Here is a 53,258-nt window from a genome sequence, read left to right as displayed (position 1 = left end):
TGAGGTGGCATCTCATTGTGGTTTTGACTTGTATTTCCCTGATGATGAGTGATGCTGAGCATTTTTTCATGTGTCTGTTAACCATCTCGATGGCTTTTTTTCTAAAAGTGTCTATTCATGTGAACAAGCTGGTGTTTTTAAGGAGCAATCTAGTGTTGTGCAACACAAGGAATGGAAACATGATTTAAGCAATTGTACTTTCTGTTGTCCTATGTTTATTTGATCTTAATTTTTCTAGTCTAGCTAAAACATGTTGTTGTTGTTTTTAAGTTCCAAAATACCTAGCAGCTTTGTAGTTACAATGCTACTTTTCACTGATGGGTCAGTGCTATACTGCCAGTATCCACGAGATGTCACTGTAACATTATATTTATTTTGGAACCGGCCTTGCATTTTCACTCTTCCTAATTTTCCCATTTGTTAGTAAGCTGAACTTCCAGAGGGAGTCCCCCTGGAGGCTGCTGGTTGCTCTGAAGGAGACTGCCAAAGCTGGTATTGGAAGTTCTGGAAAAAGGTGAGGGCTGGACCAACAAAGTTGCTGATGGGCAATGCTGGCCAGAATTGAAAAATTGGAAGGAATGCTTTTCTCTTCTCCCCTGACATTTCACATTCCTTTTGTGTCCCAAGTATCAGCACAATAGGAAGTCAGCAGGCAAGAAAGTCTGGGAAGTATCATTTGTAGAGTTGCAGCACAGACCAGAGCAGAAAAAAGTGGACTTGGAGCTGGGAGATAGTAAATAAATAAACAGCATGAATAAATCTAACAACAAGACTGTATAAGTAGAAGGGGATAGGGGTTGGCGTTAAAACATTTTTGGTACTTGTATTATGCAGAAAGGGATAAAAACATTGATTATCTTTAAACTTTTAAAAAAGTTAAATATGCATGTTGTAATCTCTAAGGTACTTACTGTAAGACTACAATAGACTATAAATTTCAAAGCAGGAAAAGGAAAATATGGAATGAAGGGAAATAGTCCATCACTTCAGGAGAAGGCAAGAAATGGGAAAAAGAATTATAAAACAACATAAACAAAAAGAACAAAATAACACATTTGAAATAAATCCAAATATATTAGTAATAACAATCAATTTAAATGGACTGATATATGTGTATAATATGTATAATATGTAATATATAAAATTTCAGTACAATAATAATTGCAAGTGTGTATGCCCCATGCATAGTTTCAAGTTCTATAAAGTAAAAGCCAATAGAATTACAAAAGAAACAAGACAAATTCACAATCATATTTGAAAATTTTAACACACTTCTCTCAGTATTTGATGGATCAAGTGGACAAAAACATGATTAAGGAAATAGAAGATTTAAAAGAACCAAATAAAAAGAAAAACAAAATCAACAAACTTAATTTAATGGACATATACAGAACATTGCTGTCAACCACAGGAGATTGTACATTCTTTTTAAGCACACAATGAACTTTAATAAAAGTGGAAAATATGTGAGTCCATAAGGCAAATTTCAACATATTTCTTTTTTTTTTTTTTTTAATTTTTTTTTCAACGCTTTTTATTTATTTTTGGGACAGAGAGAGACAGAGCATGAACGGGGGAGGGGCAGAGAGAGAGGGAGACACAGAATCAGAAACAGGCTCCAGGCTCTGAGCCATCAGCCCAGAGCCTGACGCGTGGGGCTCGAACTCACGGACCGCGAGATCGTGACCTGGCTGAAGTCGGACGCTTAACCGACTGCGCCACCCAGGCGCCCCTCAACATATTTCTAAGAACTGGTATGGAGACCACATTCTCTGACCAATGTAATTGAATTAGATGTCAGTAACAAAATAGATAACGTATGTTTAGAAGTTAAAAGCATTTAAACCAACTTGTTGGTCAAAGAAGCAATTATAGGAGAAACTAGAAAATACTTAACTATGTAAAATAAAAACATTACATCTGAAAACCTGTAGAATTCAGAGAAGACATTAAAAAAGTTGAATCAGTAGTCAAAAATTATCCCTCTTATAAGCACTCAGTGGGTTTCATTAGCAAGTTCTACAAGCATATCAGGGGCAGCAAATTCCAATCTTACATCTACTTATAGATATAAAAAGAAAACATTCTCTACCTCATTTGATGAGACTGATAAAATTTTGGAATCAAAACTGGATAAAGATAATATGAGAAAGGAACATTAGACCAATTTCATGCATGCCCTCAGTACTAGTAAAATATTAGTAAATATTTTATTATTTTATTTTATTAGCAAATCAAATCTAGCAAGGTATAGCAGATAATACAATTTGACCAAGTTGGAGTATTCCAGGAATGCAATATTATTAATGTAAGTCACCATAGTGGTATAGAAGATTATAAGAGAACAATGATACAGTCACTGTAATTTAATTAATTTATGTTGCAGGCTCTAACACTAGATATAGAAAGTAACTTCCTTAACCTATAAGGATATCTAAAGAAAGTGAAATGCAACAGATAAAAAAATACTTATTGTATATACTTTAGAAAACATTTCTGTCTGAAATTAAAAGCCAGGAAATAATTCTTACTGCTACCACTTTATTTTTTTTTTTTTTAACATTGCATTAAAGACGTTAGCCAATGCAGGAGGACCAGAAAGGGAAAGAGTTAGATAGATTAACAAATTCTATGATCATTTATGTAGAAATTGAAAAGAATCTAAATATAATAGTAGAGCTTAGCCTGGTTCCCAGATATAAGATCAACATAATACATTGGATGAATGAACAGATCTACATCTGTGTGTAGATTGGTATTTATATGTTGGCATCAAATAGAAAATTTAAAAATAAAAATTATTCCCAACAATGTCAGCAAAATAACATACCTAGAAATAAATTTAACAAATGAAGTGTAACACCATTTTGTAGAGAGAATTATAAAACATTAGAAGATACTAAAGCAAGACCTAAATATAAATGTAAAGGGGACCCATACAATGTTCAAGAGTAGGAAGATTCCAAAAAAAAAAAAAAAAAAAAGTCAATTTTCCCCCAAATTAATATATAGATTCAGTCTCATTCCGGGTGTATATTTTTAAGTTGTATGTAAAAGTTAAATATATTTTCTAATGTGAGGTCTATTTCATCATAAAAGCGAATAGTGAGGGGCACCTGACTGGCTCAGTTGGAAGAGCATGTGACTCTTGATCTCAGGGTTGTGAGTTCAAGCCTCACATTGGGTGTAGAGATTATTTAAACTTTAAAAAAACTTAAAAAAAAAAAACAACCAATATCCAGTACAAGAGAAAAATCTGCATATGTGACATATTCTCTCAGTATGATTAGAAGCCTAAAAACACATTTAATCTTCAAATGACCTGTAACTGTATTCTGTCAGTTCTCAGAACAGTGGTTCTCAGATCAATATAAGTTGCTTGGGGAGACAGAGACAAAAGTATCTACAATTTTATGGATCGAAGACGCACAGCAGACAGATATTTATAATAGGTAAAAGTATCTGATACCCTTGCATTTCACTTCTTGTGTTTTAATTTTCTCAAGTGATTTAAATTAATAAAATCATGATGTTTTGCCCCCAAATATGTCATATGACATCTCTAAACGAGAAGAATATTTTCTATATAAACACAGTACCATTGTCCCAGATGACAAAATTAACATTAATTTCCCAGTAATTATGAATAATTGTAACACTGAGTCTATATTTAAATTAACCTAATTATTCCTTATGCATTGCATTTCCCTTTATTTTCTTAAGTCTGTAGATCACAAAACCTAATGCTGCTGTCATGTCCTTTCTCCAGGGTATCATGAAAGGCCTTTCCTAACCCTCACAATGGGCTTGCTGCCTAATTGTTGAACTTCCCTTCACGTTAACTTTCAATTAATCTGCTCTTGCCTTGGAGTGAGGAAATAAATAATTATTACTTCGTAAAATGCATGAAGCAGGAAGTCTTAATGCATTTTTGTTCTCATTTCTGGCCTATATAAGATGCTCAGAAGGTGTTAGTTAAATTCAAATTCCTGACACAAATGTCAGCTGTACAATTGGTTAGTTGTAAATGAGGTGATTATCAGTTGATCATTTCTTATATTTCTTTGTATCCCCTACAGTATGTTTTTCAAATACTTTGTTAGTTGATTGATAGTGCTGAAATATTAATTCCTAGTTTCTGAGTACTTAGTATACTTTGTCAAATGTGAAGATATCTCAGAAAAATCATCACAGGTTTTCAGGTCCAGTATTTTGTACTCGTTACTCTGTGTCTCCTATTTCCCACATCATCTTAGTGTTGGTGTTAAACCTCTTCACAGAATGAAATGACATAAAGTAAGCCATAACACTTCAATGTCTTCTACCCTTGATGCACATGTTATTTATAAACCTTGAGAGCAGTTGGAAATGCAACAGCTTATACCAAGTATAAAAACTGATATGTTCTTTAGCTTAATTACAACCACAGGAATAGATCTGGGAAAATACGCCAGTTTCTAAGCAGGTGTTTGGAAAGTCTACCCTGAGGTCTCTGGTTGATTGGTCACCCTGGAGGCAGGATACTTCTTTCTGTAGCCATCTTTTAGAAGCTACTGTTTTTATGTTAATCACATCCATTACTATCTCCTCCCGCAGGCTGTCTAGTGAGTTGTGCTTGTATTTATTTTTAATGAAAAAAAATTATTCATCTAAATACAACAGTCAGCATTAAAATTTATTTTAAATCATATGCAGAGAATTTCTCTGGCGTATCTCTAGCATTTGGGCAACATGTTTGCATAGAGTTTATTTCTTTTGTACTTTTGTTATGCTAAATCAGAGCAATAACTTTTTATATTTTTAAGTGGCTCAATGACAGAATTCTATAAAACTTCAGAATTATGGTGTACAGCTATAGCTTTTCATGTATTCAACAAATATTTTTAAACACACTATGTGTAAAATATTCTCAGAGGTCCAGAGTTATTAGGGTTTTTAGGGTCACAAATGATTTCCATGTTGCCAAATCCAGTTATCAGCTTTATCATATTGGGCACATCAGAAGTGCTTAACATGGTCATCAGTCCCTCCTGCTGGGCACATTTTTTCATGTGGCCTCCAGGTCTCCACTCTTTTGAGATTCTCTGCCTACCTCAATATCCTTTGCTGGATCTTCATCATCTTCCCACACTCTAAGGTTAGGATGTACCATGTCTCAGTCATTAGACCTGATTTTGTCTCACTCACATCTCAGGTGATTCCTTCAATCCCGTGGCTTTAAAGACCTGTATGTGAAAGGCTTCTAAGTTTACATCTCCAGTTGGTTCTCACACATGTCTGTCCACCTGTACACCTGACATTTCCACCTGTATGACTGATGGGCCTTTCTCATTTGACATGTTCAAAATGAAATTTCCTCCCTGCAAACCTGTTTCTCCCACATCTGACCAAGCCTCACGATATTCCCAGCAACCCCTCCAGTCCAAACCATAATCTCATTCCTGGATTATTATCTTCTAATTTCTCCTCTATTCCCTTGGCCCTTCATGGTCTACTGCTTACTTAGCAAAGTGAGAGATCCTTTGGAAACATGCCACTCTTCCTTTTAAATGACTTCCTTTTCAGAGAGACTAAAGAGCCAAATCTTGGGGCACCTGGGTGGTTCAGTCGGTTAAGAGTCCAATGTCAGCTCAGGTCATGATCTCGCAGTCTGTGAGTTCGAGCCCTGCGTCAGGCTCTGTGCTGACAGCTCAGAGCCTGGAGCCTGCTTCGGATTCTGTGTCTCCCTCTCTTTCTGCTCCTCCCCCTCATGGTCTATCTGTCTGTCTCTCTTTCAAAAATAAACAAATATTAAAAAAAAAAAGAGCCCAAGTCTTTGCTCTGGCTTCCCAGGCTTGCGGAGTGACCCTGTTATCTGTCTGAGCTGTTGCCACCTGCTTTTCTTCAGGTTCATTCTACTCCTGCAGCACTTACTTCCTTGTCCTTCCTTGTGCACCAAACACTGTCCTGCCTCAGGGTCTTTGTGCATGCTCTTCCATCTTCCTGGCCCTTCCCCTCAGATATCCATGTGGTCATCTCCCTCAAATTCCTTCAGACTTCTGCCCAAGTGTTACCTTATGACACATGCTTTCCTGGAAACCCCATCGAAAATAGCTGCCCTATTGTCCCTATTCACTTACTTTTCTTCATAAAAGTTATCACTTGATGTATTTTTTTATTGAGGTGTAACTGACATATAATGTTATTAGTTTCAGGTGTACAGCACAATAGTCATCTGACATGTAATTTTAAAAATCATTTATTAACTGATTCCTCCGCTAGAATATAAACTCCATGAAAACAAGGGATTTACCACTTTCTGGTGCGTAGATGACTTTCAAAAACTCTTGAATGATTGCATGAGTTGATTTTTCCCTCCTAAATTTCACATTATTCATTCATTTAACAAATATTTATAACCATTTTCCTTATTTTATAAATAGAATAGACAAATTAGAATTTCCAGTGAGGGGGCGCCTGGGTGGCGCAGTCGGTTAAGCGTCCGACTTCAGCCAGGTCACGATCTCGCGGTCCGTGAGTTCGAGCCCCGCGTCAGGCTCTGGGCTGATGGCTCGGAGCCTGGAGCCTGTTTCCGATTCTGTGTCTCCCTCTCTCTCTGCCCCTGCCCCGTTCATGCTTTGTCTCTCTCTGTCCCAAAAATAAATAAAAAACGTTGAAAAAAAAAAAAATTAAAAAAAAAAAAAGAATTTCCAGTGAGGAATCCATTAACTGGGAGTTGGAATTTTCTCAAATGAAAAAAAAGAACCAGTGATTACTGGTAATATAGATCTCTACATTATACTTCTGTTGCAGAATCATAACATACTTAAAAATTTGATAGAGTAGCTTCTTTAAGCCCCACCTCCACTTTTTAAAAATTTACACATTTTATAAATTATGACATATTGGATGCTTGAAATCACTTTATAAAATGCACACTAAAATAAACTAAAAAAAAAAAAAGTGGAAAAAAAAAGGGGGCTCCTGGGTGGCTCAGTCAGTTAAGCGTTGACTCTTGGTTGGGCTCAGGTTATGATCTCATGGCTTTGACGACTTTGATGGCTTTTTGGGTTCGAGCCACAGATTAGGTTCTGCACTGGCAGTGTGGAGCCTGCTTGGGATTCTCTCTCTCTCTCTCTCTCTCTCTCTCTCTCTCTCTCTCTCTCTCTCCCCCTCCCCCACCTGTACTGTCTCTCTCTCAAAATAAATAAATAAACTTAAAAAAGTGGGTAAAGTGCATGCTGGCCTCTGGTGAAACATCCTTCGGTAGCAATAAGTTCACTGTCTCTTGAGACCATCCATTCCACCTTAGAAAGCAGTAGTCCTTACGAGAATGCTCTCATCCCCAGGGTTCAGAGAACAGTGTCTCCTTTAACTTTCAGTCATCAGTCTCAGTCATGGCCAACAGCTTCCCCTCAGCCCTTTTACCTACTATGGCAACTCATCAAATGTAATATTTTGAGATATAATCATTTACCAAGATTGCTTAAAATTCTTATCTTCCGTTTAGAGTGCTGACACTCTACACTCTCCAACTCAGTATCAGTCGTTGTCTTAGTCCTAACTTGTTTTTATGGGAGAGCCCATCTTAAAGGATGCTCATCTGGGGTTGCAGCACTAGGTGTCTCTTGAGATGTTGCAATACTACACTAGAAAACTTAACTTGCTCCCTCTCCATCATTAATAGGCTCTTTCTTTGATACACAGATAAGAAAGTTAGAAACCAATTGGTCAATTCTTGTTTTCCTATCCTATTGGTAAATAAGCATGAAGTACAGAAACAACAGCCTTGCTGAAACTGGTGATTGGAGGTAAAATATGACTTAAAGTCATCTGGCCTAATTTCCTAAATTTGCATATCACAAGATCTGAAAAGATTAAATGACCTGTCCAAATTCGAAAGATTAATGTCAGAGACTGGCCCTAGGTTTCCCACTGGACTTTTATTCTAGGACATTTTTTTTTCTTTTCTTTTCTTTTAAGTGTTTATTTATTTTTGAGAGAGAGACACAGAACGAAAGTGGGGGAGGAGCAGAGAGAGAGAGGGAGACACAGAATCTGAAATAGGCTTCAGGCTCTGAGCTGTCATCCCAGAGCCCAATGCGGGGCTCAAACTCATGAACTGTGAGATCATGGCTTGAGCTGAAGTAGGATGCTTAACCTACTGAGCCACCCAGGTACCCCTCTAGGACATTTTCTATTACATTGGATTTAGATTAAATTCTTAAATGATGAGAAAGCAGTAATTATCAATAATCTAGATCCTTCCATTGTACTTCAATAAAAGTAACATGAAATACTTTAAAAAAATTAACAGTTCTTTGGGCCAATTTCACTTTTTCAATTCCACTATGTCAAATATATTTTGGAGTTTTATTATTAAATTTTTTTTTTCCAACGTTTTTATTTATTTTTGGGACAGAGAGAGACAGAGCATGAACGGGGGAGGGACAGAGAGAGAGGGAGACACAGAATCGGAAACAGGCTCCAGGCTCCGAGCCATCAGCCCAGAGCCCGACGCGGGGCTCGAACTCACGGACCGTGAGATGGTGACCTGGCTGAAGTCGGACGCTTAACCGACTGCGCCACCCAGGCGCCCCTATTTTGGAGTTTTAAATATATAAAAATAGAAACGAAGGTATAATGAATACCCATATGCTAGATTCAATAGCCATAAACATTTTGCATCACTGGTTTCATCCATTCTTCTTTTTTGCTGAAATATTTACTTTTTTAATGTTTATTTATTTTTGAGGTGGGGGGGAGGGGAAGAGAGAGAGGGAGACAGAGGAGCCAAAGCAGGTTCTGAGCTGAGAGCAGAGAGCCTGATGTGGGGCTTGAATTCACAAACCATGAGATCATGACCTGAGCTGAAGTTGGATGCTTAACTCACTAAGCCACCCAGGTGCCTCTTGCTGAAATATTTGAAAACAAATCCCGAACATTGTATTATTTTATTCTGACATATATTAGTATGCGCTTTTTTAAAATGGACTTTAAAAAATCATGAAACCATTATCACCTTAACAAAATTAGCAATTCTTCACAAAGTCTAATATATTTATAATTCTCCAAATATTTAAAAATATCTTTTTACACTTGATTGGTTCACACAAGGTACCATGCACTCTGCATTTGGTTAAGTCTCTTGATCTAGTTTCACATCCTCTGTATTGTTGATTTATTGGAAAAATTGTGTTATTTGTCCTGTAGAATGTTTCATATTCTGGATTTGTCTCTGTACTCCTGTTGGTGACATTTAACTTGTTGGTCTACCCCTTGTATTTCTTGTTAACTGAATACTCAGTGTTTGATGAGATTCAGGTTCAACGCTATTGGCAAACATTTGTGGTGTTGGCTCCTTCATAGAAAGTACATAGTGTTAGTGTCTAGTCATCACACTTATGTGATGCTAACATGATACAATTACCCATCAACTTTTCCTCTAGCAATTTCATCTACTGATGAAAGTTGCTGGAATCATTTCATTAGGTAAAACGGCGATTTTCTAATTTTCTTTTTTTCACTTTCATTAACTGGATTTTTTCTGTGGAGAAGAACTTTACTTTATTGACTAGGGCTATTTAATTATTGGGTTGAGCAGAGAAGTCAGGTTAAATGCCTAATTCTTTTCTTCTGCCAATTTTCAAAGTAAGGAATATTCTAAACCCAACGGTGACCAACTAGGTTTTTGTATCTGTGTGTATTGGGGTTTTTTATTTTTAAGTGATGGAATGAACTCACGAATTCTAATTAATTAATTTCAGTTACTATTTTTTTCATTGCTTGCATATTTTTTCCAGTGGGATTCTTATATTTGTTCCTGCTTGTTTATATTTGCTTCTGACATGTCCCATTAATCTTTGATTGCTTCCTTGCTTTCTGACATAACTCACCACAAACTCATTTAATGCATTTTATTCCCCAAATAGAGAATCAGAATTCTGTCATAGACCCCTGGTTCCTTTTAGTGGAAAATGCTACTTAGGGACCAGAATTTGGGCACTGGGGCTCTCTTGGTTTTGGGTAGTCACTGTCCTCTAGATCTTTGCAGTTGTAAAGCTAAGGAATACATATTTTTAAAAGAAAAATAATGAAATAATACTGATATTTAATATTGATATTCAATTCAAATTTAACAGCATAGAATTTTCGTTTAGCCGTTTTAACTTTAAATTCTTTTCTCTTACACTAATAATTTTGGTTCTTAGCAACATTGAACTATTTTAATTTATCTTCATGCATAAATGTGTGCATTTGTGTGTGTACTAGTTCCAAATTAATAATACTAAAACTAATAGTTACTGAATTAAATTCAAGACTTATTTGCAGCTCTGTTTTTTAAAAAAAAATGTATATTTTTTTATTTTGAGAGAGAGGGAGGGAGCGCGTGCAGGTGAGTGAGTGGGGGAGGGACAGAGAGAGAAGAGAGAGAGAATCCCATGCAGGTTCTGTGCCATCAATGCAGAGCCCAACATGGGGCTTTATCTCGTGAACTGTGAGATCATGACGTGAGCTGAAATCAAGAGTTGGACGCTCAACCGACTGAGCCACCCAGGCACCCCTAAAGCTCTGTTTTTAATTAGAACACATTACACTTAAGATTACAAAGTACTCAAAAACCACTTGAAATAAATCTATTGTTTGTGTTACAATGTCATTATTTGGATGTATTGACAGGTTTGATTGTTTTCATTTGTTTTAAATAGGGGGCAGAGTATGGTCTCCAGACCAGCTGCTTCAGCATCACTTGAGAACTTGTTAGAAATACAAATTCTTGGGCCCCATCTCAGAACTTCTAAATCCGAAACTTTGGGAGTCAGTCTCTGCATGTGAATGTTATGTAATATGTGAGAATCACTGTTCTAGTGATAACCATTTTTATTAGTTTCTCTTTTTGCAAATATAATAAAATTACATATATATTAATAATCTCCTTTTTATAATCCAAATGTTATCCTACTATGTATACTGTTATATATCTTGCCATTGAAAAAATATACTTTTCATACAAGTCATTTTTTTAAGTTTTAAATTTGATTCCAGTTAGTTAACATACAGAGTTATATTAGTCACACAAGTCATTTTTTATTTTGTTCATATAAGTCATTTTTTATTTTTGCTGGAATGTTTTGGAGGTAGACTCCTAGAAGTGAAATTTCTAGATAGATTGGTAGCATTTTTTTTTTTTTTAAGATCTTATCAAATTCCATTCCCTGGGAGTTGTACCATTTTGTATTCTCATCAGCTGTTTGCCAGAACCTTGCCAATAGAGTACGTTGTCAGACTTTGGGATGTTTGCCAGTCTGATAGATGAGAAATTGTATGAAAACTCATTGTAGTTTTCATTTGCATTTCCTGAATAAGAGTAAGTTTGGGCATCTTTTCATATATTTAGGCACCGTCTTCATTTCTTCCTTTGGGAATGGCGGCTGATACGTTTTGCCGCTTTTCTATCAGGTTGTTAGCTTCTTCTCAGTAAGAACTCTTAATATATTAAGCGTATTAGCCACTTACATGCAAATATATTTTCTCAGTTTACCATTTGTCTTTTACCTTTAGCTTTGAGCTTATGTTGTGTTGTGTCAATGCCAATAGTTTAAGGAAATGTGAACATGATTGGATATCTCAGTGTTTTATCTCATAGCTTCTAGATTTTGAATTAGTAAGGTTTTCCTCTGCTCAGGTGATAAGGCAATTCTCCCATGTTTTCTTTTAGTATGTTTTTCAGTTCATAACATTTAAACTTTGGTTTATCTGGGATTTATCGTGGTATTAACTATTCACCTGACTTAATTTTATTTTCCTAATTTATGTCTAGTTGTCCTAACACTATTTATTATAGTTCATCTTTTTCTTCAGTAATTTGAGATGCCACCTTTATCAGATACTGGATTTCCATATACACTTGAGTCTATTACATACTTTCTTTTTTGTTCTATTTGTACCAACACTTTTTAAATTCAGGAGACCTTTTTTTTTCTTTTTCTTTTTCTTCTTTTTTTTTTTTTTTTCAGAAAACTTCTCAAGTTATGGTTTTAAATGTTTTATTTGTTCCATTTCTTAGATGTTATCTTACAGTTCTCCAAATGCATTTGTATTAGATCTCTTTTATTTTCTGGCTATTTCTAGTACTTCTGTTGCAGGGTTTTTACCACAATACCCAGGATTTGTTGTCTCAAGAGGTGGACACAAAATGAGCAGTGTTTTGTTTTTTTTTTTTTAATTAATTAATTAATTAATTTTTGAGAGAGAAGGGGAAGGATAGAGAGAGAGAGGGAAAGAGAATCCCAAGAAGACTCCATGCTGTGAGCACAGAGCCCCATGCAGGGCTGGAACTCACTAACCATGGGATCATGACCTGAGCCAAAATCGAGTTGGACGCTTAACTGACTCAGCCACCCAGGTGCCCCTCTACCACACACTGTTTTAATTATAGTGACTGTACAATATGTCTTAATATCTGATGATAATTAGGAGTACTTTTCATTTTTATTCTAATTATTACTTTTCTGCTAATGCCCTTAATCTTCTCTCTGTTTAGATCCTGACTTCCTATGAGGACCAGGACTTAAAATAGCTTATTACTGCTACCTCTCCTCTGTTCTTCCTCTCCCCTACTGTTCAATTTTATTTTTTGTCTTAATTTTGATCTTTCGTATTAAAAAGACAGAACGTGATAGTTTTATCTAATTTGAGTCTGTATATTCTTAAGGACAATTAAACTACTATGACACGGCTTATCACCTTCAGGAGATATCCTTAGCTCACATTTTCTTTCATTGGGTATCTTAAGAGGTATCACTGGAAGTTTCATACCTTATATCTGCTCTCCTTTCCTTGTATACTTTTCTTTCCCCTCGCATTTTTGCTCTCTGTATGGATTATTTACACATTGTCAGGACATTTTGGAATGTACATACTACTTGGTCAGCCTTACCCCTGTCTTTTGGTCTTTGTTCCACAGTTGAGTATGTTCAGTGCTTACCTGTCAGCTTTATGCTGGACCTTCTGCCATCCACTTGCTTGGATCCTTCTCTAGTACCTTCTTCAGGAAGAGCCTTTACATCTCTATCTGTGGCCTTTACGTTTGAAGAACAATTTAAATGTAGATGTAAATGGAACTAGATGTAAATCCTTAGTTCCTTATTTTCTTTCATTGAGTATCTTCAAGATATTGCTCCAGTGTTTTCTACCACAAAATATTGCTGCTTGGAAAATGGGTGCCAATCTGATTTTCATTGTTCATGACTACCTAAAGAATTTTTTCCTTATATTTGAAATTCAATAATTTTACTAAGATATGTCCAATAAAATATATCATTTATAGGTTAATATAGCATTTTTCCTTTTTATTTAAAATTTTTATTTTGAGAGAGAGAGAGGCAGAGACAGACAGAGCATGAGTGGGGAGGGGCAGAGAGAGAGGGGGACACAGAATCTGAAACGGGCACCAGGCTCTGAGCTGTCAGCACTGAACGTGACACACCACTTGAACCCACTAACCGCAAGATCATGACCTGATCACGCAGCATTTCTCCTTGATATGTATATAGATCCAACACTTTTTAATTCAAGAAACCTTTTTTTCTTTTTCTTTTTCTTTTTTTTTTTTCAGAAAACTTCTCGAGTTATGGTTTTAAACGTTTTATTTGTCCCATTTCTTAGATGTTATCTTACAGTTCTCCAAATGCATTTGTATTAGCTCTCTTTTATTTTCTGGCTATTTCTAGTACTTTGTTGCAGGATTTTTACCACAATACCCAGGATTCGTTGTCTCAAGAGGTGGACACAAAATGAGCAGCAGGCAAAAGTTTATTAGAATATAAAATTAGGGGCGCCTGGGTGGCTCAGTCAGTTGAGCGTCCAACTTAGGCTCAGGTCATGATCTCGCGGTCTGTGAGTTTGAGCCCCACGTTGGGCTCTGTGCTGACAGCTGGGAGCCTGGAGCCTGCTTCTGATTCTGTGTCTCCCTCTCTCTCTGCCCCTCCCCCGCTCATGCTCTGTCTCTCTCTCTCTGTGAAAAATAAACATTAAAAAAAATTAAAAAAAAAAAAGAATGTAAGATTAAAAAGGAAGAATAGTAGGAGAGCTCTCTTTACAGAGAGGGAACCCTGACAATAGGCAAGGGTCCTTGTTTTATAAGGTGCTGTTCGCCCCCACCCCCACCCCTCCCTTTCCCCTCATTCCTTCTCAGGTTTTATCTTTATTGACTGGATAACTGTAGGTGCTGGGTTGTCCATTTCTGATTAGCTCATTTCCATTGTATGAGGGGTGATCTGTGGCCACACCAGTTCCTTGTGGCGTAAGGCGGCTATCATCACTTGGATGCTTCATTCCACAACCCTCATTCCCCTGGCCACCTCAGTCTCTGGGTAGACTATAGGTTTTATGGTCTACTTATTTTTAGTCAGATCTTTTGTCAAATTCCTAAAGGAAACCTGAAGGGGAGTCACCTGAAAGTGTTTGCTGTGGTCAGACACTCCCAGCATTGTTCCAAAATATGTCTTTCCCCACCCAGCGCCCTTAGGTCCTAATCCTTTCCCTCTCTGCCTATTTTATCCTATTTTTTTCTGTCATATTTTCTCCTAAATCTTAAAAACAACAACAGTAACATGAACAACAACAACAACTTTGTTTGCGTTCCTTCCTTCACTTTTCCCTCTCTATGCATTCATGGCATCTATTTGTGGGTTCTTTCTTTTTTTTTTTTTTTTTTGTGTTTATTTTTGAGAGAGAAAGTACAAGCAGGAGAGGGACAGAGAGAGAAGGAGACACAGAGTCTGAAGCAGGCTCCAGGCTCTGAGTTATCAGCATAGAGCTCGATGTGGGGCTTAAACCCACGAGCTGTGAGATCATGACCTGAGCTGAAGCTGGACGCTTAACCCACTGAGCCACCCAGGTGCCCCTGTGTGTTCTTTTTAATTTAGTTTTTATTTCTCATTTTTTGACATCCATCAATTTTCATTTTCTATCCTTCTGTAACTTTTGATGCATAATTCCTGGGTATAAGGAATGCTACAATTCTTAATTTTCTAAATCAGAACAACTCTTTGGAGCTACCACTCAACTAGCCAGATTCAATTTGAGGAACTCTTTGTGTCTTATGCTCTTTTACTTTTTTATCAAAGCAGGAGCCAGGGATTGCTTGTGGCTAGAAAATGGGGTGGGGTCTGGTCCTGTCCACACAGCCGTTGGCATCTGTGTTCTGGCTCCTCTGGCTATGTGCTACTGCTGTTGAGAGTTGGCTTGATTTAGGCTCTTTGCTTTGAGTGTCCTTAGAGATAACTCTTAGAGCACTTCACCACATCGTGTGAAGATTCTTGCTAAAACCTTTGCGTCTTACTAAGACTCCGTAAGGTGGCTATCATCACTTGGATGCTTCATTCCACAACCCTCATTCCCCTGGCCACCTCAGTCTCTGGGTAGAGGAGAGGCTAAACCCATACTTTTTCACTCACATTTGGCCATTTCAACTTCTGCTGCCCAAGCTACCGCTCTCTGAGACCATCGGTTTCAAAATTTTCAGTGAAACAGAAATACATGTTTTTATTTTGTGTGTTTTGAAGGATATTTTATATCTTTAAATCTTTAGGAACACATATTATCTTCTGTTTTACAGGTATGGGATTCGAACTTGGGAAGTAGATACCACTTCTTTTTTTTTTTTTTTTTTTTTCAATATATGAAGTTTATTGTCAAATTGGTTTCCATACAACACCCGGTGCTCATCCCAAAAGGTGCCCTCCTCAATACCCATCACCTACCCTCCTCTCCCTCCCACCCCCCATCAACCCTCAGTTTGTTCTCAGTTTTTAAGAGTCTCTTATGCTTTGGCTCTCTCCCACTCTAACCTCTTTTTTTTTTTTCCTTCCCCTCCCCCATGGGTTTCTGTTAAGTTTCTCAGGATCCACATAAGTTACCACTTCTAGTAGCACTGTCCCGACACACCGTTAATGCGCATCTTTGCTTATTTATGCCTGTCTTGTCCTTAGTATTCAAGTCAGTGAAGCTAATTGCTAAAGGGCGTATTTCAACAAAAGACGCAATAAGTGTGAAGATTTTTTTATATATATTATAATAAAAAATAATTTATTTTTTTTGTGACTTTACGGCCACCAATACTTGTCAGGTCCTCCAAGAAGCAGACAGCGAGGTAGAACAAGAGATACATTGGAGGAAATGCCATGATGGATAAGGCAGAAGGGAGCCTTCATATCGCAGTGCAGGTCTTACACCTGTGAAAGAGGGAAGTGAGGGAACAATGGGATAGGAAGGGATTCAGATCCTGGTGCAGGTGTGAAAAACTCCTGGTGGGGCAATGGGAAATACTCAAACAAAATGTGCCCATTAGAGAATCTTGTGTGAAGCGGTCGGTAATTGCTTGGTTCCAGTCCCCCTGTCACGCACAGTTTGTTGGCCAGGAGCAGCCCAGCTTCAACGTGGAGCGTGGATTGAGTGAATGAGGTGCTGCATTCCTGTCAATCAGCAGGTTCTCTTGAAGGGCCATGGGAGTGGGTCATCTCTATGGCTGCCGCCGATGTCTACCTGATACATTTAGCCAGTTTTAAAAACCGCTTTTAACGTAATTTTTTTTTCTATATTAAAGCAGTTTGACAAAGTCTTCTTCCCATATGGGGCAAAGATTCCAACAGAGATCAATAATGTACAACTTTTGTTGCTGTATATTCCTAAAATGTCTAAGAATCTAAATATTATTTTAATTAGAGAATGTGAAAGAAGTTAAAATATCATTTTTCATTATTTACCATTCCAATAATTGTAGGCAATCTAAATACACCATTAGATAGTGCTGTTATTTTAGTCTTATTTTTTATTTTCCCAAATGTGAGGTACTCCTCACTGACTGAAAAGTCCAAAATTGGTGACTGGATGTACCTGTTTCTGATCAGTCTGTCCTTTTGACCATTTTGATTTTGACCTCCAGCCAATTTGTTTTCAACTGAATCATCTTCCAAAAGGACCAGAAAAACTCCTAGCCTGGGAATCAGTTCATCTGTGGTCTAATTCTGCTTTGTTACGATGTAGCTGTGTGACCTTGCACAAATTACTTCACCCCCTTGGACTTCAGTTTCCACATCTGGGAAATGAGTTTATTAGATTAGATAATCTCTAGGCTTCATCTAGCCTATGAAATATTGCACTTGAAGTTGGAGGTTATGGATAAAATATTTTCTAGATTTGTTATCAAAAACTAAAATAAAGACACGGAAGCTATATTTAGGAAATGTCTGGACAGCACACATGTTGGAAAATGCAATTAATATTTAAAATAATCTTTCAGGCCTGAGGGATAGGTTATTTTCTACAAAATAAACTTTAATAATGATAGGGTGGATTGTTTGTCTGTTTTTTTTTAATAAGCCTTTTATTTTAGAACAGTTTTAGATTTACAGATTTATGGTGAAGATAGTACAGAGTGCTTATTTGTTTTTGCCTTACACTTAAGTGTAAAAATATCTGTGGCAATCAGTGTTGGGTGGGGTGGTGGTGGAAGGGGCTGAGATGGGGCTACTGGGGCAGAGTGTGGAAAGAATTTAGGTATATTATGTCATGCAGTCCTGATATTATGTGACTTTCAAAAATGCCACAACAACCACCTAATGCACCTAATACCTACATTAATAGAGACCTACATTAATGATCCAGAATAAGGGAAGCACCAATCATATTGTCCTGTAACCTGGCTAAACGTCACCTAGAGTTCTATTTTTGGTTCAGGCAACTGTGTTAGGAAAGGAACACTGAAATGTTTGCACAAGGTCTAAAGAAGAGAGAGTGGAGTAATGAAAGATTTTTAAATTATTATATAAGAGGAAATACTGACACTGCTCGAGAGGTTTAGCCTAAACAAGAGAAAACTTAGCAGAAACATGCAATGAATTATTTTTTTAATTACATATATTTTAAAAAATTAGGTAAACTGCTCATATAATTAAAAACTCAAAACAATAGAAAAGGTATCAATGCATCTACTTCTGTTTCTACTCTGTTTCCCCATCCTGTTTAGGTATGATTTTTTAATTCATTTCTTTTGAATCCTTCCACAGTGTTTCCTCAGGCAATTACAAGCAAATACACATATACAAAAGGAATCAAACTATGCATGTTATTTTGCACTTTGAATTTTTTTTACTTAGTAATATATTTTGGAGATCTTTCCATATATGTATAAAGAAGGTGCCTCATTAAAAAAAATTTATTTATTTATTTTAGAGAGAGTGAGAAAACTAGCAGAGGAGGAACAGAGAGAGAGAGGGAGAGAGAGAGAGAGAGAGAGAGAGAGAGAGAGAGAGAGAGAGAGAGATCGGAGAATCCCAAGCACGCTCTGCACTGTCAGTACAGAGCCTGACATGGGACTTGATCTCATGAACTGTGAGATCATGACCTAAGCTGAAATCATGAGTCTGACACTCACCCAACTGAGCCACCCAGGGAGCCTCATTTGTTTTATTTATTTATTTTTTTTTCAACTTTTTTTTTTGGGACAGAGAGAGACAGAGCATGAACGGGGGAGGGGCAGAGAGAGAGGGAGACACAGAATCGGAAACAGGCTCCAGGCTCTGAGCCATCAGCCCAGAGCCTGACGCGGGGCTCGAACTCACGGACCGCGAGATCGTGACCTGGCTGAAGTCGGACGCTTAACCGACTGCGACACCCAGGCGCCCCGCCTCATTTGTTTTAAATAGTTGTATAGAATTCCATCTGTGAAAGCACCACAGGTAACATAACCAGTTCCAAAGATCATTGCTTGAGTTCTTGCCCAGTTTCTGTTTGTATGATGTTGCCATTCATGAAAAAAACAAGAAAAATGAGCAGCAATGCCTATTTTTCACCTCAAAATCTTGCAGAGATATTTATAGGATAAATTCTTGGGAGTGGGGCCTCTGGGCCCAAACTTAACTATGCATTTTTAGTATCAAAAGATACTGCCTTATTGCTATCTATAAGGGTGGTCCCAGTTTGCACATTCAAGAGCAATGTATGCAAATACGTGTCTTCACAGCCTCACCCACACAGAGTGTGCTCAAACTTTTGGATTTTTGCCCACCTATTAGGTGAGAAATGGCATCTTAATGTAGTTTCAGTTTTCATGCATCTCTTTATGAATGTAGGTGAATATCCTTTCGTATGTTGGAGATACTTTTTCCCACGTAAACTCTCTGTTCATACCCTTTGCACGGTTTTGTACTGGATTATGTAGTGGTTGTTATTTCTATACCTCATCCTTTTGGCATTCACCTCTGCAAACTGAAAGCTGCTTGTATGAACACCTGTAATGCTTTGCCTGCAGGCTTTTTTCTGGCCACGTTGGCAAATGGGGTGATAGTATATAGCAAAAGTCAGGAGAGCCAAAGTTAATGCCCTAGAAGCTTCTTTTATCCAATAACAAACAGATTTGGTGCATAAAACCTCCATCTTCCCTTCCCCTCAATAGGGATAAATCTCAGGTACATTTAACACTGTCTTCCAGTTTCCCAGGGGGGTTGGGCCCACAATGGAAACCAGCTTGAAAATTCACACTTTATTCCTTCTCTGCTCTACTTTCTTACTCTATTCCTATACTTAATGATTTCATTTCCAAAGTAAACTGTGTGTAATGGAATCCTTGCCTCAGTGTCGGCTTCTGGAGGAACCCAAGCCTAACCATGTTGTTAGTCCTATCTTTGAGTGCTATTCTAAGTGTGGTCTGCAGATGGCGCCGGTTTGTGGCCTGGTTGTTAGCCATCTGATAAATTCAGAATTTGAGCTTAAAACTTTAGAAATTTTTATAGCAATATGATGTTGCCACAACATGTAAGCATGTGATTTTGTGTACACACACACACACACACACACACACACACACACACACAGAGTCTGTGGTAAACTGGCAGAAAACAAAAACAAAAAATCTGGCCTTTACCTCAGATAGTTGGAGAGGCCCTAACTTTAAATGATGGTCCTAAGAACAATGGGTGGAAGTACAACTAGAAAAGTTTTGGTTATGGTCACCTGGGTGGCTCAGTCAGTTAAGCCTCTGACTTCGGCTCAGGGTGTATGATCTCAGGGTCGATGAGTTTGAGCCCCACGTTGGGCTCTGTGCTGACAGGTTGGAGCCTGGAGCCAGCTTCAGCTTCTGGCAGAACTCTTCCATTTCTTTTTTTTTTTTAATTTTTTTTTTCAACGTTTTTTATTTATTTTTGGGACAGAGAGAGACAGAGCATGAATGGGGGAGGGGCAGAGAGAGAGGGAGACACAGAATCGGAAACAGGCTCCAGGCTCCGAGCCATCAGCCCAGAGCCTGACGCGGGGCTCGAACTCACGGACCGCGAGATCGTGATCTGGCAGAAGTCGGACGCTTAACCGACTGCGCCACCCAGGCGCCCCAGAACTCTTCCATTTCAATAGATTCTCCCACTCTGTCTGAATGGAATTTGAGCAGTCACTCTGTCATTCTTTTTCTTCGTTTTACAATTTTTTAAGGAGTCTTTACTCTTTCTGTATGTTTTGTATTTTATTTGCTTTCTCTAGTTGTTTCATTTTCTTCTGTTTCTAAGAAGAGACAGCGTTAGTAAAAATGGAACTAATATGCTGATTGTGTTCCTGAAAACCTGTTGACTGTCTAAAAATTATAGGGGAGGGGTGCCTTCGTGGCTCACTTGGTGAAGCACCTGACTTCGGCTCAGGCCATGATCTCACGGTTCACTGGTTCTAGCCTCACGTTGGGCTCTGCACTGACAGTGCTTGTGTTCTCTCTCTCTCTCTCAAAAATAAATAAATAAACATAAAAATTATGGGGGAAAGTTTAGTTCTAGTTGATCCTGTTCTGATAGTCTTTGGTGTATTGTGAGTTTCATCCAGTGACTGTTTGTAATTTACAGAACTGGGAAACTGGCAACTAGGTAATGGTATGGAATCTTTTTTTTTTTTTTTTTTTTTTTTTTTTAAGCACTGAAGTTTCTCAACTGGCATTAAAATACTAAGTGAACAATGTTAAGAGATTTCCTAGGTGAGTCACTGGACCTCAAGAACAAATAAGTTCATTCACTGCATAAAGCACTGAGGTGAAACCAGAGAGAAAGAACACAAAATTTGAGTTTGAGCTTCCGGAGTAGAGCTCAGCTGTTCTTGGCTACTCTTCTGAGTCCTCAGGTCAGGGGTTTTGCCTGCCTCCAGCTGAACCAAGCTCTCTCTCTGAGGCTTATGCTAGCTTGTCATCAGACTGGAGCGGGAAGATTTTCATGGCACTTGCAACAAAGTTGAACTCAGTGTTGAAACTGCCATGGCAGTCACTACAGTCTCATAGGGTGTGCTAAAATCAACGCTAGGCAAATGTGGAGTCTTGAAGATGGGCAATCAGGGATATTGAAAGTACTAACGAGCCCCCTCTTTAAATAATATTTCAAAAAAGAGTTGTCAGTGGTTCAGTCCATCCAGCCTAATATATGCATTTGAAGGAATGTTTTGGAGGATGCCATGAGTGTCCTCCATTATACTGTGGTGTTAAAAGGGAGTGGCCTTGGAGGCACATTGCCTCCAGTTCAAATTCAAGCTCTGCCTCCTATCAGGCAAGGCACTCAATATTTTTAAGCCTCATTTTTTGCTTCTGAGAATTGGGGATAATATGAGTACTTCCGAGAATTGGCATGAGGATTAAGTAAGATAATGCATGTGAAGTGTTTAGCATAGGCTTTGCCCATAGAATTAGGCAACAAGCATTATTAAAAGCCTTACAGGATTCCCTTGTGGCTGGAAACATGGATGCTTCTCTTTTGGGCTAGGGCAGGGGTTCACTGTCCTGCTCAGCCACAGTCCCCTTTTCTCTAACTCCCAATCCTTTCCCTTTCACCCTTGATCCTGCTCCTTCTCACTGTAGTCTTCTTCTTATTTCCTCTTATCTATGAGTTCAGGGGCTGTCAGAGGGAATTGCAATGTGTGCAGCTACAGATTTGTTGTGTCTGAGGGAGGGGGTGAGTTCTGTGGCCTCCCAGGTTGCCATCTTGGCCCGGAACTTTCAGGGCTTTGACTTGAGCTTGAGGAAAGGCAGTGCACAGAAGAGTAATGAAAACTCTCTTTTCCTAAATTCTACTGAACAAATCTTTAGAAGAGTAGAGGATTTTTCTACATTGTAATTCTTACTCATTATAGAGAATTGGAGTAGGATCATGCAAGGATATGTTCGGTGTGTTAACATGTAATAGGTGGGTGGTGTGGATGATGGTTATGGGGATAGAGAATAAAACCTGCAAGCTCTGTGGGCGGCACCTTAACTGTCATTCCACCTTGATTTTGGGGAGAAGGTCCAGAATCTTTTGGGTTCCTAGAGGTAAAATTCATTACACACTATTATCATTATCATGGCTCTTTTGTGGTCCCTGAACAATCAATGCAGGAAAAGCTTTTAATGTAATATCCGATTGAAGTAGCTTTTCAGTGGGGGCTTTTCTGTTTGCTTCTAGCCTACTCCAGGTTGCTAGCCCTCTATTTCCCAGTTTTTATTTTGCTTTTGAAAGAATGGTTACATCCATCAGGCCTGCAGCTGTCCACTTGTGCAGGGCATTTAATATCCGGTCTGCAGGCTGAACTCCAACCTGAGGTCGGTCCACTGGTGAAGTCATTAGCCCCGCCATGGTGGCATCTACCTGGAGGAAGAAAGGCATTTTGTTTTCTACCTCTAACTGAAATCTGGTGTGGGATAATATACCCCTACCCCTGTTTGGCCAGCTGATGCTCTCGCCTCTCTGAGGGTAAAATTGAAATGCATAGGGTATTGCAGTGCACCCACTGATGAGCTCAAGCATATATTGCACAAAGCTGCAAATCTGTTAATGTGCTTTAAAGCCCATGTCCTGCCTCTCCTTTTCCTTATGCCTGAAAGGAGGTATTTTTACTTCCAGATGCCAGAACTACTGTGATTTAAATCCTTCCAACCTTTTCTTGCCTTTTTTTTTTCCTTTTGAAACGCTAATGAGTCAAAACCAGAATTAAACAAACCTGGAATGTATTTTTAAAATGACATTTAATGAGTACAAATTTACAAAAGCAATCATCCCTTAACATGGGGCAGACATACAAAAACAAAATGTTTATGAGCTCAATAAAAATTTTCCTAGAATACAGTGAAGTTTAGTCTAACTTTTTTATGTAAAACGGTCTGGACCTGTTAAAAGGAATATAGTTTGCTACTTTCCTCTGCTCCAAACTCATTCTTTCCAACCCTAGGTGAACTGGAGGAGTCAGCTGTGTTAGGATGGCCAAGTTGGTTTGATGGTTGGGGAGGAGGGATGTTGAGAGGGATGAAAGGAGGAAATTGGCTTCTCCGGTCCACCAGTGGGGCTGGCGACCCTTGTAGTTGAAGCTGAGGGTCAGGCCTAGCAACGCACTGTTACACCAAAACCACTGGACGTGTTCTTTAACTTCTAGCTTCATGGATGGCTTTTATTAACTACATAGGTAGAACATTTTTACTAGGTTATAAAAGTAGAGTTTTACTCTAGGCAGCTTCCCCCCCCCCAGTTGTATAATTTTCTATTTTTAGTGATGAACTATGATCAAGTAAAAACATACCAAAAAGCATGATTAACCCCAGAGGTTTTCTTTATATCAGCCTGGATAGTATTTAATTTTGAAGCAACCATTCTCTAGACAAAGAGCAGGCTCCAACCCTAGAACACTTGGCTGTTTTTCACAAAACAGAGTAGATGAGTAATGACATTTTCTCTGTCTTTCCCACTGATGCTCTAGGGTCAATGCCACACACCTCAGCTCTGCTCACAGTTTTCCAGGTTTCTTGTAACCTTGCTTGAGTGAATCAAAGATAAATTAATGGAGCATGCATTCTGTGTGCCTTCTCAGGGAACACAAACTGATATAAAAAACAAAATCTGGGGCTCTTGGGTGGCTTAGTTAGTTAAGTGTCTGACTTCAGCTCAGGTCATGATCTAGTGGTTTGTGGGTTCCAGCCCTGCACTGTGCTCTGTGCTGACAGCTCAGAGCCTGGAGCCTGCTTAGGATTCTGTCTCTGTCTCTCTCTCTGCCCTATCCTACTCACACTCTGTCTGTCTGTCTCTCTCTCAAAAATAAATAAGCATTAAAAAAGTTATTTAATTTCGTAATCCCAATTCTTGGCAAGTATTCCAAGGAAATAATTTAAAGTATGGAAAAAAGTTATAAGTGCTAAGATATTCTGAAATGTTATTTGTTTTAGTAAAAAACAGATATAACCTACGTGTTTAATTAGCGCATTGGTTAAATAAGTGCCCATTTGATGTAATATTAATGCAGCCATTAATAATATACATATACCATGTAAGTAAGAGAACAAAACCACTGATATATTAAGTGAAAAAGGGAGGATGTGAAGTTGAATATACAGTATAGATGAAACTATTTTCAAAAAGTTTCATAGAAAAATCTCCTGGATGGTGGGTGATATTTTAATATATTTTAATCATTTTGCATCATGTAGAATATATGATAATAAAAGTTAAAACAGAAAGAAAAATAGGTGGCCTTTATGGAGTAGGCAGAAAAATGTCAAACCCAAAGCCTTTGGGTTATTTCATTTTGTGGGAAGTGGGTGCCTAAGGCCCCTTTCAGCTTCATGCATGAGGCAGGAAGGCTAATCCTGTGGAAAGTCATCTTGGAAATGGTATTATCAGCACAGGAAAAATAGAGCAAACCATCTGCATTACAACAAAGATTTGAGAAAGAACCAAGTCTTATATTTCAGCTACTGTTCATGCCTCCCTACCCTAAGATTTTACATAATTCTCTCTCATCTATGCATTTATCAAAATTATACTTTCATTATTCATTTAATGTCACTGCTTAAAATTATAATAAGCCTTGAGAATTAGAGAAGACACTTTTTTTTATACTAGAAATCCATTTCATAGATGATTAGTATTGACCAATATTTGGAATATAGTATTCACAAAGCATACCACAATATCTAAATCATACATACCTAGTATAGCGCAGCTTTACAAAATTTATGTAGCTTGCTGTCTAAAATTCTGGTTTATGTGAACTTTTCGTGCAAGGGTTTTATCAACCCTTCCTTGCTTGTTGTACACTGAGAAAATCCAAGTGGATATCTCTCAATTGTAACTCAATCTTCCCTGTATTTATTCCTTGTAAAGGAAGGATCTTACGACAACAGTAATAGACTTGCATATATCCAACCCATGGTTACTTCCAATCAATTGTGAAATGATTTGTTGTGTTATAAAATGGTTCTCCACAGTACACATCCATGTTGGCAAAAGCAAAATCAAAGAGCACATTTAACCATAGAATTCACTATGGCAATATTTTTGACCACCTTCACTTACAAAGAACAATAAGAAAAATTCACATTCCTTTCACTTCATTGGTCCTCCTTTTCAGACATACCTCAGAAAGCCTTTATCAGTGGCCACCATCATACTGTTTTCCTTTTCATTCCACTCAGCCCCTTGACCCAGAGAAGGAAGTTGCTGTACTTCCCCTGGATTTTGCAAGACATTAGGTCATGCACGTTGCCCATGACAAAACAACTTTTTAGTGTGAAACCACAAAGATAACCATGACCTCAGCCCTGCTGCCTCTGGAAAAAAGAGAGGCAGGGACCTACACAGATTCATCACTAACCTGAGATTTACTGGTGTTCTATTCCTATCTGTCAAGTTCTTAAAGTCAGGCAACAGTTCCTTCTCTGTTAACAAACTTCAGGTCATGGTGGGAGAAAAATGGCTTCTTAACTGTTCCCATTACGTAGTCTTCTCTAAATATACACTACTACAGTTCAGAGTCCAGGTGGACTGAACTTTGCTTTAAATATCTTTCTCCATTCAATATCGGTTTCGCATTCCTCTCCCAGCCCTGGCGGATCCGTGTAAGGGTCTTGTCTATACATGGCAGGACAAGGACGAACTTGATCACCAGCACGATGCAGGGAATGATGAGTGCTATCACGTAGGCTGAAGGAAGGTACCATATGAGACTCGAAGGACTGAGGAATCTCTTGCCACCATACACCATGGTGTGGGCTGTGCATAAGATCAGGGTCAAATAACCCAGTTTGGACTGGATAAGCAAGAAAAGAATATGTACATTAACACTATATTTATATTTTAAAATGAAACACTCTAAGCCAATGCAGGATATTTATTACCAACCACAAACCTTTGACGTCTGTAATATTTAGAACACTCTGCTAAGTACTGGAGAAAACATTAACCCTCCTTCAGGTTGATAAATATTTCATTTAAAAAATATTGTGCTTATAAATGTTATGGTGGTTTCATCCTTTTTTTAAAAAAAATTTATTCTTGAAGTATAGTTGGCATACAATGTCACATTAGTTTCAGGTGTACAACGTATTGATTTGACAATTGCCTATGTTTTGTACTGCTAACCATGACAAGTGTAGCACCAGCTGTTACCATACTATGTTATTACAATATTATTGACTATATTCCCCGTACTTTTCATTCCTGGGATGGGCGAAATAGGTGAAGGGATTAAGTGGTGGTTTCATCTTAACCTGGCTAGATGGGAAAGTTTTCCAGAAGTAAACTTTTTTGAGTTAGAATAAGTAATATACTGTGGCTTCTTCCCCAGTGGTGAACTCTTTCCTTGATCAACTTTTCTGGAGGCCAGAGATGCTAAGACAGTATGTCCTTAAGAAGCACCACATTAGTTTATGTTACAGACTAAAAGCAGATGCTAGCTAATTTCTATTGCAGTAAAGAACAATTAGCAAACTTTACTTTTGTTTGTTTGTTTTGGCCTAAATTCTAAAGCTCAATGTTTATTTCTGTCTTAATAGCCTTGACTAAAGGTGTTAACATGAGAAAATGTTGACTGCATTTGTTCTATGGGAGAAACTGCAAGACTTTCAGAAATTCAAATAGTTTTATAAAATTCAAATCCAATTCCAGTTACTAATGGTCTTTTCTATTATACTGATTCACAATGAGCATGCATCAGAATAATTCGGAAGGCTTGTTAAAACACATTGCTGGGCCACACCTCTAGAGTTTCTGATCCATTTGGTCTGTGTGGAGCCTGGGGACTTGTGTCTCTAATAAGATCCCAGGTGATGCTGAGGTTCTAGGTAGCACACTTTGAGGACTACTGGTCTATAAGAATAGTAACTAACTGCTTTTAGTGAGGTGTCTGGTGGTTGGTATGTGGGCAAAACCAATTCTTCCTTGTATAGACCCGCACTGAGTCTGGTATGACAGTCTAACAAACCTTGCTTTGGTAGTTTTAAAGTTGAGCTTAATATATGCCTTTTTTGTATCAATATGTCCTTATTAGAAGGCAGATATCAGAAGTAGAAATTTTGTCTTTGGGTTTCTCTTCACCTTGTGCCTAGCATATCCCTACACACAAAGTTTAATAGTTATTGGTGCTCTTCACTCTATACTCACACCTGTGGCTCTAGGAGTAGTCAGCAGTCTTGGCATGTGACGCCCAGCTAGGAAATGAAACTATTATGCAATGCCTTTTGGTACCAGAGTTTAGCATTTTTGGACTTGAACGTGTTTCACTTGCTATTTTTGTGACACTGCGGTGGAAGTGAAGGAGCATAATGAAAATCTGTACATTGTATGAGAGAAAAATGAAAATATTTGTAAAGCCAGACTTATTTTGCAATATAAAGTAGATTATATCTTGAAGTCGTTACCTGGACAAATCGGAACTCTCTCCAGTTGACCGTGTTGCTAACGGATGGCAAGGAAGTGATTCCCAAGAGTACAAACAGGAAAAATCCAAGGATTCCCAAAGCTACGTATGAATCACTAAGCCAGGCAGTAGAGGTGCTAAATGGATCTTCTCTCTTTGCTGTTGCCTAAGAAAAATTATTATCAATTTTTAAAAATTACATTTTTTTTTACAAACTGCCCAGACTTTTAAGGGCAGTGAAAAATACCTCTGCATACTATATTTGCTCAGGACAAATCGTATGTATTTCTTAATAATCACTTGAAAATAACTATAGAGAAATATGTACTTGGAAATGATATTTCTTGGTAGAAAAAGTAATTGGTTCTGCTGGGACTTTATTATATAGTTGACTCTAGGAATTGTGTAGAAGGTTTTAATTGACCCTATAAATTCTAAAACAAAGTAAACATTTACTTAAACCTTCTTTACCATATGGCTTCTTGTTCCTCAAGCAAAACTTGATGTTCTCAAATGATTATATCTGGATTCTGTTCATCTGCTTTATATGCTGATTATTCACACACACAGCGTTTGGGTTCTTTCATGTTTATTATGTCATAATATAGCATCAAGTCTGCCCATACCACAGACTGAGAAAATCCAGGCCCTTTAAATGGGACTGTTACCTAAGAATCTCCTGTGTATTTGAGAAATAATGTAGAGAAATCCACAAAAGTACCATCAATGAGTTATTGACTAAGAAACTTTGAGACTTCAGTAAGATTGATCAAAACCAATTACTTCCAAACTAGAACGGATGGATAGCACTTCCTCTGGGATTGCTTTATGACTCTCTGAGCTGATTCTCTCTGAATTGTTCACTATGCAGAAAATAGTATTTGACATTTGCTCAAAATTGTTTAATTTTCTAGTTTTTGAGGATGGCTTTCTGCAAGTCAAACATTAGTGGAGGTATAAGCACCCTTTTGTGAATTTGTTTACCTTCCTGTGACAGAGGTTTGAACAGTCCCCTTACTTTTATAAGATGTTTGGTTTTGACTTCCAAAAGGAAGTAGCATGCACAACAAGAGAAGCTTAAAAACTCATTGGTTTACATTTCTTGACTGCTCTCCTTCCCTAAGGAATTCAAGTAAGTGTTATTAGGTTTCCTGAGCCTCCAAATCTGCCAGTTTGCCGGTATCCCAGTGAATCCTGCAAGTACACATCTGCACCCAAGCAAACCTGAGAATCTAACTTTCATTCTCACTAGTTTTATGGGATCTCAACCAAATTCATTAAAACAAAACAAAACCCTAAAACCCAAACTCAGAAAAACCCCAAACCAAACCAAAACAAAGAAAACCCCAAACAGGAACTATAGTCTACATTAAAAAAAAAAAATAAAGATGGTTTGGGGAACCTGGGTGGCTCAGTCGGTTAACTGTCTGACTCTTGATTTCAGCTCAGGTCATGTTCTCATGGTTCGTGAGTTCCGGCCCTGTGTCAGGTCCTGTGTTGATAGTGCAGAGCCTGCTTGGGATTCTCTGTCTCACTCTCTCTCTGCTCCTGCCCCCTCTCTCAACATAAATAAATAAACATTAAATTTAAAAAAAGATGGTTAAAAGAGTGATTTTCTATAATTGTGAAGTGGAATATGATGTAGCAAGATTTCCCTTTGCTTTAAGGAACTGGAGAATACAAATGAGTAGAGATTTACCTGGGTAATGGTTCTGTTTTTAATTGTCCATCGTACATAATATCGAATAGGAATCACTAGTGTGTAGAGGACGTGAAGGGAGGCAAATCCCAGTGCCACCAAGCCAAGCTGCTTTCTGCAAAGCATCCAATGGTCAAGCCAGTCCGGGAATCGGCGGTATTTTGTACCTCGGTACAGTTGCAGAATGGCAGCAATAACACCCGGGAGGTAAACCAAGGCAAGCAGTGTAAGTGCTGCTATTGGGAAGACACGATTTGGAATGGAAATAGCCATGCGAAATGTGCTATCTTTCCCGCCATTAACATAGGGGTAGATTACATCTCTTATAACACAGTAGAAAAAGAAGAAGACACACAGAAAGGCAGACAAATAGAAGGGGAACTTCCACATTGGAAACAGTTGCAGGGGGTAGTTTTCAATTTCTTTGGCTGCCAGGAGAGATCCTTGATCCAGTGGAGTAAGTCCAAGAGTACGAACAATATCCATTACTCTTTGCTTGGCTTTGCTGTCATTTCCACAGACGAACACCTGGGTTAAGAATAATTTATTTTGTACTTATTCTTTCTTTAAATAATTACTTTGAAAGTCTACGTAAGCACTGTGCAGAGCAAGGGCGTGTAGTAGTGAACTGCTTTTCAAACAAGGATATAGAAGCAACATGTTTTCAACTTGCACATGCGTGCTGGATAGTTAAGTACCAGGGTTGAAATTGAGAGTGGTTTTAAGTATATCACACTGACACAATAGGACTTGGTTCTCCCAGGGTGATGGTTTGATTTTTCTTCTGTATTTGTGGGTACTATATCACTTTGGGATTACTTTTAATCTCAGTGAATAAATGGAATCAGTTTCATACAGTGTGATGGGAATGGAAAGGATATCCATCAACAATTTAACTGCATTACTTTTTAGTATTTATAGGAGGCCTCTGGAGACTAACACCATTGGCTTCAATCAAACTCAAAGCTGAGGGTGCTGACAGTGGGAAATAAATCACAACAATTGACAACTTGATTAAGCCCAAGAAAATTATCCATGGCACATATTAGCAAACCGAAATGTTTAGTGGGTATTTTGTTTTGTAATTATATTTTGGCATCTTTGAGGAAAGTGGACATTCAAACATTTACTTTTTTAAAGATTGAGTATAAAGTAATCATTTAATATTACCTGCCGATTTGCATCCAGTGCTCCAGACTGGAGAGCCCAGGCTGAGATGGTGTTAAATGCTTTTACTACGTGAGCACCTGGCACCAGCTGAGCAAGGTACTCAGCATTAGATTCTGGATACTGATTGATCTTGAGGTTATTGCTGATGTCAACCAATGTTTTCCCTTTGAGCACCTCAGTTAGTTCTGTGAGAAAACCATAATGCTCTCTGTGGACTGCTATGATTATGATGTCTGATTTCCGGGCCGCTTCTGAATAGCTCAAGACCTCTGCACCGTTGGGCAGCAGACTGGACTTCTGGGGGTTTCTACTTCCAAAAACAATAGAATAACCACACTGGAGCATTTTAAGTGCCAGTGATCTTCCAAAATCTCCAGTTCCAAAAATACATACAGTCTCTTGCTTTTCTGAAGAATTCATAGTAAAAGGAAATGCATCTGTAGAAGTTTTTTCCATAACTGAAATATAATAACAGAAATAGTCAACAAAATATGAATGCTCAACCTGGAAAAGTTAATGAGAATCATATCCAGGAAACAGTGATCATCTGAGGTTGCTCTCATCTTCTCATGAATTATCTCAAGCGTAATTCCCACATAATTTGGAAAGAGTAAAAATTTTCATGTATATGCTCACATGTGTCTCATTTAACAAAGTCATTAGTGAAAAACTTCTGTTGGATAAAGAGATGTAGTGAAGAACCAAGGCACTTATTGGTGGATGCTTTAAACCATGGACCTGTGTTACAATGATAACTGCATTTACCTAACACTTAACAGTTCCTAGAGTTCTCAGAGCAAAATCTAGCAAAGAATGCACTAGTAAGGAAATTGTAGACCAATTTACTTATGTTTTATGATACAAAAATCCTAAATAAAACATTAGCAAACAGAATCCAGTAGCTGGGCAAGAGAAAGTGTGCATTGATCAAATGGGGATTATTCTAGGAATAAATATAAAGATTAGTTCTTTAAATTCAATATTAGGAACTCTACTAATATAACTTAATATATTAGAAGATTTAAGGAGAAAAATACAGTCAAATTTATGTATGCTAAGTGGACATGTGTTAAAATTTGACATTTATTTTTGATTCATAGTCAAAAAGGAACAGAGAGATATTTCTTTAACATACAAAATATCTCCCTCAACCTAAAATCAATTAGTATTATACTTAAAGAGAATTACAAAAAAAAAAAAAAGACCAGAAACACTCCCAATAAAGTCATAAGCCAGAGAAATGTATCTGCTTTGACCACTTTAGTTATTATTGTTTGGAAATTCTAGCTAACACAACTAGACCAGAGTAAAAGATTTGAGATATAGAAAGTCAAAAGGAGTTGTGGATGATCAAACTTTAATTTTGGGAAACTTGAGAAAGTCAACTGAAAAAGTACTGTAATAAAATCAATCCAGCATCTTGTTCAGGAAGCCAATTAATATCAATATTTTTCATTTATTAAAAAATAAGTTCAAGATTTAATAGAAGAAAGGGTCCTATTTACAGTTGCAACAAAATAGAGAAAATATTTAGGAATAAACTTAACATGATAACAAGACAGGTACAAGAACTAGATGAAGAAAAATTAAACACTTAAATTATCTGTCTTTATCTATCTATCTATCTATCTATCTATCTATCTATCTATCTAAGTAGAACCATAATGGAACTAGATGGAAACATTGAGATTTCTTTTATAACTTTAGAGGGGAAAGGCTCTTTTCCTATAAATTCCTGAAACCATTAAAGAATAAGGGAATAAATGTGATTACATAAAAATAAATAATACCCGCAAAGCAGAAACCACTATAAACAAAGTAAGAAGATCAACAAACTGGAAAAAATATTTTTAACTCCTACAAATAAAAAAATAATGATTTCTGGAAAGCCTGGGTGGCTCAATTAGTTAAGCATCCAACTTCGGCTCAGGTCATGATCTCATGAGGTCATGAGTTCGAGTCCCACATCGGGCTCTGTGCAGACAGCTCGGAGCCTGGAACATGCTTCAGATTCGGGGTGTGTGTGTGTGTGTGTGTGTGTGTGTGTGTGTGTGTCTGCTCCTCCCCTGCTTATGCTCTCTGTCTCTCAAAAATAAATAAATATTTTTAAAAAATTGTCCTTTAGAAAATTAGGCAAAGGATATAAGTTGACTGTTTATCCTAAGGTGATATGAAAGACTTTTTAATGTAGTGAAACAAAAAAATCTTAATCTTACCCAAAATAAAAGAAATGCAAGTTGAAACTAAAGTTGGATACTGTTGTAAACCATGTGAGTTACTTTTTGGAAGTTTGTGAAATTTAAATTAAAAAACAAATCAAATAAAAGTCCTCAAATTTCTCCAATGTAATAAAATAAACTTGGTTGTTTTATTAGAATATTTTTTTCTTTTAGTACTGAATTTTTCCCAAAATTAATTAATTATTATTATTTTTTTTTTAATTTTTTTTTCAACGTTTTTTATTTATTTTTGGGACAGAGAGAGACAGAGCATGAACGGGGGAGGGGCAGAGAGAGAGGGAGACACAGAATCGGAAACAGGCTCCAGGCTCCGAACCATCAGCCCAGAGCCTGACGCGGGGCTCGAACTCACGGACCGCGAGATCGTGACCTGGCTGAAGTCGGACGCTTAACCGACTGCGCCACCCAGGCGCCCCTTTTTTTTTTTTTTTTCTTTTAATTTTTTTTTTTTAATTAATTATTTTTAAGAGAGAGAGAGAATCTCAAGCAGGCACCATGCTCAGCACAGAGCTCGATGTGGGGCTCAAACCCATGCCCCTGAGATTATGACCTAAGCCAAACCCAAGAGTCAGACCCTCAGCTGACTAAGCCACCCAGGCACCCCTATTATTTATTTTAAATAACATTTATTATTTAGTTTAAATTTTCAATTGACCTTTTCCTTTCTTTCTCCTTCCTTCTTCCTCTTTCTATTTCTTTCTTTCCTTTCTTTCTCCTTCCTTCTTTCTTCCTCTTTTTCTTTCTCCTTCCTTCTTCCTCTTTCTTTTTCTTTCTTTCCTTTCTTTCTCCTTCCTTCTTTCTTCCTCTTTCTTTCTTTCTTTCTTTCTTTCTTTCCCTCCCTCGCTCTCACCCTTTCTTTCTTTCTTTCTCTTTCTTTCTTTCTTTCTTTCTTTCTTTCTTTCTTTCTTTCTTTCTTTCTTTCTTTCTTTCTTTCTTTCTTTCTTTCTTTCTTTCTTTCTTTCTTTCTTTCTTTCTTTCTTTCTTTCTTTCTTTCTCTTTTGTTTAGTAACGTATCCCCAGTGCTAACAAGAGCATTGATTATGATGGACTAGACACTTCCTGCTACAATTTGTTGAATGATATTAGAAAGGTGCATTGTAGGTGTTAGAAGTAGCTGTTTGCTCTGTGTGCCAGGCACAGTGTGGGGCACATAATGAAGAGGAAGTTGAATGATTATGATATAAGCATGGGGAAGAATAAGGGAGAAGGAGAGAAGTTGGGGAGGATGTTGTAAAGACATTGCTTCTTTAATCCAAATGGGTTTAAAGTAACACTCAGTGAATTTGCTGTGGAATTTTAAACCAGATGTAGTCACTATTTAATTTCTACAGGGTGGCTTTCATGCTGATTGTAGGACATATGAAGCTTGTACCTTTTTAATGGGATTTCAGAAATTTGCCCTTTCCATTTGGCCTGTGGAAAACACCTATACTCTTACCTGAGCTTATCTAAAAATGTGTACCTGTATCACAAGCAGACCAGTTAGAGCTTTGGAGGTAGTCACAAGTCATGGAAGAAAAGGACAGGACATACAAGACTCTCCTGTGCTTCCACAGGAACTCTTTGAATAACTGAATTAATCATAGCAACTGAATCATTTTTAAAACCAGCTGGTAACTGATACCCTGAACTTTGTCAGAGACGGGTGTGACCGCATGTAGGGAAGCACCTGAAGATGATATAGGGCCTCTCAGATGGGAACGTAGCTGTGCCTTTGAAAAATTTTTAGTAGCATCTACAAATGTAAACTAGGTTAGCAATTTATATTATATTGGTTAATTGCTCATCAGTTAACACCTTGTTCTTACAACTCAACCCCTCAAACTGGTAAATGATGCCTTAGTTACTGTCAGACTGTGAGTGTGTTCAAAGAAGGTCAGATAGCTGTCCCCTCACTTTTCATCCAGTCTTTTATCCTAACATTATTTTCTATCTCTTATATTTGGATGAACCTTTGCAAGCAAAATACAGATTTGATAAAGTTACCAGCAACTGTTAATGAGATGGATGGTATCTTTATTGACATATTCTTACTTGGATCATCTTAATCATTGCAAAGTGAGAGTGATTCCAGACTCAATTTTGGCAGTTTGGCCACTACCTTAATTTATTCTAACCTGTCATAAACTTAAAAAAAAAAAAAAAGAACATATCAGCTAAACAGCACTATTGTTTTGCTCCAACTTTTTTTTTTTTTTTTTTAGTGAAGCTTAAACATAGGGCTTGAACTCATGATCATGAGATTAAGACCCTGAGATCAGGGCAGCTGGGTGGCTCAGTTGGTTAAGCATCCGCCTCTTGATTTCAGCTCAAGTCATGATCTCATTGTTTCGTGAGTTTGAGCCCCACATCAGGCACTGAGCTGACAGCACGGAGCCTGCTTGGGATTCTCTGTCTCCCTTTCTCTCTGTCCCTCCCTTGCTCGCACTTTCTCCTCTCAAAAATAAATACATAAATAAACATTAAAAAAAGAAAAAAAGACCCTGAGATCAAGACCTGAGATGAGATCAAGAGTCAAACACTTAACCAACTAAGCTACCTAAATGCCTCTTTCTTTGCTCCAATTTTTACTACCACTCTCAGCTTGGGTAAGTTACTTAAACTCTTGGTGTCTCTCTTTCATCATCTTTAAAATGAGAGATTGATAGTACCTACTTTGGAGACAGTGTGAGGATTCGATGAACTAGTGTATCTTAATATAGTTCTTGAGATATAGAAAATGCTCAATAACTTATCTAATATTAATAGGTTATTCAAGTAATTTACTAATTTTCTAATTAACCAATCTATTAGTTACCTAATTAATGAAACCTTTATATAAATTCTATAAAGTAAGGGTTAATTTTGCTTCTATAACGGATTATTGGAAATATATGCAATTTATCTGGAATAGCATTCAATAATTCTTAAGAAGTTTCTGCTTTCCTCACTTATTTCTTAAAAATCCTGTGTGAAATGGCTTCAGGGCATATGAATTTATCAAAACATAGATATATAAACAGTTCAAGTGTGAATTTCTCTCATTTGTAATTCTTTCATATTTTATTTTAATATTTTACTCTTAAAGTGCAGCTTAACAATCTAGTGTAACACACTTGGGTTGTTACACCAAACATTAAAATTATTTTCACTCTTGGGACACCTGGGTGGCTCAGTTGGTTAAGCGTCCGGTTCTTGATTTTGGCTCAGGTCACGAGTTCAAAATCCACACTGGGCTCTGCACTGACCCTGCAGAGCTTGCTTGGGACTCTCTCCCTCTCTCTCTCTCTCTCTCTCTCTCTCTCTCTGTCTGCCCCTCCCCTGCTCGTGCTTTGTCTCTCTGAAAATAACCTTAAAAAAAATATTTTTAGTCTTAAACCTTCAGAGATATTACTGGGCAAATTGGAGGTACAAAGATGGTAAGGAGGTATTAAAATATCACTGATTGATTTAGAAAAAAATAGGGCAATTAGTTACTCCTTATCAAGTTACAGATGTTATAAGGTTGATAATTGTGTTGGCCACATCTTGAGCTCCTCTTCAAATCTTCCTGGTTCTACTTTTAGTTATTGGGCAGTAATGGAGCTCTGCTGAACTTCCACTGCCTATCAGAGGCTCGCTTTGGGGACCCAGTTTGGGGACCCTCTTCATTCTTGTCCTGAGGTTTCTCTGATACCTGTACCTGCTTAGCATTCAGACACATATGACCCATGGGGCCACCATAGCCCAATGGAGGACGTGGCCCCCTGGATAAATGCTGACCCTTTCATCTTCTGGCACGCAGTTCTGACACGTTTTATAAGGCTCCTCAGAAAGCCACAGCAGAATACAGCACCACTCCTCCTTAGCAGTGGCCAAATTAAGGCTCTCTCCTGCCATCTTTCTCATGTTCCTAGTTTATGCCCCTTGCTCTTCACTCCCGCTCCTTGGAATCACTTCCCTAATAAATTCTGCATGCATACCTTTGTCACAGCCTCTGCTTGCCAATCAATCCAGGATAATACAACAGTTTGGTTATTGTTTGTTTTCATGGAAAAAGAAAAAAAGATCAGATCTCAGGTTACCATAACTGGGATGATGAAAAAACATGTGAAAAATAAAGTTATTAATTCTTTGGAAGAATTTAATTCTGAACTCTTGGAAAAAATTCCAATGACAGGAGTTCATAAAAAGGAGATGTAGGCATATTTGAAACCACAAGGGAGATCAAGTTGAGGGTTCGTTTTAGAGAAGGTATTATATAAAAAAGGAAGTTACGCCCATTTCTTACCATTTGTAACTCAAAATAGCTCCCGTGTGTAAACGTGGGTTTCTGGAGGTAGTAAGATTTCTTCTGCCACTTAAAAAGTTTCCTAATCCTATTTTACTTTTAAATGTAGGATGGAAGGAACAAAGAAAATAAGAAATGTGTTACACAGGAAGCAGAGGTATTAAGGGAAAGTAGAGTTAAGATAGTTAAAACATGACATAGTGATTTCTTTTTCCTTCTGCTCTTTACACACCTCAGTTCTGTCACAGGAAACACAAGAATACTCCCTGGATTGGAAAATCATTCAGAGGCTCCTTGAGATGAAGGCCAAGACAGGTAAAGTGACCCCACTGGGTGTTCATATAGATTAAGAGATTGGTAACCAACAGCACAGATGCAAAGGTGGAAGATGACTTGGAAGGGCCATGGTAGCAGCCACCAGAGAAGCTTGTATGCCTGCGCATGGGTGCACTCATGTGCGTGCGTGTAAGGCACAGAGCGGGACTAGGTGTGGGTCATGTAGAGTCTTGCCCGTCATCTCCCTCTGTCTGCAGATCCCAGCCCAGGCATGGGGAACCTGAGACAGCCTTCTTCTGGGATATTCCAAGTAGGCTTCTCTTGAGGAAGTTAGGGCTTGTCTGGCTTGTGTGTTTTATTTCTATCACCTCCTAGAGGTCAGAGATGAGAGAGGGCCCGGCCACTTCCAATTTAAGAGCATTCTGGCTTTTAAAAAACATGGAAATGTCTCAACAAGATAACAAAAATTGCATGTTTTAAATGTTTATGCTTAACAAATCAATGCTATTAACAAAAGAATATTTTTATTGAAATACCTATAGATTCACAGGAAGTTGTAAAGATAGTAAGAGAAGTTCCTGGGGATCCTTCATTTCCTCCAGGGGTTACATTTTCCATAACTGTAGTACAATATCAAAACTGGGAAACTGATATTGGTAGAATGTGTGTGTACGGTTCTCTGTCATTTTATCCCATAGGTAACTTCATGTATCCATTGGCGCCATTAGGATACAGAACTGTTCTAGCTCTACTCCCCTCTCTGCTCTCTTAACCCCTGGAAATCACCAGGCTGTTCTCTAATTCTATCATTTTGTCATTTTAGAATGAAATGTTTAAACAAATCACATAAAATGTAACTTTTTCATGCTGGCATCCCCCCTCCCCCTTCCCTTTCACATAATGCCCTTGTGATCCATCCAAGTTGGTGCATGTATCAGTTTGTTCCTTTTTATGGCTGACTACTAGTCCATCGTATGGACTTCTTCATTTGCTTATTTGCTACTATATGTCCTGTTTTTGAAAAGTCATCCATTTTTTAAATGGATTTTTGGTTTTTTTTAACTGTTGAATTTTTATATATTCTAGATATGAGTCCTTGGTCAGATAGGTGGTCTTCAAATATTTCCTCCCACTCTGTAGCTTGTTTTTTTATTCTGATGGGTCATTCGCAGAGCAGAGGTTTTTAATTTTGATTAAATTTAATATATTGCCTTTTCCTTTTGTGGATTGTACTTTTCATGTCATGTCTGGGAATTCTTCACCTAGCTCTTGGTCTTGAATATTTTCTCCTCAAAGCTTGGTAGTTTTATATTTTACATATAAATCCATTATCCATTTTTGAGTTAATCTTTGTACAAAGTCTGAGGTTTAAATAATTTTTCTTGTCTATGAATATATAATCACTTCCCTATCAGTTTTTAAAAGACTATTCTTCTTTCATTGAATTGCTTTTGTACCTTTGTCAAAAATCGTTTGCCTGCACATGCATGGCTCTATTTCTGGGTTTTCTATTCTGTTCCACTGATCTATGTTTCTACATTCTGCCAATTCTATGAAGTTTTGATGACTTAAAATTAGGTAGACTCATTCTTCCCACTTCATTTTTTTTAATTTTCAGAACTGTTTTAGATATTCTAGTTCCTTTGCCTTTCAATATAAGTTTTTGTAATATCTTATCCATAGCTATAAAAATTGTATATTTTAAATGCTTATACTTAACAAATCAATGATTTTTGACATTTTCTGAGAATAAAACATAATCTATTTGTTTTGTTTAGGAGATAATCACGGCTGTATTACAATATTAATTCATATTAAAGTATAATAGCAGTGTGCAGTTATCTGATAAGTAGATACAAATCTAAACTTGTAAAATAGACTTCTTTTTATCCTAAGCAGTATATTTCTGTATATGCATAGACCTCATTTGGAGAACACATCAAAATAAAATTTTGAAGTCCCTTGTGTATCAGCAGCCAGAGGCAAATTGATCTTTCTCCCCTCTCTGTGCCCTGGAATAGATCCTGTTCTGCATTCCTTTTAGTAAGAAGAACAGGGATCAACAACCCAAAGGATGCCCATTCTAAAAGGTGGGCACTTTGTCGCCTTGCTTTTGGAAAATGGGCCATTTCTTTCCCCTAATGTTTTCACAGAATGAAGAGGAAAATATGTAAATACTTATGAATATAAGACCATTTTAAAGATGGGAAGAGGAAAGAAAATCTTCCCCTCTCTCTCAGGTGCAGAGAGCCCTGAAAGGAAAAATTAGCCTTCATGAATCCTCTTACATCTTCTATTCTGATAAATCTATAGAAAATACAAATTAAGGTAAATTCTTTGATATAAAGATCCAATCTTATATTAACACACAATATTAGAAGGCTTACTTGTTTTTTAGTTTACCCAGTTTTATATATTTATACAAACTAAAAATGCAAAAAAAATGTTTCACTGAAAAAGGTTTGGAGGTAATCATGAAAAGGACTATAAAGACAAAGCTCTATCATCATCACAACACACAATTTTGGGTAATAGAAAGTGTGCTGGGAACCATGATAAAACCATAAGTAGGCAAAGAAGGACCCATTTATTGAATTTGGTTTGGACAGGAATGCAGGGAGAGGGGCCATGGTGGTGGTATAGACAAACAGATGTCTTCCTGGCACTCTTTCCAGAGTTTTGTTCAACCATCAAGGTGAATTCTTAGAATCACTAAGGTTTATAAAATGCAAACACCCATACACAGGAACCACTAGAAAGTAGTGGTTCTCAACCTTGGTATACATTAGGATCACATAGAGAACTTTTGTAACATACTGATGATCAAACTCTTGGAGAGTCTCAGTCAACTGGTCTAGGGTAGAGTCTGGGCATTTTCTTTTTCAAAAACAGCTCCCCTTGATGATTCTACTTGAGCCAAGAATGCAAACCATTACCTGTTAGCTTTCAGTTAATGGTCTGCTACAGTGGTTCTCTTCCTGGTCATACATTAAAATCAGCTAGGTAGCTATTAAATGCTAGGGCACCACCCCCTGAGATTCTGAATCAATTGGTCTGAGATAGAGCCCAGACATCTGTATTAACAAACAACAACACAAAAACCCAACCCAAACAAGCAATCAATTCTAAGGAGAACCACGGCTGAAAACCACTGCAAATGAAAAAAAGATAAGTCTATCTTTTTTGGAGAGAGATGATAGGGAAGGGAAAGGCAGAGAGAAAGTAGGGTGTTGATGAGGTTATAAGGGTTTGCAGGAACATTTCACCTGCTTTTCAACTTTCCCACGACATACTCATTGGCTGAGTCTGAGAGCCTAGAATTCCTATTTTTATGAAAACCAGAGGCAGGAATGAGTGTGCAGGACCCACAAAGAGGAAACTCGAGGAAGTCAGACTCAGGGTTTGGTATTAGACAGCCAGATAGGGTTTTGCTTTGTTCCTATCTCAAGAAAACCTTGACAGGTTGTTCTCCATGAGCCACAAAGTTTGTTGGATCAAATCCCCTCACAGATCTACTACAGTGCTCCTGAATTTGAATAGTAACTCTCAAATGGTGCCATACACTATCTCGTTTATCATTTGGACAAAACCATTATTAAAGATATTCTCCACCTTTCCCCACTTAATAATTCAGCTTTGAATTCTGAAATGATTGTTCAATCCAAGATTTTGAATTCTTTTGGCAGGTATTATCCCCAATGGACACATACACTGCCCCTGGTGTTGTAGCACACAAAGCCAGGGATCTTGCTTGGCCCCTTCCAAAGAATTAGGATACAAATAACATTTTTAAATTTTTTTTTTTTTCAACATTTTTTATTTATTTTTGGGACAGAGAGAGACAGAGCATGAACAGGGGAGGGGCAGAGAGAGAGGGAGACACAGAATCGGAAACAGGCTCCAGGCTCCGAGCCATCGGCCCAGAGCCTGACGCGGGGCTCGAACTCACGGACCGCGAGATCGTGACCTGGCTGAAGTCGGACGCTTAACCGACTGCGCCACCCAGGCGCCCCACAAATAACATTTTTAAACTCTATAAGATGTGACACGATTTTTCATTTTAATTTGATGCCTGTAACCAGGGATTTTTTTTTAAGTCCCTCCTTCTGTTTTATTATTCCTTCTGAATTTCAACCTGAAAGCCCTACATGACTTGACAACATATTTGTAATGAGCTGAAGCCCATCAATCAAGTATCTCCTTTCATCACAAGGCAGAGGGGCAGCAGGGATTTGTGCAATGGTGCCAGTCTTCTTGTGATTAGAGCATTTGTTTTAATATATCCCAGGGACAAATGGAAAGCAAAACATACTTAAAAAAAAATTTAGAACCTTCCACTAACACATGAACTCCTCCAATTTTTTCACTGAGCTCTTTCTGTATTTAGTGAACTCAAGGTTCTTCAGAGAAAGCAAGCATATTCACATTTAAGCATGTATTATTTTACTGACAGGTATATATTATTGCAGCAAAATCCGAAGACCTTGGCTTAAAAAGACTTCTGACTGCAGTTTATGAAAAATGTAACATGTCTATAATCAATGGATTTTTCTAATTAATTGGTTTTTTTTTGACATTCAGTCTTCAGTTGCACATGTTATTTGAAAATAAAACAGTGCATTTCTTATTTTAGCCTTGTAGTTAGAAGTACCTCTGTTAGTAATAGCCACAGACAAAAAGATATCTAGCATTTAATGCATTTAATCCAATTAAAAACCACTGTAGGTTGGTTGCTGAAAAACTGATAAATTATTTCAATTGTTTTGTGAGAAAATATTATTTATCTCATAGCAACCAAGTTTATGGATGATTAGCTTTTACGCTGGCCAACAGAATAATACAAAAGGAAACAGGAGTCTTAACCTGTACAGTTTGATCAAGTCACAAGAACATAACTATATAACCTTCACGTTAATGTTCTATAGGGATTTGCTAATAATGAGAACCAGCTATGGCCTGTGCTGCAGCTATAATGATTCTGTTAGTAACATTTCACTGCCACCCAATGAATTACCAAGACAGCAAGGAAATGCAGATCTCTAGTATCTATTTTAATTGTACTTTAAAAGAAAAAATTATTTATTTTTAACTTAAGTTCTACATGAAATTCTCGTTCAACCAAAAACCTTACTAATACATGTTTTCACATTTGGGTCTCAGCCACATCTGTCAAGATTCCCTGGCCAAGAATTTTATCATGTAGGTTCATTAGCCACTGACTAGGTTGGTTAATTTATTTGATTAAAGCCTGGGGCTCATGACAACAAGGTCAGGAATTTAGTCACGTCTGAGTTAATTTGCCTTGACCTCTATTTACCTTCTAAATGCTGGACAACTTCTTACAAATCTGTAGTTTATCACACATTCAGCATCAGGACAGAACTGGACTTGCCACCATCAGAAAAAATAACTCTATCTTGCTGATTAGGTGGCATTTGGCTTGTACACGCTACATGGGGGTTTGCTTATTGGATAATTTGGTGATCGCGACAACCCACTTAATATTTAGTGTCAATTAGTGGGGTTTGCTTTTTCTAAGACTACTGTGGTCAGGGATATTTGGCAAGTGATTTGATCATTTCAATTCTGAATGAACTTTGTTTAAGTAAATTCCCTATGAATAGTCATTTATCTTCACATTGAGGCCACGAGGAATTATCTAAATATTGATAACTGCCAACTTAGTTTGGGGGTAGAGGAGTGTTGCTGTGGATCTGATCCCACTCCTAAGTCCCTGCTGATGAAACTCAATTCTGCTTCGGGGCGCCTGGATGGCTCAGTCGGTTAAGCGTCTAACTTCAGCTCAGGTCACGATCTCGCGCTCCGTGAGTTCGAGCCCTGCGTCGGGCTCTGGGCTGATGGCTCAGAGCCTGGAGCCTGCTTCTGATTCTGTGTCTCCCTCTCTCTCTGCCCCTCTCCTGTTCATGCTCTGTCTCTCTCTGTCTCAAAAATAAACATTAAAAAAAAAATTAAAAAAAAAAAAAGAAACTCAATTCTGCTTCATATTGTCTATCTTGTTACCATTTAAAAAATAAATCTCCTGGAGGCAGGGGAGATTCACACATTCTTAGGAATATAGTCTCCTTCATCTTTTGGGTACCATTTTCTTCTCTTTCTAAGCTAGCTCTCAGAGGCAAGGACTCCGCTGTGGCCAGAGTGCCTCTAATGTTTGCCAGGACTGATCAGCTTGAGCTTTGGGGCCGGGTCTGGCCTTGTAGCTGCTCTGTGTCTTACCCCAGGGGACAAAGTGCTCTTGAAACTGCTCCCCTTCCTCCCTGTGTTATACTCTGATATACAAACTTGAGAGCAGTGCTAGTTGATAAATATTTTTTAATGAGACAGCTCCTTCTTTTAAATTCCTCGGTTTTCAATGTCAGCTCTTTTCAGTGGTATCTGGCTTGCCAGGTAAGAGCTTGACATTAGGCACGGTGGGAATCTTCATGCCATGGAAATCAGCAAATGTGATCAATCAGGACTTTTTTTTTTTTTTCTTCTCAGAGAGCCATTTACCAGCACCCCATTGGCTCTTTCCCTACCTTTCCCACACCTCCCCCCCTCCCTGCATTCCCAAGAATTGCATGTGACCTTGGAAATGGGAAAGTAGTTCCTGCTTTCCTGGGGGAGATAGAGACAGGAGCCTCTTTGTGTACTGCTATCCCCAAACACGTATCTTTCCATTTTTCAGATATGCTTCAAGAATGCACAATTTGGGATCTTAGTCTAGGAAAACCAGAGGCAATTGATACGCTTTCATTATCAACTGAATCAAACCATTTGCCAAGCTGCTAACTGCTTTCTCCTCAACATCCTCCCCTTTCCGATACCACCCAAGTCAGGGCAACTGAATAGGATGAAGAAATCATTTTAGTACTTGGGTAATGGAGAAGAAATAACTGGAAGTATGATAAATTTTTTTTTGTATAAGAATGATTTGATACAACTTAATTCTTGTGAACTGTTCACTAGGCTTTGTATCTTATACCATGCTTTCAAGTATTAAAGAAGGGCTAACATGTTTTACTTAAGTTAAACTAATTAAAACCTTTAAAAATTCAATATTCCAATTTTCCTGGCCTCAGTTAAATGCCTTAATCCTATTAGGTCACTCTTTAAAATGAATTACACTCTAAAGTATTATAGTTACACATTTTTTTATGAAACCCGGTATAGCAACATAATAGGGTTACTAAAATTAACGTTAATGAGAAGAACCACCAAGTTTCCTGCAATTTCTTCCTCCTTTAAAAAAATACTTACAATAATTCCTACTATTTATTTTATATTGACTGTACAGTACAAAGCAATCTCATGCTTCTCCCCAAATGGCGAATGTTTGAAATCTGGACACTTTGACCTTAAGTGGTACAGTGCAGGGGGCATCTGTGCTCAGAACCTACTACATTCATAAGGGTTCTTATCTTCCAAAAATAAAAATCAGTGTTATCAACATGTTGATAGGCTTTCATGTTTGCAACAGACTTTTTGAACAGACTCTCTGTGCCAGGCACTGTGCTGTACTCCCTCTTGGGGAGGACGTAGACACATCCTCAAACTGCTATAATATAGTGTATAAGGACCCAAGCAAGGGATTGCGCAAAGTGGGTCCCAGGTTAAAGAATGGGCACAAGTTAATCTGGGAAAAAGGACAAGGAAGTTTACTAAAGTCTGCGCAAAATTGCCTCAGCCACTATTTAACTTGGGCTTAAAGCTGTTTCCACACCCTGTGAAAAGAGCAGGTGCAGATGAAACATGCATAATCAGTGTGGACCATTAATTGCCCCTTCATATTCTCATGTTCCTCAGCTTTGGTGCCATCACCACTGAAGACCTCACTGGAGTCCCCTGCTCTATTGTTAATGCCATCCCCCCCCCCCCCCCCCCAGTATTTGGAACTGAGGCAAAAGAGACTACCTAGTTTGGGTTCTAATAACCCTCTAAGAGGTGTACTATGTAGTTATATTGTTACCTCTTAGGTTTCTTTTTATTCAGAATTATAGGTCCTAACTTTTCAAAATTACCCTTCGCACACACTTTTTTCCTTTTAAGATGAAAATTGAACTTTGCTTCAGCCTGACATTAGAACTGCTCATACAATCTACATTTAAAAGAAACATATTTCTCTCAAAATAACTTATCAGAAATATGTGATTGTCAAAGTACAATGTGGTAAGATCTCTCTCACATGGTTTAATAAACTCTTCTAGAACATTGTGGAGAAGGATTTGGATTAGGATGTCAATGTCCTGCCTAGTTAGAATGGAAATAGTTCTTCTAGTAGAAGAGTGTATTCTTTTTGTAGTGGTATATTTCGGAAAGATGATCTCCATAAAGTACAAGCATCCTTTGTTCTCTTTTCCTTAATGGTTTTGGAAAAACAAACTGTTTATGTATATAGGCCAAATAAGTTTTCTCATCATGCATTGTTTTAAGCATTAATTATCCTTTAGTTATTTATCGCCTTTGTTCCTTCCAGGACTGATTTCTTCTCAACAAAAGAACAAGTGTTAATTCAAATCATTTTGAAAAGTCATTCAAAATGTCTCAAGTAGGCTTAACACATCATGCAGAACTGCTCAGTAAGTCTTCATCATTGACTAATGACCCATTCTCTTTGGGCTTACAAAGAACAGAAACAAACAGGTGACTTCAGAGCTCTTGTCTTCGTAAATCTTATTTCTGTTATTTATGGCATAAATGTAACTTCAAAAAAATGCTCCCACCCAGAAAACCACATTATTCGTAGCCCGTGTAGAATCTTAACAGTAAGAATTATAGGTAGATGTGGGTGCAGAGACTTAGCAAATGGCCTCCTTCTCAGAGGACAACTCAGGGGAAACTACCAAAAAGGTACCCTAGCAAGTCTTCAAGTTTGAAGGGTGATTATGTACATCTATTTGCCAGTAGCTTTTTAGCCTTCTTAAGATTTTAAAAGGAAATGATTTTTAAATAGCAGTTGACGACAGATCTAAGTGACTTATAAAAAGAACCAGATGGTGAGGATCACGAAACACTGGACTGTGTTTCCAAGGGTGACCGCAGAATCAGCTACTTGGGAGATTTTAAAAGGAGAATCTATGTCCTTTTAATAAGGGCATTAACAATGGTGGAATGATGTAGGGTGGTCCTTCAGGAGATCGTGAAATGCAGAGTGCCCAGGGTTTCTTCAATTTTGAAATTCTAAAACAAATGAATCAATTTTTCTTAAAACTGTTCAGAACAAGGCTCAAGGCCCAGGGTTTTCAACTTATTAACAGGCTTATAAACTTTTATTTGGTTACTTCTAACAACCGTTAGTAAGCTGAAGCAAGACAGAAGTCTGGAAATTGTTTTCGAGTTAGGGGTCAGGTCTTGTACACATCGGTTTCTGAACATGAAGTTGCTCTGTGAACTTCTGCAGAGCCATAAATGTTGCCAATGGAGAAAGTGCTCTGACCCAATTTCTCTATACACATGTACCATTTACTTTACAACCCCAAAGCCTGATAAATAGGTTTTCTGGGTTGGCAATGTTTGCCACACAGGTAGAATGCATGCAGGCGGAATTTCATTCTGTGCTAAATCACAGCATTCTGAAAAACTCAGGGCCTTGCAAAAGGCCATATCTCAAAAAAGTTACTGCTTCAAATAAATGTGCCATTTCATAAAATTACACCTACTGAATCAGAAAAAATGTTCTTTCATGTGAGTGACATTTATATGACTGCCATTTATAGGGAATAGGACATTCTCACAGAGCAAGGCTGAAGAATGGTTTTGAAAGCTGAGAGTATTCTCTGAATGATAAATGTGTTAGAAGTCTAAGATACTTGTGTGGGAAGAGACACTCCAAAACTGGGTAGTTTCCCTACAACACTGAAACTTGCATTAGTATGAAGAAAGTAATTCCTTGGTTATACTTACTGCATTAATGAGATTTTCTATATATTTCAAACCAGCAAGATCTTTAGTCATTGATTTTCACCTTGGTAAAGTGTTGGACCCTGTCGATCATCTGGTCCAAGAGCCTTTTATTTTACATATGTGGAAAATGAGGCTGAGGTGGTGAGCTTCTAGTTAGAACTAGGAATAGAATTCTCCAACCTCCCTCCCCTATTCTCCGTCCAGCTCCCCTTCATGACACCAGTCATCTTTTTAAAAAGTTCCTAAATTACCATCCAGGGAGGGAGGGGAACTACCTTCTAGCTGCCTCTGGACAAACTGGCAAACAGAGATTTATTTATTCTTCACAATAAATTACTTTTTCCAACAGTATTTCTCTGGAAAAGCAATCGCTAAATTACAAAAGAGGGAGTTTAAATCGAGATCAAGGACGGAAGTGGTTGCAGATCTCGGCACACATTTCAGCTCTTGGTGAAGATCTGAGACTGCGGAGATTGCCAAAGCCACATTCTTCCAGATGCCCTTCCTGGTGAGCGCCACAAAACCGCTCTCATCCAGAAGTTAAGATAGAGGAATATAAACCCTAAGTCTTCGGGTTTCTCTGCACCCTGGGGTAGAGATGGGCGATAAAACTCCAGGAAAATAGATGCTTGCTGAATTGCTTAACTCATCGCGGGACACCCTAGGATGGCCCGTCTTGGAGAGGGGCGCGGGGATAAGGGGGGCGCGGAGCAGAGTTTGCCAGCACCTTCTTCCAGGTGCTTTCGGGCTGGAGAGTAGGGTCCTGGAAGTAGGGGCTCGAGGTGGGCTGAAGCAGATAAGGGAGGGGAGCCGCGCGGCGAAAAGTACGGGGCAGTAGCGGGCTACAGGGACCCACCTGCTAGGAAGTGCTTTTGAGGCGAGGCGGCCACGGTCGGGCGCAGCTGCAGCAGGGAGCGCCGGGGGTCAGCTCACAGCTCCGGGCTGCGGGTGGCGCCTCTCGCTCGTATAAGAGGCCAGAGAGAGGAGGGAGGGCCCGCTAGATTTCGCAAGATAAGCGGTGAAGAAAGCGTTTCCAGGAAGCGTTCAAACTGGGAATCCCGGGCAACTGGAAGAACCAGAACTTCCTGTGCTGCCACTGTGGCCGTTGCTGCAGATGTTGCTGCTGGTATCAGCCTGCGGGGTTTTCAAGGGTTTTCCCCAGAGCCCGTGGAATCTGCATTCCAGGCAGATTGAAATTTAGGGAGGCTGAGGAGGATCCCTCTCCCGAAGGAGCCAGACAACTCTGAGTAGCTGGGAAAACACTACCTGGTCTAGGCTTCGAGGCATTTCTCTTGCTGCCATTTTGTCTCAATTCAGAGTAAAAGGTGACATCTTTCCCCTCTGTCTGGAAGCCTTGGGTTCTCATGGGGCTCATAACTTGATCTTGAATTAGGAGGTTTTCATTTAGGTAGATTAAGTCGTTCAAAAGAAGCTGAAAGAAAGAGGGATGATGATGTGGATGCCTTATTGTTGATCTATAGCTAGATAATATTACATAATAATATGCAATAATATATATTGCATAATTATATATATGCAAATGGGATTGATATGTCTTCCTATATAGGAGGAGCTCAGAAACTACAGCTATGGGGGTTTAAGATTTAATTAATCATGGTAACCTATGGGGCAAAGCACCCCTCAAACTCTGCAGTTTAGAACCTAAAATCTCCTAATCTGTCTCTTGCCAAGCCATCTGGTCTTAAGTTCCATGGCATACTTGTCAAGATCCAGATGTTCAGCCACATGGAGGCCTGTTCCCAGCACTTTGGAGCCAACCCTTCCTTTGCCTGGATTGCAGCTCTCCGCAGAGTATCTTGTGGTGTTAGCTCTCACCCCATGTCTTCCAAGAAGTCTTCTCCGAGCCTCTGGTTGCAATACAACTTTTCTTTCTCCATACAGGGTAGTTTATGCTTCCAATACAGCAGTTAGGATGGTTTGCCTCGTAAGAGAGTTACTGTGTCTACATCTCCTCTCCTGGACTGCAAGCTCCCGGGGTTGACACCCTATTGTTTTCAGCCTGGGATTCTCCACCACACCTAAAACAGTGCTTGCTTATAATAGGTACTCGATATTTAGTGCACTCATTGATAAACCTATGTCAGAGGTTCATCTGATAGTTTCTTTGGGCAAGGGAGAGCTTAAGAAAGTATTAATTGATTTTATAGCATCAGTTTCCCCAGTTTGAAGACTGACAGAGTGAGAGAAAGGTGTGCAGCTAGGAAAGAAGGCCTCCTGGTGTGTTCCTTAGAGGCCTCATGGTTAATCAGCACGGTTTTAGTGACCTGCCCCTGGTCTAGCATCTGGCTTTAAGCACGGAAACTTGATTCTTTGCACACTGACCCTGATACTTACAACTGTAATGCTGATTTGTTAGTCGTCAAATGGAATATAAAGAAAATAATTACTGTGAAAATACAGTTGTGGAGGGCACCAAACATTCTAGCCATCACATTCTTTCCCTGGGGGAACATCCCAAGGAAGCCATTTTATGCACAAGTCTGCTCTATAAACAGGGGAGTGAGGTATCACATTCCAAGGCTGCTGGCATCTAAGCACCCACCATTGACACCAGGATAACATATCTGCCACCAGCATGTTGCTGGGTCTGTGGACAAGGTCATTCTGGTTTCTGGGTGGTGTTTGGATCCATGATGAATTGACATATGGATAATCATATCCCAAATGCAGTCTCCAACTAATAGAATCATTGCTATTTATACTTATTTTCAGGTGGACAAAAAAATTTTAAACCTGATTTTTATGAAAGGCAGATATATTTCAGTTATGTAAGCTCTTTTCTTTGCCAAAGGCAGCTAGAGTCCCAGAAAGGGAAGATTAAATTACTGAAATATGAAGGATAGAATAAATTGTCTTTATTAGTACTAAACTTAAGAGGTACTCGACTTATTTATCTTGTAGTTTAAAGATTGATTTTTCCCTGGGTCCTAGGAGGGACACAAAATTCCTAACTCTCCCAGTCTTTCCTTAAACCCCTGCTGTAGGGAAAATTAAACTTTCAAAGATACCAGCAGCCTGAAGACCAAGGCTTTGCCGTTGGCAGAATTCATCCTTCTCCTGAAAGCTTATCATCAGAACTCCGGATAAGCCTTCCCAGATGTTGCACACACCATAGCATTCCTGTTTAGAGATTTCCACATTTATCACGCCCTAAGTCTTTCCTGCCACTTCCTCCTGGTCCAGCCTGCTGTCTCAATCTCTCCATGTAGCAGAATTTAGGACAATTGATGAAGTAGGCCTGGAGATATTACTTAATGACTGAATGAAAGTATGCCTTTAATAGCTTGTGTCTCCTTTTCTATGTCATTTCTCTCCTCTTTGGGGCTTATTTTCTTTGCAGTCTTGGGTCTTGACCACTCCTCCCTCTTCCCAGAAACCTCTTCTTACAGTGCGTCACACATTATCATGGGGTGCTGGCTCTGGAGGTGACTGACATGATAGTCTATAATTAGCACATATATGGGAATCTCTTCACGCCAGATTTGCCCTCTAGCTGTTTTTGAAAAACAAAACAAAACTGAAGGATTCCTGGAGATGTCTGGCTTATCCAAAGAAATAAATCTCTAATGAGGGGGGTTGGATTTCAGGCGCTTTGGGAGATAATTTTGAATATGGGTATAATGAGTATTTTGTCTTTTGCTTGCCCAGTATCCAGGGTCGGGACTGGGGTGAGGTGAGTGAGGAGCCTAGGGGCACAAAATTTGAGGCGGGGTTCACTCTATCCACTCTTAAAATGGATCCTTGTGAACCAGAAAATGAGTGTTCCTTAAATTAGGCTCTTTGGTGCCTCACTGACCTCCTCTTGTCCTAGCCTTTGCAGAATCCATTTTTCTTTGTGCTAACCACATCTTCATTTTCCTTTGGGAAACACCCTAGCACAGGTCTCAGTCCCTGTGGTCCAGGTGGAAGTGACAACACTGAGTGGGGATGGGGGGAGAGTTGGTTTTTGGAATAGACCCGTGACATAGGCCTGGCCAGTCAAAGCACACAGTCTCGTTCACAGTGATTAGTTCCGTGATGACACGTGAGCTAGGCTGGGCTAACAGGAATCTTTCCTGGACCTCAGGTGAACCTGCTAGAGGAGAGAGTGAGCCCGAGAAAGAAGCCCATCAAGGGAAAGGAGAGCAAAGAGGTGAGAGGGATCTATTTCTGAATCTGTTGGAACTCTACACCTGAAGAGGATTATACACCCTGGGCTTTTTAGTTACGTGTGTGAATAATCGTGTGCTATTTGTACCGTCCTGCATAACGATATGGGATACGGTAGGATGGGAAGGGCACCTGCTCAGTCTTGCTTCTCCAGTCTGCCCGCTAAGGTGGCTTCATCACACCACTGGGATTCAGATGCCATTTATTGTTTGGGGGAAAAACAAACTTCCTGAATTTTCTTGTTGCAAATCTGGGGCTTGAGTAAGTAACCTGTGTGGCTGAAGTTTCTCGGCTACTTCTCGGTAGATGTGGAAGTTTAATTTCTTTTCCCAGCCAACTTCTTTTCTACTTCTTTCCTACCCTCCTGGGAGGTGAGCTAATAGAACCACCTTTTCTCCTCCATGAAATGCGAAATGACAAAGGGTTCAAACCGGGTCCATGGCCTGAATTTACTTACTATATACCAATTTCTAGGATTCCTGCCAACACAAAGCAGGAAGCAAAACCAAACAACATTTTGCCACCCACCTGTTACCAAAAAAACAAAACAAAACAAAACAAAAAAACCAAACCACTGATGGGAAAATATGCCAGACACTGGCAATCATGGAGACTGGGCTAGGCGATGATGTCAGGAATAACAATAAAGAATTTAAAAATAAGACATGCCCTGAAGACCCTGGCTCTGTCACTAGAAATTTAGGAAAAGGTGAAAGTAGAAGAGTTGAGTGTGTGAGAATGAGTGAATAATAGCACTTTAAAAAGTCACTGACTCGAGGTAAAGGGCAGCTACTTCTGGGATTGGGAAATGGGGGAGGAATCCCTGTTGTATTTATGTGCATCTCTGACTCTCTGAGTCACAAGGTCTGTGGTAATTTGGCAGGACTATGGACTGACCGTCCCCAAGAGAAATCTGGACTTGGTCCAGGCCACACCTGCTGGTCTCGGACGAGGTCACTTGGCTATGATGTTATCAAAGAACAACATCTTCAAAGTTTGAAGAGATGGAGGAAATATCTAAGTCAAGTTAATGTTTTGATAAATGATACATTTTTTGATAAGTCAATAGAGATGTTCTTTTTGTAATTCAAAAGCTGAAAATAAGTTTTACCTCAGCCTCCTGGTAAAGGAGCTGGTTGTCAAGGTGCTGGGAGAGCTGTTTCCACAGTGGGTGGTGGTTCCTGTTAGTACTAGAAATATTATTGGTAAAGGTGATTCTAGTACAGCCAGCCTGTGCCTGGTTCCAGGAAAGGGAGGTTAGCTAAATTGTCACATACTGAAGAGGAGACCAAAAAAGAAAAAAGAAAGAAAGAAAGAAAGAAAGAAAGAAAGAAAGAAAGAAAGAAAGAAAGAAAGAAAAGAAAGAAAAGAAGAAAAAAGTGAATGTAGCTTAATCCATTGTCCTGTTCAAAGAGACTTTGCAATGAGATTAGTATAAAGCAGATCATTGTTGGAAAAGGACAAGAATGATGAAAACATTAGCCCATTTTTTTCTACTTTTGACTATTTATAAAGATCAATTACTTGCTAAGAGTTATTTTTCTTCCTTGGAATTGCCTTAAAGATAACTATAAAGCTTTCTTTATCATGCTGGTAAGGGAATGCCAAATATAGTTGATTTATTTTATATTTATAGATTACTTGCCAAACAGTTGATTTCACTACTATAGATTATTTTAGGTTATGTAAAACTTCATGTTAAAGGATTAAATTAAAATCTTTGAAAGGTTGATGCACAGGTGCAAAATTCAAGATATGAAAGCAGTAACATTAGAAAGCATTTCCCCCCAGACATCGAGTTCTCCTGTCCAGAAGCAACCATGTTGATGATTTATTGGGTTCCTTTCACAGACAAACTATGTAAATAAAAGCCTGTATATTTAGTCTTAAAAAA

General features: G+C 38.4%; 1 protein-coding gene across 1 annotated transcript; it reads right to left on the bottom strand.

Moving 5' to 3' along the window:
* Window positions 1-22,983: 22,983 nt before the first annotated feature.
* Window positions 22,984-48,201, bottom strand: STEAP4 (STEAP4 metalloreductase). Its single transcript, XM_058725171.1, has 5 exons — window positions 48,051-48,201; window positions 30,530-30,987; window positions 29,360-29,887; window positions 27,662-27,826; window positions 22,984-26,052 (listed from the first exon to the last, which is right to left on the bottom strand). Exons 2-5 carry the CDS (start codon window positions 30,983-30,985, stop codon window positions 25,765-25,767), a joined length of 1,437 nt encoding a protein of 478 aa, XP_058581154.1. The 5' UTR covers window positions 30,986-30,987; window positions 48,051-48,201; the 3' UTR covers window positions 22,984-25,764.
* Window positions 48,202-53,258: the final 5,057 nt, after the last annotated feature.

The sequence above is a fragment of the Neofelis nebulosa genome, chromosome 4, assembly GCF_028018385.1.
Source record: "Neofelis nebulosa isolate mNeoNeb1 chromosome 4, mNeoNeb1.pri, whole genome shotgun sequence".
Lineage (NCBI taxonomy): Eukaryota > Metazoa > Chordata > Mammalia > Carnivora > Felidae > Neofelis > Neofelis nebulosa.
Note: the sequence above shows the minus strand (reverse complement) of the source record. Positions and strands in the feature narration are given on the sequence as shown.

Excerpts from the sequence above, each read along its gene's own strand:
- STEAP4 (XM_058725171.1), bottom strand. The coding sequence starts at position 30,985 with ATGGAAAAAACTTCTACAGATGCATTTCCTTTTACTATGAATTCTTCA. Across the intron at positions 27,827-29,359 it reads AAAACAGAACCATTACCCAG|GCAACAGCAAAGAGAGAAGA; the intron begins GTAAATCTCTAC and ends AATTTTTCTTAG. Across the intron at positions 26,053-27,661 it reads GAGAGTTCCGATTTGTCCAG|TCCAAACTGGGTTATTTGAC; the intron begins GTAACGACTTCA and ends TTGCTTATCCAG.